The 70,143-nt window shown below is 43.5% G+C and overlaps 2 protein-coding genes across 5 annotated transcripts; both read right to left on the bottom strand.

Annotated features, from left to right (window-relative positions):
* Nucleotides 1-16,687: 16,687 nt before the first annotated feature.
* Nucleotides 16,688-48,985, bottom strand: LOC143279963 (tyrosine-protein kinase yes-like). 4 transcript variants are annotated; one of them, XM_076584345.1, is made up of 11 exons: nt 45,335-48,985; nt 44,378-44,620; nt 41,816-41,912; nt 40,464-40,568; nt 39,213-39,304; nt 38,260-38,418; nt 33,036-33,182; nt 30,668-30,927; nt 30,086-30,242; nt 27,228-27,359; nt 16,688-23,563 (listed from the first exon to the last, which is right to left on the bottom strand). In XM_076584345.1, the coding sequence occupies exons 2-11, from the start codon at nt 44,565-44,567 to the stop codon at nt 23,349-23,351; spliced, it is 1,554 nt and encodes a 517-aa protein (XP_076440460.1). In that variant the 5' UTR covers nt 44,568-44,620; nt 45,335-48,985; the 3' UTR covers nt 16,688-23,348. The 4 variants fall into 4 exon arrangements, with proteins under 4 accessions (XP_076440460.1, XP_076440461.1, XP_076440464.1 ...); XM_076584346.1 differs by having other exon boundaries at nt 48,747-48,985; XM_076584349.1 differs by having other exon boundaries at nt 48,819-48,985.
* A 3,949-nt stretch (nt 48,986-52,934) lies between these two features.
* Nucleotides 52,935-56,935, bottom strand: LOC143280298 (uncharacterized). The gene is made up of 4 exons (XM_076584929.1): nt 56,456-56,935; nt 55,052-56,410; nt 54,073-54,168; nt 52,935-53,015 (listed from the first exon to the last, which is right to left on the bottom strand). Exons 1-4 carry the CDS (start codon nt 56,933-56,935, stop codon nt 52,935-52,937), a joined length of 2,016 nt encoding a protein of 671 aa, XP_076441044.1.
* Nucleotides 56,936-70,143: the final 13,208 nt, after the last annotated feature.

The following is a 70,143-nucleotide window of genomic DNA, read 5'->3' as shown; positions in this document are numbered from 1 at the left end:
TCCCCAACACTCCCCTCTTTCTCCCCTTCTCTTTTTCTCCCTCCCCAACTCTTCCCTGTCCCACCACCTATCTTTCTCTTTCTCTCCACCTCTCTTTAACAACGAACAGAGGACTTGTCGAATATCGAAATTTGATTTTCATGCGATCAAAAGGAGAAACCATCTGTTAGACGTGACTACGTTAAAGAAGGCCAGGTCCACGTACAGTGTGATACTGTGTGATGCTGTACAAGTATTATGATGTCGAATCCCACATTAATTACGCATCAACATTATGGGATTCAGCAAGTGAAAATACTCTAAGACCTCTTTTGAGTCTCCATAGGCGAGCATTGGAATCAATTCTTCTGAAATCCTCATCACTAGACCCTCCTGGTTACAGAGCTATGGATATTTTTCCACTGACAACTTTTTTCCTTCCTTTATATTTTTTTTAATAATTTGCTTTTGTGCATGCATTTTTTTCTCTCCCCTTGTTGTTGTTTGTTTGTTTTGTGTTCGGGTGTTTTGTTGTTGTTGTGTCTCTTTTCAAATGCCCAGAGGGCCGGATGCAAAAAAGCAATTATGTTTATTCCCTTACCCTCTTAAAATAGAATTTCGTTCTCTCTCTCTCTCTCTCTCTCACACACCCTCTTATTCCTGCTGCCCCGCCCACCCAAGCACCAGCCTGGCGCGTCGGACGTACCAACAGAAATGGTCGAAAGACCCCCCTCCTTCCCCCTCCCTTAAACCAGGCAGACTTCCCAGTTTTGCCATCTCATCAGCGGTCACTCCTTCCCCAATCCAAACCCCGTGGTTCTAGCCCGTCCCACCATCCTCCTTCCAAACCACCCCCCACCACCATTCACGTCAGTACTTCAGACCACGGCAAGTCCACTACTTCCTTCACGCGCGCAACGGAGCGCCCTCCCCACTCTTCCCCCTCCACTTGGTCAGCCAGCCAGTCAGCACAGACGCAGCGAAGCGAGACCGTGACCCGACCCCAGCATCACTTCTCCTGCCCGCCGCCGTCCTTCAGTCACGCCAACAGTGCACACAGTGCTGAACGCAGGGCACCGTGGTCATACGGTGCTCTGTACAGACCCATGGCACCACCACACCTTCCTCCCCCTGTGCACCACCCTGCCTTCCCCGTCCACACACCACCACCACATCTGTGGTACAACTGGCCGCCACCTGCTTTCTTCCCCCCATTTGGTTATAACTTTTGAAACTTTTCAACATATATATTCATGTGTGTGTGTGTGTGTGTGTGTGTGTGTGTGTTCTTTCAAGAACTTCGACACAGTGTGAGTGTGTGTGTGTGTGTGTGTGTTGAAACAAGTGAAGTAAAAAAACTGAACCCTGATGTTGGCAGTCGGAACAACCCTGTTAAAGAACAACCTGAACCTTAAAGAATAACCTGAACTCTGGTGAACCTCCTCAGAGTGCTGCTATTGCACAAACTGTGTAAAATATTCTTTGAACTTGACTCATCGTGACCTTTTACCTTTGTGTTATTATTTCCCCCTTATTATTATTATTCTTTTATCATATTCTTATTTTATTGTTTTCTTTTCATGGATTATTTCGTATAGTTACCTCCCTACGGTGCTACTGAACAATAACAAGCTGCAAAGTGTGCGGAACGATTGTGAACTCTTAAATCACAGTGACACTCCTTTCCTACTTTTACATTATTATTGTGGGTGTGGGTTTTCCTGTTTGAGTTGAGTGTGTACATCGTGTTGTATTTTGACATTTTATTTGGTTGTTCCAGTAGCTGTATTGGAGCTGTCAGCTACTTTTTGAGTTAAAAAAAAATCTTGTTTTATTTTATTTTAGTTTTTTATTTTATATTTTTTTTATCTTTTTTTTATAATAATATTGATCATAACTATCCACTGAAAAAGATGTCAGACTTACATGGAAATACCGTGCGGTTTGGCCAAGCCAACGGGACAAAAATTGCTCACTTAAATGTCTACCATTTGTATAACAAAATACCCGATATATGTTTACTTTTGAATGGACCCCCTATCATCCACGTGCTTGGACTCAGTGAAACGCGTCTTGACTCCCGAATAACAAACGAAATGCTGTCGATCCCCAACTATGACATAATCCGTCGGGATGCAGTCAGCCATGGTGAAACTGGACTTGCAATCTATATACACAATAGTATATCCCAATATGTCAAACGGAGAACTGATTTAGAGAACACAATGGTTGAGTGCATCTGGATTGAAATGAAATATTGTATGTCACCCCCCATTCTTCTTGGATACCTATACAGAAACCCTGCATCGCCATATACCTGGCTTGATGACTTTGTGCATATGATGGATCAAGTTAACGCTTGTAACCGCAACACCTTACTGCTTGGTGACTTTAACTATGACCTATTAAAACCCCAACCAGCCTGGCAGTCAACCATCACACTTTTTGGCTTACACCAATTGATAAAAAATCCTACTAGAGTTACGTCCACTTCCTCTACCCTGTTGGATCACATATACACTAATAACGAACACTCGATAACCGATATGAACGTGTTAGACAAGAGCATCAGTGACCATTCTGTTATCGTTTGCACTTTGCTATATAAACCCCCCAAATCACCAAGCAAAGGTCATACAACTATGTACTATAGATCTTTCAAGAACTTCGACAAAATTGTTTTTTTCCACGATCTCAGCTTAGCACCGTTCGATAATGTCTTGAAGTCCTCTGACCCAACCGAAGCTCTAGATACTTTTTATGACATACTGCTCTCTATAATAGATAAGCATGCGCCATTTCGGAGGAAAAGAGTTAAATGTCCCCATCTTCCCGGCTGGCTCACACCCGAAATCTCAGAAGCAATGGATAAACGCGATAGCCTTAAACGCGAAACAAAGATAAAAGAGAAAGAAAATTTAGAACATTTACCAGAGTCTATTAAAAGACAAAAACAACGCGAAAAAGAAAAAAAGAAAGCAGACTACAAAAAACAAAGAAACAAAGTAACAGATCTCATTCGTGCTTCAAAACAAGCACACTTCAACAAATTGTTAACAAACAACAGAGATACCTCCTCCCTGTGGCAAGCAATTAATGAAATTACTAACAAGTCTCGTGTTAAAATTCAAAAACACTACACATGGTCGCCTGATGAATTCAACAATCATTTCCTAAACATAGCTGAGTCAACAAAATCTAACGAAACACTGTCCGCGGAAAATTATAATGTGCCATCCTCTCTTTTAATGTTCTGTAACAGCAGAATAGAACGAGAAGATTCCTTCAAGATACCTCCTCTTGCAGTCCATGAAGTTGGTGCTCTCATTTCCAGTCTAAGAAACAAAAAATCAATAGGACCTGATGGTATTAATGCTTCTCTATTAAAACTCGCTCTCCCTTACATCGTTGTCCCCCTTACATTCATATACAACTTGTGCATCGAACAGGGTATGATTCCCCCTGCTCTTAAGTCAGCGAAAGTTATTCCATTACCGAAGTCAAAAGACACGTCTGATCTGAACAACTTTAGACCTATTTCGCTTCTGTCAGTATTGTCGAAACCACTCGAAAGACATGTTCATAAACATCTTATGCAATATCTGGAAAAACATAAACTTTTCCATCCTTTGCAGTCAGGTTTCCGACATCGTCACTCATGTCAAACAGCGTTAGTCCATCTGTGTGATTCATGGTTGTCTGGCATCAACCGCAGTGAAATCATAGGCGCTGTTGACCACGAAATATTACTCACAAAACTGTCATTGTATCTCAGAGACCCCACTACGCTGTCCTTTTTCGAATCATTCCTTACCGACAGAACACAACATGTGTTCATCAATGGTAGATTCTCTTCTACGGGAGCAATAAAAAGTGGAGTTCCTCAAGGATCAGTTTTAGGGCCACTTCTATTCTGTATATTTATCAATGATCTTCCTTTGTCTTTATCAGACTCCAGAATCTCGTGTGCCCTTTTTGCAGATGACACTTCCCTTCATTCCAGTGCTGCCAACGTTGCCTCAGTTCAGAATTCTCTTCAAACGGGCTTAAATGATGTTTCTAAATGGTGCAAATCCAACTGTATGACACTTCATCCCCAAAAAACAAAGAGTATGATTATCACGTCAAGACAAAAGCACCAAGAAAATCCCCTTGTTCTCACCCTGAATGTCGATGATACCTCCATAGATCAAGTTCGCGAGCACCGCGTCTTGGGAGTCATAATTGATGAAGAACTGAAATGGCAAGCTCACATTGATTCTGTCTGTAAAAGGTTGGCACGCAGTCTGTTCTTACTCAATCAGCTCAGACCTTACATAAACAGTGAAGCTCGCAAAATGTTCTTCCACGCTCACTGTCTTTCTCACGTCAACTATGCATCTGTTGTCTGGAGCTGTGCTGCAGACGTTCATCTTAAGAAACTAAATTCTCTCCACAAGAGAGCAGCCAGATTAATTCTACCAGATCACTCACTGTCAACGTTAGAAAAGCAAGCCAGATTAAATATCCTTCCACTTCAAAACCAGCTGGAATTCAACAAAGCATTACTCATGTACAAAACACACAATAACTTAGCACCGCAATATCTCCAACACCTGCTCACACGAGCCTCATGCCGATACGGCTCTAACAAATACATTTTGCCACGTACCCGAATTGATTTGTTCAAAACTAGTTTTGCATTTTCGGGTGCATCACTGTGGAACTCCCTTCCTTTGCACATACAAACGGGCAGTTCTCTTCCTATGTTCAAATCAAGTCTGCATAAACATCTTCACCCCTTCCAACAGTAAATAACTCTGATCTTTGAATTACTGTAGGCAGTAATAAAGGGGCCAGTTATGTCTTATTTATTGTATCAGTCATTGTTGCTATTGTTGTTGTTCTTTCCTTGCTTTCTCATTTCATCATGTTTTGTTTTGCTCTTTTTTTTTTCTTCTTTTTTTTTCTCTCGTTCTATTTCTTATGCATGCATAATCTATTCATTTCGTTCTATCATAATCGTGACAAGTGTTCAAGTAATATTGGTGATGGTGGTAGTCACTGTAGTATGCTGCACTTGCCAACATAGATTTCAGAGACAGTAACAATACTGTACCTTTTAAACACCAGGATGTTTCTGGAACTTCTGTATTGATGACATCTCTCTCTCTCTCTCTCTCTCTCTCTCTCTCTCTCTCTCTCTCTCTCTCTCTGTGTGTGAATCACTGTCCTATCCATCTGTCAATCTTAGTGTGTGTGTGGGGGGGGGGGGGAGTGAGGGGGTGCTGTCAGTGTGTGTGTGTGCGTGTATGTGTATGTATGTGTGTGCGCTCGCACGCGAGCGTCAGTGTGTGTATGCATGTGTGTGCACGGATGTGGGTGTGTGTGGGGGGGCAGGGGTGGGGGTGGGGTTCTTCATTATGTATACAATTCTGCATGAAAACCTTTTCCTTTCATTTATGTGTGTGCTATTTGTACTAGATGTAGATTAGCGAGGACAGATTGGAAGAATAGGCAATGCCTAAAATCTTAATCCTTGAATAAAAACGTTTTGAGTTCTGAGTTCTGAGTTCTCTTTCTCTCTCTCTCTCTCTCTCTCTCTCTCTCTCTCTCTCTCTCTCATTCTTTGCGCAAAGTAAAACATGTCTCGTTCTGTTGCGGTGATTTTTGTTGTAGTTTTGTATACTCTTTCTTTTCCTTCTAATTCTTCCTTCTTGTGGGGTATTGGATAAGAAGACAAGAAAACAACACGATGAATAATGTATGATGTTCTCAAGCGTGTTCAGTATAACGTTAGTGTAGGCTCTCAGCGCTTTGAGTTTATGCGAAGGTTATACACTCTCTTTTTTTCCACAAAGCAGATGTGTTTTTTGGGGAGGTTTTGTTGTTGTTTTTTGTTTGTTTGTTTGTTTTTTTTGTCAGTGCTACACGAACGCCGACTCAAGTTCCCACTCACTTTACAAAAAACGTACTTGTATGTCTGAATGTGTGCCTTTCTGTTGATGCTTTTTTGTTTTGTTTTGTCTTTTTTGTTTGTTTGTTTGTTTTGTTTTGTTTGTTGGGGGGGGGGGGTTGTGTTGTTGTTGTTGTTGTTGTTTGTTGTTGTTGTTGTTGTTGTTTTTTTGGGGGGGGCACCCGCTTTTTTTCTTTTCTTTTTTTTCTTGCTTTTTTTTCTGTTTTTCCCCTTTTTTGGTGTGCTTCACATGTCTTCTTCATTGGCTAAAAACAAATTTTCTCCTACTGTCTTTCTATCCCTCTTTTTTCTCCACCTCAGTTGCATGCAGGTCCCCCCAATTTTACAGTTTACATGTCTGTGTGACATGTGTGGACATTTGATCATTCGTGTTTAGTGTATAATATTTGTGATGTAGTGTGTGGGGGTTTTAATGATCTGGTGTATTAGTCAGTGTGTGACCTTCCTGTTCACATACGTACAACTGCATTCATTACACGTTATGTATAGCATGGATGTAGTGCAAGACATAAGTTAATGAACGAAAGGGGAAATAATTTAAAGCATATCGGTTTCTTTTCTCGTGGATCATCTTAAAGTATTGATATTCAAGGTTTTTGATACATCATATTATTATGTTGCTCAAATATTAGATATATTGGTCATGTGGATTTAGTCTTTTTTGCAATACTGATACTCATTCTTCCAATTAAGATTGTTACATTGACTGTTTTCATAGTGTCATTGTCTAACGGTTGATTCTGTAAACCAAAAAGTGCCTCTCTTAATGAGAGTTTTATCTTAACTCCGATACGTCCATGTACGTAGATTTCAATATTTTGCCATAGCACTTTAGCATTCATAAAAGAGGTGTTCAATAAAGTCTGTTTTCTTCCTGCAGGTGGAGTATTCATTGTCGTCTACCACTTTCATTTTGTGCAGTAGAATATTTGTGGGATAAATATTATGCATTATCTTCCACCGCAGGTCTTTCAGTCTGAATTCCTTCGTGACTATGTGAGGAATAGACCATAATATGTTCGTTTATTTCAACTCCAAGTTTGTTTGTTTGTTTGTTTTTTGCAGAAGCTAATGGCACATCATATTTATTTGCTTTATCGGGTAAGAATTATTGAATAGTCTTGGGTGTTCTGCAGTACCTGTGCGCTTCGCATTGTTGTATAGGGTTAACTTTTGAATGGTTGATTTGTATAGTAATGCATTCCAGTCATCGTTTAGGAATTACATTAATTATACCGTATTATTCAGAGTGCTGGCAGGGTTTGACTTATTCTGTTTTGAAGTTCTTATACAGTGAGAAGTCAAGATTCACGAAGTTTTATCAGGTCTTTGACACTTTCGATTCCATTAGTTTTCCTTACTGGGAAAAAATATGTTCGTTTTTATATTGTATCAACCTGTTGTTCCATAGGATTTGATTGCAGAAGTTATTACTATTTATATTGTCCATTGTGTCTAGCGTTTTATTTTCCAAGTATGTGCAGAGAACTTTTCTCAAAAAAATCATTTTTAACAACTGTCATCGTTTGCAGTTCAACTGGTTTACAGTTTAGCTCATAGATACTGCTACCGTTTGCTATTTTGTGAAAGTACCATTTGGAATAAGACTCCAGTTTTCTTCAACGGACTTGTAAGTTCGACCAATCCACTGTATATGAAAACATGTGTGTAATCCAATAGCATTTACTGTTTTCGGTCCACCATTTTCAAAATTGCTTTCCATGATTTTTCTCTTTACTTTTTCAAATGCCTTTGTGTTATAAATTTTTATCTGCCAAATGAATCTATAGAAATGTTCTACTGATAGCTTCGAGTACTTATATAATTGTTCTGGAAGTCCAACTGATTGCATTACGAAGCAGATGTGTTGCATATAATTATAGATGATTACTTTCTTATATGTATTTTCACGTGTTGTATTGTGTTGCACTGCATTATGCTGTATTGTGTTGCAATGCATTGTGTTTTATTTCATTGTATGACATTGTGTTGTTTTGCATTGTATGACGTGTCTTGGGCAAGTCAGATCTGGCGGAGACCATCTTTCTCCAGATCGGAATTTTCTTGTTGGGTTTACTCCACACAAGTGCAAGGCAGTGCTGGGTTACATGGTTGTCAGTAGCAGAGGAAATCTCACCTGATTCTTCTGACAACATTCTGACATCATTGTAGAGTCGACAGGAAAAAACATTTGCAGAGACCCAGACACACAACCGACAGACCTGGAGGAATCGGTGAACAGTTCTGTACGGCGCCATGATGACTTTTCATCGAGTTGAAGGAGAAGAAGAAGGAGAACAAGAAGAAGAAGGAGAACAAGAAAAAGAACAACAACACGAACAAGAACAAAAAGAACAAGAAGATTGTATTGCATCGTGTTGCATTGTGTTGTGTTGTATCATAAGGACACTGGCGCGTCAGGCATCTACTTTTCTTTACGTATATGTTGTGTATGTCTATATTGCGCTGAATCTTGTGCAGAGACAAACCAAAGCGCTTTCACGCCAGTAATTCACACACATGCATAACTCTAAACTTGAGAAACTGAAGACAAAGAAGAGGCAGGGGAGGGAGGCAATCACAGAAAGAGGTGGGTTTTAAGGCCAGACCTTAAAGAGCTGAGTGCGGAGTCCTGACGAAGCGAAAGAGGAAGTTAATTCCAATTGCAAGGTCCAGAGACAGAGAAAGAACGGCGGCCGACAGTGGAGTGTTTGAATCTGGGTATGCGTAAACAGAGTGGATCCGAAGCCGATCATAGAGAGCGAGACGGTGTGTAGAGGTGAAGGCAACCACAGAGACAGGAAGGGCCAGATTTGTGAATGAATTTATAACACAGTGCGCTGATCTTGTACTCTATTCTATGTGAGACAGAAAGCCAATGTAGATGTTGCAAAAGAGGAGTGATGTGCTCAGATCTTTTCTCTCTGAGGACAAGTCATGCAGCAGAGTTTTGTATGCGCTGAAGGGACTGAATGGATGAAGTAGGCAAACCAGACAGTAGAGAGTTACAGTAGTCAAGGCGAGAGAGAATGACAGAAACGGCAAGTCTAGATGTTGCGTCGGTACGCGGTGGATAGATATTTCCGAATGGAACTGATGCGCCGCAATTGACAATAGCAGGATTGACAGGTCTGACTGATAAATTCTTGCATGGACAGTGCGTTGTCAAGGACAACGCCGATGTTCCTGACTGAGCTGGAAAGAGGGATGGATGTGCTGCCAAGTTTGATTGTGTCAGTTGTGATGTAAGAGAGTTTTTGTTTAGTTCCTATGATGATTGCTTCAGTTTTGTCTGCGTTCAATTGTAACTTGTTAAGAGTCATCCAGTTTTGAATGTCCAGGAAGCAATCGGATGTTTCTTGCAAAGCGGGGGCAAATTTTCAGGGGTATCACTTTTCTGAAGTTGAGTGTCAGCAGCATAGGAATGATGACTAACATTGTGGTGGTTGATGATTTCAGCGAGAGGAGCAGTGTACAGTATGAAGAGAACTGGGCCTAAAACAGATCCCTGTGGGACTCCGTGTTTGATTTTAACAGGTTCAGACTGGAAATTATCGACAATGACAGACTGGAATTGATCAGTGAGATCAGATTTGAACCAGTTGAGAACAGTGCCGTTCTGTAAAATGCCAAATGTAAAATGAAGACGGGAAAGAAGGATTGAATGGTTTATCGTATCAAAGGCGGGTGGCAAGTCGAGAGGAGTTAGAAGGGATTTTTTTTCCTGAGTCGGACGCTAGCACTAGATTATTTATGATGTGGAAGAGAGTGGTTTCGGTGCTGTGGTCAGCACGGTAGGCAGACTGAAAAGGGCGGAGGAGATTGTTGAAACAAAGGTGGTTGTTGAGCTGCTTCAGAACGGCTTTTTCAAGACGTTTGAACAGGAAAGGAAGGTTAGAAACTGGTCGACAGTTTTTCAAAATGTTTGAGTCAAGGTTGGGTTTCTTCAGAAGAGACCGGACAGTTGCAGTTTTGAAAGTGGATGGAAAAGTTCCAGAGAGAAGGGATGAGTTTACAATATTGATGATTGTGGGGAGAAGCTGTGAGACACACTAGGAAAAGGCAGAGGCCTTGACACCTTGAAAGTGAAAGTGAAACTGTGCTGTACTGTCTGTCCTTTCCCACTCGGGTTCTCTGGGCCGGGTTGCACGAGGCGATCTTTGCAGCACTAAGTTTGCTTACAATTAAGAACGTTCCAAAGTATACGGAATTTACCGTGGAGCTGGGAACATTCTTTACGATAAGCAAAGTTCGCTCATGTAACCCACCCCTGTATCCCTGCGGTCTGTGGTCACTGTATTGTATTGTGTCGTATTGTGTATTGTATTGTGCCATGTTGTATCGTATTGTATTGTATTGTATCGTATTGTGTCGTGTCGTGTGTTGTATTGCATTGTGTCGTGTTGTATCGTATTGTATTGCATCATATCGCTTCGTATTGTGTCGTATTATATTTTATTGTGTCGTATTGTATTGTTGTACTGTATCGCGTTGTATTGTATTGTACTGTATTGTGTAGCATTGTATCGTATTGTATTGTTGTATCGTGCTGTATCGTATCGCATCGTATCGTATTGTATTGTGTTGTACTGTATTGTATTGTAGTGTAGTGTATTGTCTTTACCCACACAGGTGATGTTCTCCTGCCTGCCCTACGTGCAGTCCGTGGTGAACCCCGTCATCTACATCCTCATGTCCAAGAACCTCCGGCGCTCCCTCTCCTCCTCCCCCATCCTCCGCTGCCTCTCTCTCTGCCTCCGTCGCTGCTGCTGCTCCTGTGCTGCCTCCGTCGCCACAGTCCGGCGCCACGTCGCCACGCACGAGCTCCTTAGAGCCGCCCACCAAGGTGCGGGTGGTGGTGGGGGTGAGGAGGGGGCGGGGAGCGGGGAGAAAGGGAGTGGGAGTGGGAGTGGTGGACGGGTGGGGGAGGCGGAGCTGAAGACTGCCTCAGAGACCATGCCCAGCTGTGGGGCCAGCGAGTTCACTGAGGTGTGAGGGGAGGGGGGTGACTGTTGATGTGTTGAAATGATGATGATGATGTTTGATGGTGATAAGAAGGAGAATATTGAAGATGATGATGATGATGATGAATTATGACAAACACCACACAAACTCACTCACTTTTTTGTTTCCTGCATTGATAGATAATCTGTGGTAGAAAAGAATTTGTACATATGCCTGTTTCCCACTTAGTTGTATTGCATTACATTCTGTTACGTTGCTCGTCACTTATCTTCTTCACCTCCCCTCCACCCACCTGCCCCTTCTGTCTGTCTGTCTCCCTCTCTCTCTGTGTCTCGAGTTCGCTCGCCCCCTCTCTCTCGAAGATTCAAAATCTCTATTCATACAATTTTCTCTCCCTGTCTCTTTGTCTACCACCACCTGTCTCTGTCTCTGTCTCTGTCTCTCTGTCTCTCTCTTTCCCTCCCTCTCTCTCTCCTCCCTGTGTGTGTATGTATACGTGTGTGTATGTGTTTTGTGCTTGAATCTGTACGTGAGTGCATGAACGTGTTTGTGGGCGTGGGCATGTGTGTATGCGTTTGAGTGTCTGTGTGTGGTCGAATGTTTGCGCGCGAGTGTGAACTGAATGTGTGTGCATTCGCAAGCGCCCGCCGGATGCATGTTTATGTGTCTGCCTGTGAGAGCCACAGTGACAGCAGTACTGATGACGATGTACTGAATTAAACAGCTGGAATGACTTCTGTCCCCTGTGACAAATAAAACATTGATGTCATTGTCGCGTGTGTGGCCTTTGGACTGGGGAGTGCGTCTGTTGAGGTTGGCAGCCATGGTAGGTATACTGAAGGATGATCACAAGATACTACACATCAGATACACTGACCACATCGTCACCAATTGGACCCTAATTATAAAGATCTGCTGATATCGGTTATGAAAAGAAAACAACGCTGGTATGGCGACGTACCAATGGCCTTGCAGAAACAACGATCCGGAGAACTGATGTGGAAGGGAGACGGAGGGGCAGAAAAACGGCTATGGGCTGACAACATTACAAAATGGACAGGTGAACTATTTTCAGAGATCCAGGCTTTGACACACAATCAACAGACCCGGAGAATCAGTTCTTCTGCGTCATGCCCCATTGATTCTTCATAGAGGAGAAGAGGAGAGTGTGTCTCTCTCTTGCCTCTTTCTGTCAAATGGCAGATGTTTTCTTTGAGATTGTAGAGTCAATTCTTTAGCTTGAATATTCCACAATCAGTCACTCAGACATAATATCACAGCCCTTGTTTGTTGTTGTTCTTGTTGTTTTCCTTCGATCATGAGGCATCATCCAATCATTACTCATGCAAACGCCTCGACACCCGTGGCAAAGAATTCACCAGAAAAGGTAGCAGTGCCCACTCTCATGAGATGTTCGCGTCACCTTTCTTAGAACAGCACAAGCGATGGGACAGTTCAGGGCAGAGGTGTTCCCATAAAGCGAGACCGGCAATGATCATCACTCGTTCGAGGACATTTCGAATGATACGCTACTCATCATTTTTTTTCTGCCAGCAAGTTTATTTCATTTTTGATTGGAATTTCGTACAGAATTTAGCCAGATCACTCTTTTGTTGCCGTGGGTTCTTCTATATGCGTTAAGTACATGCAGCAGACAGGATCTCGGTTTATCTTCTCGTCCGACTGACTGACGTGCAGACCACGACTCAAGGTCTTGTGCAGGAGAAAATACTGGCGAGTGTAGGATTCGAACCAGTTTCATATTTTCATTTATATTTTTCTCTTCTTTTTTTTTCTCCGTACTAACTCAAGCCTCACTGTCTGTTTAGCTGTACATTACGGAAAGATTTTTGTTCCATTTCTAATTCCAGTTTATGAAAAGGAGGCGTCAAATCGTGCGTCCGGGTTCATCAATATACGCTATACTGATTCTGCTTCAGAAAAAAAAAAACACAAATAAAAAACATGAATGAGGAGCAGATGCCTGGCCTAGTGCTGGCCAGGCCTAGAGAGCCAACCACATGCTGAAAAAGTAAAATATAACATAAACAAAAGAGTAAGTATATCATAGTATCCCAGTCCTTCCTCTTAGTTAATTGAATCTCTTATTGATTTCCTGGTCAATATATTCAATCACTGAGAGTGTCTCATGAGGCAGGGGAACGCTATTTCACAAAAAGAGCTTTCATGTATATGTCATACTTTGTCTCGGACTCAGTGATCTTTCTGTCGCTCCCTTTCTCAATCACTTGTCTCGTTTTCGGTCGCCTTTCTTCAGCCTCCTTCACTCAAACGCACACACGTATACATACACGCACAAACCAAGAACGCGCGTGCGCACCACACACACACACACACACACACATTCTTGAATTTGAAAGCACTCTTGTCTGATCTTTCCCAGAGTGTTCTTGATCACATGGATAGTAGTATACTGTTTGAAACTCTCAAGATGTTACTAGGATTTGCTGAACATGCAGTCTTCTGTTCTGGCTATGGTTTGAATGCTTGCTATTTTTTCGTCATTTGGTTCAGTTTCCATGTTTGTTTGCTTTTTTCTGTAAACGTTTTATTGGATCCACATGCACAAACTCACACGCACACGCATGTACGCTCCCCACCCCCAACCACAGACGCTCACACACATACATACACACACGCGCGCGCGCGCGCGCAGAAAGATATACAACTGAACACAGAGACAAACAAACAGACACAGACATATAGACTGTGTAACCGGCAAACACACAGTACACACACAGAAGCGCGCGCGCGCGCACACACACACACACACACACACACGCACGCACACACACACAGAGATCCCAATGCTTTCATCGATCTCAAAGGGGAATCTTTTTTTCCCTGCAAGAGTACATGAATCTCCATTTGAAAATTAAAAAGTGTAACCCCTTAAAAAATTCTAATCAACTGTGTCTAGCACTCGGCATAGGAAGACGAGGCCCAGTCCTCTCTCTCCGCCATTTAACCCCTCTCAGCTGAAGTCAGGTACCCATTCACACCTGGGTGAAATGAGGAAACGTCTTTCCCAAGGACACAAGACCATGCCGACACGGGGACTCGAACCCTAATCCTGGAACAGAAGTCCAAAGCCTGACCAGTTCTGTCGCAGTGCCTCGTGTCTTCGACCTGGACACCAGAAAATCCGCAACACTCCCGTACAACATGCTTTCAGATCTTCTCACCATACTCATATGACCCATCTCTCCATCACTCCCTCCACTGGCTCCCAAGGGCGGTCGCTTAACCGCAAAGCGCCCAACTATGAAGCGAGTGTTCACGTGTTTGAGTCCCATATATGGAGCGGGAGTTTTGACCACCCCCTCCACAAAAACTGAGTGGTGTCTGCGTGCAAGTCTTTTAGATGATACGATAAAACGAGGTCCTGTGTGCATCATGCATTCAGCTCATGTACAGTAAATCACCACAGCAAAACGGGTTGCCCCTGGCATAATTCAACAGAAAAATCCACTTTGTTACCGAAACAAATTATACACTTGCAGACAGAAGACAACAAAGAAATGGGTGGCACTGCCCTCTGGCGACACGCTCTCCCCGGTGACAGCAGCACGAATTTCACACAGAGAAATCTGTTGTGACAAAAAGTAATAAAAACAATGCAATACGATACAACGTAATCCAACACAAAGAATAAACTGTGCGCTCTTTCTTCTTTATTTTAAATCACTGTGTGTGAGGATAACATTCGGATCAGCCAATAAGAGGGAGGTTGTCACTGCTTACGAATGTACTGGAACGTTTCATTGATGGAACAGTAGAGCATGCGTCTCTCTCTCACCTCCCAAACACACCAAGGAACAAAATAAAACTCTCAATTTAGGCCACGGTATCATCATTACGTTTATTATCTTTTTGATTCCCGACAAAAAGCACTTATCTAAATAATATCAGTAAAAATCATTCAGTTTTTCAACAGAATTAATACCGCAGCAGTATTCACATGCAAAAGAATATGCAAAGAAATACCCGAGTCAGTATGAAATGATGTCTTGTCACAGGTTCAGATTAGCAACATTGATGGCGCCCACAAATGACTGTCACCAAAATGTTTGAGACATGTTCATATTAACACCAACTTGAGTTATCTGGACAGATGGTGATGACAGTAAAGGAAACAAGAAGCCCTTCACGAAAAATAAAAGAACATAGTACTGTATGTATTCCACAGGAGAGTCCTCAAATCAAGGTTTAAGGTTAAAGATCCCAAAGCCTTTCTGTTTGGGAAGTGATATCAGACCCACGGTGTCTAGTACTCAGTTTAAGAACGCTGGGCCTAATCCTCTGCTACTTCCGATTTAACCTTCCCCAACCTGAGTCAGGTGCCCATTCACACCAAGGTGGATTGAGGAAAAGTGGAGTACTTTCCCGAGGACACAACACCATGCCAAAATGCAGGTCTTCAAAGTCTGATCACTGGTGAACACTGGATCAGAAGGCAAACATCTCTGTAATTCAAGTTTAGATGAAATATTAGCAATATGATTTTACTTCATCTTTCAAATATTTCCTCAATGCAGCAGCAGCCAGTCACACTGTCCCTGTAGAGAACTGAGGTGGCCCAGCGGTAACGCATTCACCTGGGAAGTGAGAGAAGCTGGGCACACAGGTTTGAATCTGACGCCATATTTTCTCCTCTTCCACTAGATCTTGAGTGGTGGTCTGGACACTAGTCATTTGGATGTGACAAAAAAACTGAGGTCCTGGGTGCAGCATGCACTCAACGCATGTACAAGAACCCATGGCAGCAAGAGGGTTGCCCCTGAAAAAAAAATTGAGTGAAAAAATCCACTTTGACAGTAAACAAAAACACTTGCAGGCAGAAAAAAAAAGAAAGTAAAAATGGGTGGCACGACACTGATGAGACATGTTCTCCCTCGGGACAGCACCCCGAATTTCACAGAGAGAAATCTGTTGTGACAAAAACTAGTAGAAGGAAACTGAAGAGATTCACGTCCTCAAACTTAACAAAGCTGAACTACCCAGTGTCTGTCTGCCAGTTGTGATGAAAGGTTGTCTTCCTCACCCAAACAACTATATACAGGAATAAAGTCTGAGTGTCAATGCATGTGCACAGACTGATATCCACATCACCACATCTGCTGTATACAGGAATAAAGTCTGAGTGTCAATGCATGTGCACAGACTGATATCCACATCACAACATCTGCTGTATACAGGAATAAAGACTGACCTTCACACAAACCCACTGACCAGGCCTTAGATCAAGAGAAAAACAACTCTCCTTAACCTTTTACATAATCATCACTGAGTGGCAAGCACCTGGTTGATAATGGGTTTTTGTTTCGTTTTTCTTCAAACTCAGTATCTCTATTCATATAATATTTCCTTCTCACTTACACATCTGTGAGTAAAATATCTGGATTTTGTTTTAAAAACAAGAATAATACCCCATAAAACTTTTATCTCCACCAACTGACCAACTTTCAAGTTAATATCCATGTGGATTAATAAAGTGTTTTTAATTGATTGATTGATTGATTGAAGTAAATGAAGTGGTTGACAGAGAAAACAATATCTATTTTCACCACAGATTCTCCTTTTAAACTTAGCCCTAAAGGCATGATCAGCATGTTGGGTCTATGTTAAGGTCAGGCATCAGCTCTTTTTTCTTTCTTTTTTTCTTTCTTTTTTTATACAGCAGATGTGGTGTAGCTTGAATGAATCTGCACACTCCAACAGAAACCGTTTGAACCTTCCTTCCACAATCAAAATCCTTTTCCTCCATAATGACCTAACTTCCAAAAATCATCAAACTAAAAAACTTTTTTTATTACTAAAACAAGATATAAAAAAACTGTCAAAAACCACTTCCCTGGCATACATTTTCTAGATATAAAACTGCTACTGCTGTACCACTCCTTGATGTAACAATGAACCAGAGATGGTGTCAATACTGACTGCAGCAGAAAAATAAAACACATACAGCTGTGTTCATTGCTGCAAACATTTGACAACAATGTTGGCTATTGTCCAGCCTACTGCACTAGACTATTTCAGGGAGACCTGATTAGATGGGAAAAAAACAATGATAATAATTCACCCACATTAAACACAAGACTGTCACATCTGAAAAAAAATCTGGAAAAAAACACAGTTCATGACATATCAGCTTAATTGTCTAGTTCTCTTGTGCACATAAGACAAGGTTTTGCTGAGGACATCGGCCCTTCAGATTAATTCATGATCCCCTATTACAAAGCAACTGTAAAAAAAAAAAAGGATAAAGGATAATAAAAAAAAAACTTCAAAGCTACACAAATAATACATAAAAAAGACCATACAGGCAACTAACACTGAATGGACAGCCAGTGCCCATCTCAGTGTTTACAATACTAAATCACCACAGCAAAACAGCACAAATGGTACATCAGTGGAAAAGAGACAAAACAAGTGTAGCTAAAGCTTGTTGGAAAACCAGAAAATGACATGAACTGGGGAAGCAGAAAACAGCAAAGGAGGGGAAAAGGCAATAACAAAGTGAACAATAGAAAAGAGGAAATATCTAGCACAGAATTTCTAGAAGGCTGGGATGCAGTTTTATAAGGGAAGATCCCCAGTTTCCCACAAAGGGCTGCTGCACTCCAGGAACACGGCACAATGCAGTGGGACCATGAGAAAAATATAATCCTTACCTTACTTTCGTGACAGAAATTAAAAACTTTCCTCCCGACATGGAATGTGCCTGCTGCACTGCACTGACATTCAACACATGGCCACATGCAACATCACATCATCCTAAGATGCAGTTACATCTCTGGTTCACTTGTGAAGGATGCATAAACCAAGCCACTGCCAGATGATAATATTCAGCCAAGAACACAAGGAACACTAACAAGAAGAAAAGAAAATGTATTTACATTATGTTTTCATAATGGGAAAATGGCCGGCAGTTTTGAATGTGTGTGTGTGTGTGTGTGTGTGTGTGTGTGTGTGTGTGTGTGTGAGTGAGTGAGTGAGTGAGTGAGTGAGTGAGTGAGTGAGTGTGAGTGTGTGTGTGTACTATGTATTTTCCCCCTTCAATCATGGAAACAAGCAAGGGATTAAAACAGGAATACAAAATTTCCAACAACAAAATGTGGTGCAACAAATGTTAGGGAATGTCAACACAGCATAAACACAATATACAATACATAATGCATTTGAAAGGCATTAAGAAGCACCATAAATGAAGTGATCATTTTCCTGGTCTCATGTGTACAATGTAAAGACCAATAAAAAAAAATTTAAAAGTCTGATGTAAAGCTTTTTAAAATAAAAAACATACAGGAATATATAATACATGTTTCATTACAATATAATGCAATACAACATTATTATATCATTCTTCCAGAGAAGAAACAATGTCATTTTATCAATCAGTCATTTGTAAAGTATATGTCTTACATATACAATCTATGTTTATCGGTCAATTATTTTCATGGTTAGTTAATCAGATTGTGTTACTTTGTTTATTTCCCAGAAATTTCCTTGCCATTATGATTTTATTTTTCCTGCCACAAATATAAATACATCAATTAACCCTTTCACCGCCAAGCTCGCATTTATGCACAGGCTTAGTAGAGGACCCATGTCACTGAAAGTTGACCATTCATTGGTCTGTTATCCATAAACCTACTGCTCTTAATGTTCGGTGGTAGGATAGGCCATATTTTCTATATATCGCAGGGGGAATCCCCAGTTATTCTTAGCCACTGTCTTTTCTGTGTTTATACCACAAGGGAATTTTGTACTCTAAATTGACTGGCAGTGAAAGGGTTAATCAATCAATCAAATCAGTTTAATATCCTCATTAAAATAATTCAAGCAAAGCTGGCTTGTGGGCAACAAGATAGTAAGAGACAATACACATTTGAGTAATGTTTTACATTCATAAAACTGTAAAAGTATAGCACACTAAAAACAAAAGAAATATAATACCAATGAACCACAGATCACGTCTTTCTCTCTTACAAACTCTAATACTTCTCCTCCCCAACAACTGATGACTCTCTGCCCTGCCCTGCCCCCCACCACCCTCCTCTTTTAACCACCCCTGACATCAGCCCCATTCCTCATCATCTCTTGCAACTCCCACACGTACACCACACAGCATTTAAAAGTCCAAATACATCAATAATACCACCTTGACTCCTTAGAAATAATGAACATATATTCCTCGTCATGACAGAAATTTCAACGAAATGAGCAAAACCATTTAACACAAATATACATATTCAAAAATGATTAACCATAATTGTAACACATGCATGCACACCCACACACTCACACACATACACACACACACTCACACACACACACTGATGTCTTAATTCTGCCTGTTGTTCCCTCTCCCCCCTCTACTCCTCACAACCCCATTTTCCGGTCATTTGTTCTGTCTGCTGTCCCTTCTTTCTCATTCCATCTTGGTTTGATGAAGGTAGCCAACATGCCAGCCGAAAGCTAGGCTGAATGGTAGTATTTATTTCCTGAGTGTATACATGTATTTCGAAATTCTTCGACAAGGATCATTTATTTCACCAAAGAACCATTTTGTACTGTTGCAGTCTTCGTCTATTTCAGTCTCAGCTCTTCAGATGCTGACTATTCTCAAGCCAAGCTGTTCCAAACACATGTCAAATACATTAGAAGTAAATTTAATTGTTTGATGTCCTAAATACAAACAGAAAGCAGACATTTTGAACAATGTTTTTGATGTAGTTGGTGATGAACTCCTCTCTCCCTTTACTTCATTCACAGCCTGGCCAGCACGTTGGGTTTAAGCCATGTTCAGGCATCTGCTCCTTTTCTGTTTCTTCTACAGCAGATATGGTGTAGTGTATATTTATGGACCAGTCCCCATGCTTTAACGCTTCCTTGAAACTGAAACTTAGAAGTAAATCAATTGTTCAAAGCAGGCAAACAGTGTCTTTGGGTCAAAGACATGAATTTCTAAAACAGATATTTGTGTGTTTTGAAAAAAGCCAACTGATTTAGTCTCATTGCCAAACAAGATATGTATGTGGAGAAATAGATGAAAATCAGTGAAAAAGAAAATACTGATATATAAACTGGGCTTTTTTTTTCATTTCTAAAAGCAGTGTTTAAAACATGTTTAAATTGCTGCCCAAAATAGATCTGCTGTACTAACAAATTCTGTTTGACTGACAATGAAATGGATATATACATGAATATGTTCCCCAAAATATAGAAATGAATAAATCAATAAATAACAACTTATGTACATATGTGCTTTACTACCTTTGCAGCAAAATGCCTGATCTCTTTCACTGCCATAGGTGACTTGTCGACATCAACAGGTCATGTTAAACACTGTTTTTCACATTGTAACAAAGCCTGACAGCTGCAGCAACAGGAAATTGACAAACATCCCACCCTTGACCAAGTTTGAAGTGAACCAGTTGGTCCACTGTGTTGTTTTGACAAGAACTGAATAATGTGACTGTGAGCAGTGGGTCTAAAACGTTTGGCACTGGCGACAGCTTTTCACACAGAAACCTGGCAGCATAAGAGATGTTCACAATGTATGAGCATTGTTCTCATGCTCGTGCTTTCAAAGTTTGTTCATTGTGACAACTCTGTTAGATTTTTTTCCCATGCCGTCAAAATTTGTTTGAATGTTATCCACGCTTGTGTATTTCTCTCATACTTTCAAAAGTGTTTTCACAGAATTTTGACCATGTCTATTTTTTCATGGTTTTATAGTTTGTTCTGAGCATTACTTGTGACATTTGGCATTGTTACTAACATATATAAATACACACACACACACACACACACACACACAATATTTATATATATACATTTTTTTTTATCAGTTGAGCTGTCCTGATTTGGCTCTGTGCAGTTGGCTGGCAATACATACATATATATAGAGAGAAAGAGAGACACAGAGAGAGAGAGAGACAGAGACACAGAGAGACAGAGACACAGAGAGAGACAAAGAGACTCACACGCACACACACACACAGATAGGTAGATACATAGATGTATATAGATAGATAAATAGATAGATGTATGTACGTATTGTCCAGTCAACTGCACAGAACCAAATCAGGACAGCTCAAGTGATAAAAAAAAAATCAACCAAGTCAAGCACAAGTTTGTCTCATACCCCCCTCCCCTCCCCTCCCCCCATCATCCCCAGATTAAAATTATCATTAAAAAAAGATTTTAAAAAATTACTTCATATCCAAAAAAACATTAAAATAGGCCATATATGTAAATGATACTGCAGAATGGACAGCTAGTGCCCATTGTGTCTGATTAATTTTCTCATGTTTTCACATCTGAAGTGAAAACCAAGAGACAAGGACTGGAGAAAAAAAATGTCAAACACAGAAGAGAAAGTGAAAAAATTAATAACAGCACACTGTACTGGTCAATTTCTTATAAGACAAGGAGTGATCATTCAACCTCTTTGCCATTCCATGTCTTGTATTCTTTGAATCTATATCAACTTCTTCACTTTGTGTGTGTGTGTGTGTGTGTGTGTGTGTGTGTGTGTGTGTGTTATCTACATGGGTGGCCATGACTCATTTTTCAAATACTGAAAAGTTTGCAGCCAGGGTACATAGTCCACATAACCAAAGTGCGTGTCTTACTGCTGAAACAAAGGAAAAACAAAAGAAAAAATTTGCACAAACTGCTCACACAAAAATCAGAAATGCTCCCATGACTTTGTATGAATTGACTCATCCTGCGCACTCAGTGTATTCACACACACTATGACTCAAGGAATGTACTTTATCTCCTGAACACATGATTCACAGGATGACAGATTCTTTTGCATTCCCCAGTTCAGAACAGAGAATCACAGCAGGAGAGCTTCCAAATTTTTCAGCTGTACAAACCTGGAATTCATTGCCTCTTTCAGTCATTCAGTCACCCACATTCTTTAAAACAATCCTTTTAAAATTCTTCTACAAGCAGTCTCTGCAAAATCAAAGCAGTCTATTCCTTATCTGTACTCTGTGGATCCACACCTATTTCTTCCACATGTTTGTGTGTGTGCCCATGTGTGTGTGTGTGTGTGTGTGTGTGTGTGTGTGTGTGTGTTCTTGTGTGGCTTGTGTTTCAATGTTCTTGTGCAGTTTGTCTCATTGAAAAGCACTTTGAAAGTTTTGAAAGCCATAAATATATATGTACTACATGTGCATGTCTTCTTGTGTGCTTTGTGTCTGACTGAGATGCTGCTCTGACAAAGAAAGCATTGAACAACAGCAAGCTGATTGAGCACACAAAGATCAAGATCTACAGAGCCTGCATCGTGAGCAGCCTCCTTTATGGCAGTGAGTCCTGGACTTTGCGTGCCTGACAAGAACGAAAGCTCAGTGCTTTTCACATGCGTAGCCTCCGACACATTCTGAACATCACCTGGCAGGACAAGGTCCCAAACAACACTGTCCTGGAAAGAGCTGGATGCACCAGAATGTACACGCTGCTGAAACAGAGACATATGCGCTGGCTCGGCCATGTCGTGCACATGGACGACAGACGGATCCCTAAAGACCTCCTCTACAGAGAACTTGTGCAGGGAAAACGTCCCACAGGCAGACCACAGCTGCAATTCAAAGACGTGTGCAAGAGGGACCTAAAAGCCTTGAACATCGACCAGAACAACTGGGAAGCAACAGGCCTCGAACGGTCAGCCTGGAGACAGACTGTGCAGAAAGGTCTTTCCAAGTTCGAAGAGACACTCGCTCAGCAGCACGAGGAAAAGAGAATGAGAAGAAAGACTGCAGCCCAGGCAGACAGACCAGCGTCAGACTTCATCTGTGCCCTCTGCCACAGGGACTGTCATTCCCGCGTCGGACTGACCAGCCATACCCAACGCTGTACCAGAATAAACACCCAGAGCACAACTCCATAGTCTTCCGAGACTGAAGGATGCCTATACCTACGAGATGCTGCTGTAAAGCTTTTTAATAGGTATGAAAGCTTTACATAATGTAAAGCGCTTAGAGAGGTTTAAAAAGCATTATGTAAATGCATTATATCATTAACATCATTATTATTCAGAGCTTTATCACTCTTATTCAGAGCAACGGCATTTTTGTTCAGAGCTTTACCCTCATCCGTCAGTGCATTATCATTATCATTCAGAGCACTGTCATTAATATTCAGACACACAGTCACTGTTATTCAGAGCATCATCATTAACATTCAGAACACATTATCATTATCATTCAGAACATTGTCAATAATATTCAGACCTATTATCATCATTATTCAGAGCAATGTCATCAATATTCAGACACATTGTTGTTATTCAAAGCATTATCATTGTTATTCAGAGCACTGTCAACGTTCAGACGCATTGTCATTATTATTCAGAGGACTGTCATCAATGTCCACAGCACTGCCATCAACATTCAGAGCACACCCGTCAGTCCTCAGGCCCCCGGTAGCATGGCTCGGTGCTGACAAAGTAGTCATCAAAGAAGCTGTGCAGGAAGGCAAAGGTGGGTCTCCGCTCGGCCCGACAGTTCCAGCACTGCGTCATGATGTCGTAGAAAGAGTCAGAGCACCCCACTCCACCTACTGGCTTCGGCATGCGGTATCCCTCCTGTACCCGAGCCAACACCTCCGAGCCACTCATCCCTGCCACAAAAATGGTACTGGGATGTATAGTACTTACAGTATTATGCCTTTTGTAGTTTGTGCACGATGGCAAGCACCTATGACACATTCATTCCTGCCACACAAAAGGTACTGGAATTTATAGTACTTTTAGTATTTTGCCTTTTGTAGTTATGCACTACAGCCAGCATCTATAAGACACTCATTCCTGCCACACAAAAGGTACTGGGATATACTGTAGTTTCAGTACTATGCCTTTTGTAGTTCATCCACTATGGCTAGCACCTATGACACACTCCTGCCAAACAAAAGGTACTGGGATATATTGTACTTACAGTATTATGCTTTTCATAGTTAATGCACTATTTATAGCATTTTGCCTTTTGTAGTTTATGTGCTATGACTAACACCTATGTCACACCCACTCCTGCCAAACAAAAGGTACTGTGGTGTATAGTATTATAGTACAATAGGTACTGTGGTGTATAGTATTATAGTACAAAAGGTATTGTGGTGTACAGTATTACAGTACAATAGGTACTGTGATGTATAGTATAATAGTACAATAGGTACTGTGATGCATAGTATTATAGTACAATAGGTACTGTGATGTATAGTATTATAGTACAATAGGTACTGTGATGCACAGTATTATAGTACAATAGGTACTGTGATGCATAGTATCATTGTACAATAGGTACTGTGGTGTACAGTATTACAGTACAAAAGGTATTGTGATGTATAGCACTTATAGTACAATAGGTACTGTGATGTATAGCACTTATAGTACTATAGGTACTGTGATATATAGCACTTATAATACAGTAGGTACTGTGATATATATAGCACATATAGTACTAAGTGTTTTGTAGTTGCTGTACTATGGCCAGCACTTCGAATCCACTCTGAGAAAGAAGAGAGAGAGAGAGAAAGGTATGGGAGAAACAGGAGAGAAAAAGACCATGAGAGACAGACACACAGAAAGGAAGAGATACACACACACACACACACACACAAACACACACACACACATACAACACATACCAAAACACAGATATTAACTGAAAAACATACACAAAAAGGTCAAAGGTCCCATAGCCTTTTACAGTCATCAGGGTAATGAATTCACATCTGCTGTGTCTAGGGCTCACAATAAGATGCACTGTGTCTAGGGCTCACAACAAGATGCACTGTGTCTAGGGCTCACAACAAGATGCACTGTGTCTATGACTCACAAGAAGATCCACTGTGTTTAGGGCTCACAAGAAGATCCAGTGTCTACAGCTCACAAGATCCACTGTGTCTATGGCTCACAAGAAGATCTATTGTGTCTATGGCTCACAAGATCCACTGTGTCTACAGCTCACAAGAAGATCCACTGTGTCTGGGGCTCAAAAGATCCATTGTGTCTAGGGCTCACAAGAAGATCCACTGTGTCTAGGGCTCACAAGAAGATCCACTGTCTAAGGCTCACAAGAAGATCCATTGTGTCTAGGGCTCACAAGATCCATTGTCTATGGCTCACAAGAAGATCCATTGTGTCTAGGGCTCACAAGAAGATCCATTGTGTCTAGGGCTCACAAGAAGATCCATTGTGTCTAGGGCTCACAAGAAGATCCATTGTGTCTAGGGCTCACAAGAAGAACACAGGGCTCAATCCTCTCCTCCCATATTTTAACCTTCCCCAACTGAAAGACAGCTTCCCATTCACACGTGAGTGGAGTGAGGAAAATTGGTGCAAAGAACCTTTCCCAAGGACACTATATCATGGCCAAAGAAACCTTCATGGTTCAACGGAGAGGAAGGCGGTTGCAGCAGAGCACTGTGGAGTGCTGAGGGCAGGATGAGGCACATAGGACATCCTGGTCATCCACTGCATCCGTTTCCAACTCCAGTCGTCTTGACCTCGTCTTGCCACTGGATACAGACGGTCTCGGACAAGAGAGTGAGGTCAACGGTGCGCAACTCCTCCTCACTATAAACAAAGTCATCACGCAAGTCATCAGTCATCCTTCATCCCATACCATCATTTTCCCCAAGCCCTGTGGCGACAGGTGAGCGACGAAGCGACAGGTGTGGGTACACTGGCAGTCGTAGCCGCGGACCTGCACATAGGCGGCTCAGGCCATAGGGTCGTTTTTCACCGACTGGAGCAGCGGTGGAGATCGGCAGCCCCCTGAGCGACTGAGCAGTCCTCTTCAGGACAGCACTGCTCACCTCCATGGCATGAGGAAGGGGCTAGAAAAGGTGCCCTAAACATTGCCTGCTCCACACCACCCTAGTCAGCATACCGCTTGCCTTCACCCTATTCAGTCTCATGTTTTCAGCCATGCTGACAGATGCCTTCAGAGACGCTGATGTAGGCATTGGCATCAGGTACCGCACAGATGGCTCACTCTTCAACCTCAGGAGGCTTCAAGCAAAAACCAAGGTGAGGACAGACACCGTCAACGACTTCCTGTTTGCTGATGACTGCGCTCTCAATGCTGCCTCCGAAGATGACATGCAACACAGCGTCGACAAGTTCTCTGCTGCCTGTGATAACTTTGGCCTCACAATCAAAGAAGACTGAGGTGATGCACCAGCCAGCTCCAGGAAAGCCTTACATTGAACCAAACATCTTCATCAATGGGCAACAACTGAACGCGGTAGACAAGTTCACATACCTGGGCAGTACAGTTGTCATCAACGACGAGATGAATGCCAGACTCGCCAAAGCCAGCGCTGCCTTCGGCAGACTCCATAAGAACGTTTGGAACAGAAGAGGCATCACCCTGGAGACGAAGCTCAAAGTATACAAGGCCATAGTTCTTACCACACTGCTCTATGGATGTGAATCATGGACGGTCTACAAACACCACGCCAAAAAGCTGAACCACTTCCACACCACCAGCCTCAGAAAACTTCTCGGCATAAAGTGGCAAGAGAAGATCCCTGACACAGAGGTGCTCACTCGTGCAAACTTGCCCAGCATCTTCACCATCTTGATGCAGGCCATGTAGTTCACATGCCAGACCACCGGCTCCCCAAGAAACTGCTGTACGGCAAACTCCAACATGGCAGTGCTCCCATGGAGGCCAAAAGAAGCGCTTCAAAAACACTCTGAAAGCTTCTCTGAAGGCCTTAACATCAGCCACGACACATGGGAGCTGAATGCAATGGACAGACCAAAGTGGCGTTCAGCTGTCCACAATGGCGCCAAATCCTGTGAGGCCAACAGAATTGCTGCAGCAGAGCAATGCAGGCAGGCCAGCAAAAGCAGTGCCAGCAAGTCCCCAACAGCCGCCACCATCCCCTGTCCACACTGTGTCAGAACCATCAGGCGCAGATTGGCCTGACCAGTCATCTGCACACCCACAGAACCCAAACCACCCACCACCAGGATGACCAGATGGTCCTCGTCGATCCTGACGGACGAACCACATATCATGGCCAAAATGCAACTTCAAACCCTCATCACTGGTGAACACTGGATCGTAAGTCCAATGCCTAACCGACTCTGCCATGCATGGTGCTTATGGCAGACAAAAGGAACTCATAATACTATGCTTCTGTTGTTATTTTTAGGTGTGTGTGTGTGTGTGTGTGTGTGTGTGTGTGTGTGTGTGTATGTGTGTGTGTGTGTGTGTGTTCTGTTGTGTAAATTGAAAAGCATAAGTTTTCTGTTAAAATATTATGAACTCACCAGGGTAGGGCACACGACCTAAAGTGATCAACTCATACAGGAGAATGCCAAATGACCATACATCAGACTTGATGCTGAACCGGCGCTCCAAAGCCGCTTCTGGTGCAGTCCACTTTATTGGGAACTTGGTGTCTGCAACAGTATCATTTTCTTGAGGATGCATCACTTTGTTCTGACAAACCAATACATGCTTCACTGCATGTGTTACGCAGATGCCTAATCAGCTGTACAACCCAATGCACAAGTCAGGCCACTATTATACATATATTTGTACAATGCCTACCACAGTGGATTTCTTTTACAGAATTTTGCCAGAAGATAACACTTTTTTTGCCATGGGTTTTCAGTGTGCCAAGTATGTGCTGCACTTGGGACCTCAGTTTATCATCTCACCTGAATGACCAGATGCTGAGTTTGATATTTTCCAGTAAAGCGTGGGAGAAAGGGCGAGTTAGACTCAGACCCTCGTGGACACTGTATGGCATATAAGCATCTTAACCCCTAGGCTACCTATATGACCAGATAACTTGTCAGCGCAAGCATGTACGCTTCGCTGCCACAGTGACGAGACAGACTTTTCTCTGGTTTGCATTCAGTTCATTGACAAAAATACTGGTAGCTTTAGAATGGGGAGTCTTTCTAAATTCTATTCATAGCTAGAAACAACATCTACATCATGAGGCAGTCCTTTATTTGAATGTTTTGGTTGGGTTACTGGCCACAGTGTTTGCCTGACTGCTCTCTTCGCTCGCTCAACAAAATGTCGGACTGGCGCTGTGCTCAAGACATGCAATCATGGCGAACAAAATCAACCAAGACAGCTTTCTTTAGATATGATCAGAAAGAATTGAAGCCAAAATTCAAAGGAATAGACAATGATGAACATTTATAGGACGATTTGATAGAAAATAAAGGAAGCAATCAAGAGAGTGGCCAATATATGACTATCAGTAAGTGATGCCAGCTGTACAGCTGTAGCAGTTGACAGAAAGTGACTGAATTATTAGCAGGACACAGTGTGAGCAATTTTCTTGGCACTCAGCCAACGCAGCCTGATGAGAACTGGATCAAGTGACCGTGTGAGAGGGGTGAAGAGGAGGGGGGGTGGAGACTGAGGGGGCGTGGCCTCACATCCATATTATCACTTGAAGAGGTCACAATGCATTGTGTATCTGTCTCTTTTTTTTTTTCTTTTTTTTGTGTGGTTGTTCTAGTATGATTTTATGCGTGCATATATCCATTTGTCCAGAAAATATATTTTAGAGCAAATTACCTGACTAATGTTTGTAATGAACAAGCTGAAAATGTGACAAAAAAACAAAACACTGATTTCAAAACAACAGCATGTCACTGAAAATATATAAAATGGGAAAACATCACATGTTTTGTATTCTTTATTCATTTACCTTTCAGAAAATATATATATTTTTATGGGTTTTCTCCAATAAAAAAGAGTACAGAATTTTTTGAAAATTTATGAAAACAAAACCGTGGCAAATAGATTTCACTTAAATCTTATTTTCCTGGCAGCGAAAGGGTTAAACCATTCTACCACCTAGCATGTCTGTAACATCTATACAACACTATTTTGTCATAGATTATAACAGCTTTAGTTTCAAGGGGTGTCAAAGTGTGTGTATGTGTGTGTGTGTGTGTGTGTGTGTGTGTATAACAAACGGGAGCAGATAGCCTGCCCTGCACATAAAGCCAACATACTGGCCAGGCCTTGAGAGCCTTCCCTAGTTGTGTACAAAACACTGATATAAAATTAAACTAAAATAAATTAACAAAATAAATGAGTAAATGCATCAAAATCTAATGAAAATGAAAAATACATACAAGGAAAATGACTGAAATAAGGGATTATGCCAACATAACTTTGCAACATCTCTTCATGTAGTCCTGGCAATCGAATCAGATTCTTCTTCTCTACCTGTATGGTGTGATGTTTTGTATGTGTGCAAGATTGTGTGAGTGTATGTGTGTGCTCATCTACCTGTATGTATGTGTATGCACTATTAAAGAGTTTCTCTCTCTCTCTCTCTCTCTCTCTCTCTCTCTGTAAGCTTAAAAATTGGGGGTGTTAGTTCACCACGTATATCTGAAGCAGCAACAAGAATAAAACTGCTGAACTCAGTACCCTACCTGCCCTCTGCTAAAGCATAGGTGCATGCAAGCATGCTATCAGTATCAGTATCAGCAGCTCAAGGAGGCGTCACTGCATTCCGACAAATCCATATACGCTACACCACATCTGCCAAGCAGATGCCTAACCAGCAGCATAACCCAACGTGCTCAGTCAGGCCTTGAGAAAATAAAATAAAAATAAAAAAGACAATTAAACAAATAAAGGAGTGAATAAATATTTAAATAAGAAAATATATATATACTATTAGTAGTAGACTGATAATAATAATAATAATAATAATAATAATACCAATACCAATAATAATGAATAAATGAAAATAAAATAAAAAGACAATGATTATAAATAAACAAATAAGCAAATAAATGTAAAACACACACACACACACACACACACACACACACAACAGATATGCAACAAACATGCAGTTTCACAGATATGAAAGCACAAACACACATAAACGTACGTACACGAGCCCCTACACACACACACACACACACACACACACATTTATACAAGCACATACACATATGCCCATACCCCCCCCACCCCCACAGCACCCCCCTCCCCACCCCTCCCCCCTCGGCTCCCCCACACACACACACACATATATACAAATATATATGCTAACAAGTAACAACAACAACGCCATAAACAGTACAAAGGGTGTAAAGGAAACACATCAGTGGCGAGGCAGTGAGTGGGGACTCACTCGCTGTGGCCTCATAGATGTCCTCGTCCTGCAGGATCCTGGCCAGACCAAAGTCTGCCACCTTGACGTCCAGGTGTTGCCCCACCAGGATGTTGGCCGCTCGCAGGTCACGGTGCACAAAGTTCTGAATTTCCAGGTACTCCATGGCATCAGCAATCTGTGAAACACCCGTTAACAGGTCACATAGATACCCAGCAGATATTCCCCACACAAGCTGACAGTCTCTGGTCTGGACATGTTTATGACTATGTGAACACGTCAAATAAACGACTTCCATTTTACAAAGTCTGTTAAGTAATTTTCTTCATCTGTACTTCTATTTATTTCAGATATTCACTTTTTATTCCACCCTCCATTTATCCCGTTTCCCTCAACTCACCATTCAACCCCTCCTCCCCCTCTCTCCTCCCTGTTGTGTATAAATTAATACTTTTACAAAATGTCTACAATCACCAGTATGTTTGACATGACATTAAACAAAATTCCTTCTTCTTCATTCTCTTCAGAATACACGAGGTGACTGCCTCCTCTCACACACACACACACACATGCATGCACACACGCATACACACACAGCCTCACCTGCGACCCCATTTCCACAACAACAGGAAACTTGACCACCCGTCCATTATCATTCCGCAGGTAGTCCAGCAAGGCGCCGTTGACCATGAGTTCGGTGACAATCCACATGGGCTCAGTGGCCGAGCAGACGGCCAGCAGCTGCACCAGTTTGGTGTGACGCAGTTCATGCATGATGCGGGCCTCTTCCAGAAAGGCCTCCGGGGTCATGGTGCCAGGCTTCAGGGTCTTCACCGCCACGTCCACCATGTTCCGCAGCTTGCCTGCTCACCACACCACATGGCAAAATACATGTCTTTACAACAACAACAACAATGAACAACAACTTCAGAATTTACAAAAAAGTTCTCTTCGGCCTGGCATCCCTGACAATCTCCTTCAGAAAATGCAGAAAATCTAGAACTGTTTTTAAACTAATACCCAGAACATCCAGACATACCAAAAATTATTTTCCTTCTTCTTGAGAAACATATATGGCTACCCGTCTCTCACAGGACAAATAACAAACTAGCAACCATGTGCTGCAACTCACCACCACAGGTGACTTTAGTCAACTGGACATTTCACTGCTATAGACAACTTTAGTTGACATTGTGGGGTAATGTTAAACAGACCATTTTTCAGACTGAAACAAAGCTTGACAGCTGCAGCCAACTAACCGGCACAATTAAAAATTGGTTAATCTCACCTTGACAAAGTTTCAAGTGGACAAGTCCACTGTATTGTTTTGACATGAACCAAATCCTGTGACTCAGAGTAACAAGTCTAAAATATTTGGCAGTGGGAAGTGTTTTTCACACAGAAACCAGGTGGCAAAAGAGTTCTTGTCATAAACTACTCTACATCTTCATAAGTTTGTGACTCATTTTCAATGTGTACCCCTTCTAGATCTTTATGCTTGGCTGCTGATTCTAGAGTGCTGACAATTCCTCTGACACAAAAAATCCCAAGGTCTGTGCTCTTTCTCAGTAGAATGGAACAAACCACCCTTCTCAGTTTCTTATGTGGATTCCCTTTGCTAGCCATGTGTGTGTGCATGGGCAGATTTGTTTGCTTGTTCATGTATGGCGTACTTGATACAAGTGTATTTTTGCACATGCACAAAGTACACCATAAACAAACAAGCATATTATGTGCACAAATGCTTGTTCATGAAACTACACTGGCTGCCCATCTATTTGATTTGAATCAACACCCCAACCCCCATCCTCCTCACAACTCCCACTGCTTATGTGAAACATGAATAAACACAAATTGGGTCAGCTGCTTTGTATCCTACATATTTTACCTTCTGAAATACGCATTTTGGTACTGATGCTTAAGTCAGCATCTCAAGAAACAGCAACAATTGAAGAATCTACATGACCGTTTTTGTTTTTGTTTTTTATACAACATCAGCAACACTTCATTGTTTCCTGACTTTTACAGAAATGGCAACATGTGGTGTGTGATTTCACATGCGTTTTGTGAAAGACAATCAGGGACATTAAATTGTTTTCTCAAATTTCCTGCAACAATGACAAGTTGATAAATCTAGAAACAGCAACAAGGCATGTGATCCACATATGTTTTGTGAAACACCATCAGCGACAGTCTCCCCTGTGTCATGAGTATATACCTGTACATATCAATTGGTTACGTGCATATCATATTTTGTATTTTATCATTTCTGTATACTCCTCTTTAACTGAGTGTATATGAATGCACATCTTAGTTATGTGTGATTATCAGATCAAATATCTTATTGGTATTGTGTGCATTGTATTTTACATTTTATTTTATACAGAATCTGCTTACTTCCTTCTATTTTCTGCTGAATGTTGTCTAGATCTCTGGGCATAGTAAAACATGGTCCATAAGACCTTTTCTGTGTTGGGCATATGTTAACTGTGCATGGGTGTTCTTGCTGGAATGTTGGACAATCTTCTGTGGAGGTAATGCACATGTCATTTTTATGTCAGCAAACATATAAGTTATAACACTGTCTCTTTCAAAGATAATCAACTATTCTAATGGTATCTTGCATATAAATATAGTTTTCTATGAATATTGTACCTAGTGTGCTTTTAGTGCATTGTCTTGTCACAGTTGGCAATGCTTCTCAATCATTTAGACAAGCATGGCTTGGTTGATAGTGTAACATATTGTAATGTACTTTGCTTTAATTGGAATTACTGTAAAGTGCTCCGAATAAAACTCAAGACCCTGAAGTACACCTATGATACCATCCAGAGACTGGCCCAAAACAGACAAGAGTGGAGGTTCTTTGTTGTTGCCCTGCATGCCAGAGGGCAGAATGGGCAGTAGGTAAGTAGGTAAAACACTAAGAGCAAAACTTATTGATTGTGCGCAACATAAGTAAAGTTGTTACCTTTCCAGACCTCCCCAAAGCATCCGGCGCCCAGCTTGGTGGTCAGCTTGATGGTTTCTCGCTTCACTTCCAGGTCCCTGAACTGCACCACAGGGCGTATCCTTGGGCACGGCATCGTCAGGAGCCCGCACAGACCATCCACATGCACTGTGTCCACACAATACACAGTCACCATTCCACACAATACACAATCACCAATGAACACGTTCACTGTTTCCACACAATACAGTCACCAATGAACACGTTCACTGTTTCCACATAATACACAGTCATCAATGAACACGTTCACTGTTTCCACACAATACACAATCACCAGTGAACATGTTCACTGTTTCCACACAAAGCATGACCACCAACGAACATGTTCACTGTTTCCACAAATCACCAATGAACACGTTCAGTTTCCACACAATCACCAATGAACACGTTCACTGTTTCCACACAATCACCAATGAACACGTTCACTGTTTCCACACAAAGCATGACCACCGATGGACAAGTGTGCCAAACCATCAAGCAGCACCTTGGACTTTATGAAGATCCACTAACATCAGTAGAGAAATGAAAGCTACGCTGGTAAGGTCACGTACAGCTGCCTACATGGCAGCATAAAAAAAATTCATGTAAAAGCTCACTCTTTTGTATGAGTGAATGAGAGACTTGCAGCCAAGGAATGAAGCAGATGATGATGAAAAAGAAGCATAAGACTACAAGGTGACTGAAAGAAAACTAGTGTGTGTGTGTGTTACTACGTAATAAGATCCAAAGGCCTTGCTGAAACAATCCTCAAAGGAACTGTTGAGGGAAGGAGACAGAGGGGAAGACAGAAAAATGATCGAGAGACAAAATTCCAGAAAGGACAGGGAAACCATTTGCAGAGACCTAGGCTTTGTCTTGCAGCTGACAGACCTGGAGGATTCTGGTGAACAGTTCTGTGTGGCACCCCTATGACTCTTAACAGAGTTCAGGGAGAAGAAGAAGAAGACACAATACACACATTGGTAAACATGCAACACACTGGCTGTTTCCACACAACCCAACACATACTGGTCAATACACAAAACTTTGGCTGTCTCCTCACAACATACTACTGGTGAACACACAACACATTGGTTGGTCCCACACAACACACACTGGTCAACACACTGGCTGTTTCATCACAACAAACATGCTGGTCTACATACAACACTTACAGTCAAAGTATAGCATTTTGTCACGGATCAAATCTTTACATGTGAATGATGACTACCGGTTAAGGTGTGGGAGGTGTTTTGACATTTCACACATGTTGAACTTGTGCAGTAAAAACCCAGCTGATCACTTGATAATCCAACACATGGTTTCTAGCGCAAAGTCATGTGGTGAGTGGCTTACTGAACTGACATTAGAGAGAGGACATGACATTACTGACATGTGTCATACGGCCGTCAAACAGATCCACATACAGCACAACTATCAGGAAGGGACGTCAGAAATTCTGGTGCCACCAACAACAGACTAACTATCCTGACAGGCTGAATATATCAGACTAAAACAAGGGATGGTGCCTTGACGTCTCATCATCATTCTGCATTTACCTGAGTGTGCTGTGGGTGTGCAACAGATATACATACAAAGATATGGTCAAAAGCACTGAGAGTGAGAGACAGAGTTGTATATGTCACATAAAAAAAACTTATCATACTCAATTTTTCGCTTTAAATCATTCATCCTTAACACATTTCTGCCTGCGGACGTCAAACCTACACCCGTGCAGATCTGGGTTTGTCGCCCACAGATGTAGTTTTTTCGTCCATCTGGTGTACTTTCAATTTAGGTAGTGATTAAAGGGAAGAAACTCTTATTCAAACCAAACCGGAAGAATACAAACGAAAGGAAATTCAAGTTTCGCATGGGTGATTTTGCAGCCAAAAAAGATGAGTTTTCAACAAAAATTGACTTTGGATGAGGCTGTCAACGAAATTATGAAGGACTCTGACAGTGAGGAGGAGAATGATGAATCTGAAAACAAAGTCCAGGAGGAAAACAGCAATAATTTCATCAAACTGGGTGCAGAGAAAGGTAAAGGAGAGGCGAATGATTCAGACAGCGCATGTTTTCTTCAGATCTGTTGTGATGTATTGTACAAAAAAGCATGTTCTATATGTGGGGTTTTTTTCTGTTTTCTTTTATTTTAGCAATAATTTGTAATGACTTATCATAAATTCCCTGCCTTTAATTTTTAAAGGCTTCAATACTAACTACAGGTATTTTTGAATAACAATGCCAAATTTGATCAAACCCAAACCATATTTCAAGATTTCATGAGCATTTTTCTGACCATACCCTCTCGCGTCAGCACATGGGTAAAAATTACATGGGCGGGGCACACAACTCAATGAAAATGGACTGGGCAGAATAGTGTTAAAAAAAAGTCTATACTGACCAAAAACTTTTTTTTTTTCTATTTTTCATTTTCATTATCGCTGTTTCTTTTCAGGTTTTTTTAAGTTTCTTGTTCAAACACAGTAACATTTTGGACAAAGTGTAAGCAGTAAATGCTATTTGCATTTGCCAGTAGCACACCAACATTTTTTCTGCAAAAGACATAAGCATGTGGGCATAAAGAACATGTCTGCAGGTGATCCAACAAAATCTTACACAAACATTTTGCTGTCGTTGTCTCCATTCTCAACAACTGTATTATGTTGCTTGATGGAAACCATTTGCTGAAACAACTTTTGTGGCATACTGTTCTCCACCAGGAACAAAGCGGACCAAGTTTCAGCATGAATTATATCTAGTTTTTGTGGTGACATATTTGAGCAATAAAAATAAATAACGCTTGGTGTTGCAGCACTGTCAATTCCACAATGGCAATTTGCCTTCCATTCAACATCTGCTCAATGAGAAGTTAGTTACTAATGGCTGAAATTTTAAAACATAAATGTCCAGTGTCCAAAGCAATACTAGGTCAACCCCACTTTGTTCGTCTGCAAGTGTCCATCTTTGAACCAATCAAGGGGATGGGGGAAAAAAAGTTTCATCTGACCATAACATATGCAATATGAGCTTAACAGCATAGCAAATTGCTCTTGACCAAAACAAGTTCCACTCAAATCATAGCAACTGGCAGGTCCAGGGAGGTAACGAGAATGGAATGACACAGGCAAGATCCTGCAATCCCCTGTGCTGACAGACTGACCCACTGTGTTTTCACATTTAAAACCACCCTCCCAAAACTTCTGTCTCTGTCCACTTAAAAATGGCCATTGACCCCTTGATTGCTGCTGATGATGCATGTCTCCATTCTTTTTTGGGATTCTTTCCTCTGGGGACTATATTTCTTTTGTTCAGTACTATCAATTCGTCATCATCATCATGTCAATTACAACACTCAAAAGTACATAGGAAACGCACGAGGAAAACTGAAGTTCTCCATCAGCCAGCCCCAGGGAAACCCTACGTTGAGCCCAACATCACAGTCAACGGTCAGAGACTCAGTGCGGTGGAGCGGTTCACATACCTTGGCAGCACACTGTCACGAAATGCGACCATCGACGATGAAGTGAACGTCAGGATTGCAAGAGCAAGCGCAACTTTTGGTAGACTCAATGCAAATGTCTGGAACAGAAGAGGCATTAGTCTTGAGACCAAGCTAAAGGTCTACAGAGCAGTAGTTCTCCCCACACTACTGTACGCCTGCGAAACTTGGACAGTGTACCAACGACATGCCAAGAAGCTGAACCACTTCCACACAACATGCCTCAGGAAGCTACTGAACATCAAGTGGCAAGACAAGACCCCAGACACAGAGGTGCTCGCAAAAGCCACCCTTCCCAGCATCTTCACCATCCTGATGCAATCCCAGCTTCGCTGGGCTGGACACATGGCGCGCATGCCAGACCATCGGCTGCCCAAAAGGCTCTTCTATGGCGAGCTGCAACAAGGGAAGAGATCACACGGAGGTCAGAAGAAGCGGTTCAGAGATACTCAAGTCTCTCTGAAAGCGTTTGATATCAACCCTGACTCCTGGGAGGAATCTGCAGTGGACCGTGACAAATGGCGCGCTGCTGTGCACAAAGGCGCCAGGTTGTGCGAGGCCAACAGGACTGCTGCAGCTGTTGAGAAGAGGCAGGCCAGAAAGTCACGGGCAAACAAGCTCCCTGACAATGATATGCCTGTCTTTGTCTGCCCCGTCAGCGAACATTTCGTGCGCAGATTGGACTATTCAGCCATCTGCGCACTCACAGATAGATTCATGAGCATCCTTCCCCCCACCCCACCACCACCCTCCCCCCATCCCCCATCCCCCATCTGGATGACAACGATGGTCATCATCGATCTCAATGGACACACCACCACCACTATCAATTCGCCATCATCATCATGTCAATTACAACACTCAAAAGTACATAGGAAACAGTTCTTGCACTCTAATTCAAGCCACACGGATCTCATTTCAACAAGGTCCAGCAGTCAAGGGTTTAAGCCAAAACAGCAACTGTTGAAGACAAAAACCAGCAGTTCTTACAATAAGAAAAAAAAGAAAGAAAGAAAAAGAACTGTCCGCTGTTACTGCACTAATGATAATACAATACACTCAATGACAATTACAGTCAGCCTGGAATTACACCAGTTACAACTCATCAACCATGCTAAAGAGATACAGACACAAAGCGTGGGCTTTTTTTTTGTTTTTTTTGTTTGTTTTTTTTAGTTACCAAAATTCTTACCGCTGGAAAATGTGTGGGCATTTTTGTTGAGTAACCAAAATTCTTACCACTGGAAAATGTGAGGGCATTTCTTATTGAGTAACCCATCTTCTTACCACTGGAAAATGTCACTGAACTGGTCAGCTGAGTACTTAGTTCATAATGAACTGTCTGGTCGAAGCTGGTTAGAAAGTTCTTTTGCTGTCGTTGACTTTCATACAAACTGGCTTCACAAGTCTAACAAGTGATGGATGAGACACTAAATTCAACTGGGTCAGTTAGGTTGGACTGAAATTTTCAGTAAAAAATCTGTAAAAACAACAGTGTCTAGGCAGAAAAATCAGCATCCTCAAAAGAATGTTCCTGTCTAAAGTCCTTTCCTGAATAATAGTTCATAACTTAAAAAATAGTGTGGAATGTTTTGCAAGATGTCAAACAAATACATAGAACACAAAGACCGAAGTCCTTGACCTTAACGAATTCAGCCAATAGCTTGTTAGACTCCACCAGCTCCAGTCTGAAGTCCTTACCTGAATAATAGTCAATGACATCAAAAATAGTGTTGAATATTCGCTTGGAACTGATGTAAAAGCCACCACTATCCATGCTTCTCACGCGGTAGTGCTTGACTGATGGATCGCCAGTTAATCTGTCGCAGTCTCGGACAGACAGTACAAAGGAAGTCTTATCTGTAAGAAAACATGATATCAATAACAGGTAATGTTATACAAAAACGCTGTGTCTGTAACAGGTAATGTCACATTGAAAACACTGTGTTATTAATATGTAATGTATTTGAGAAAAAACAGCATCATTTACAGGTAATGTTATATAAAAACATTTTATCATTAACAGATAATGTTACAGAGAAAACATTGGATTATTAACAGGTGATGTCATAGATAAAACAGTGTATCATTAACAGGTGATGTCATAGATAAAACATGAAATCTTTATCAGGTAACGTGATAGAGAAAACATTGCACCATTAGCAGGTAATGTCATCAAGAAGACATTGTATCTTTAACAGGTAATGTCATCGAGAAAACATTTTTTCATTTACAGGTAATGTCATAGAGAAAATACAGTACTATTAACAGGTTATGTCACAGAGAAACATTGATTATTGACAAAATAACAGGTAATGCCATAAAGAAAACATTCTATTATCAACACGTAATGTCATAGAGAAAACAACGTATTATCAACAGACAGTACAATGGAAGCTTTTCTCTGTAAAACACCCTATCATTTACAGGTAATATATAGTGAGATATAGAAATACTAAAATTATTTCAATGATCGTGTTACATAAGTGACAGGCTTCCTTCTCACAAATGGAAGGTAAACTTTTCATAAAGGGGTGAGGGTGTTAACATCTTTGCATAAAGGGGAGGGAGGTGTTAACATTTTTGCATAAAGGGGTGGGGGGTGTTTACAAAAAACACTGAGAGGCACTTCTTTCTCACACTTGGTTATGTACCTTGTGCTTTTCGAACCAGGAAAGTTCCAGGTGTGTTGCCAGGTAGCAACAACATTTTGTCTGCTTCTTTCCGATCAACGTCAAACCACCAGCTGTAGAAAAATCAATCAATCAATTCAGTAAACAAATAAAAGTAAAAAACATGGTGAAGATTATATCTACAGACACCAACAGTTGTATAAACATATAATAATAAAATAATTTTAAAATAACTGTTTCAACGGTTTGAAAATACCATTTTCTATGTTTCTCAGATCCTGCAATAGAATTGATACCTGTGCAGAAAGGATTCAGCAAATATCAATCCTACACTCTCCTTTCAATAATACCACATATTCCTGTCAAAGTATTAATTCAATCCACAGCCTTATTCCCTGTCCAAGAAGTTGCACTGCCCCAGTGTCGATTCAGACATTGGTGTCTACTGGCTGGTGTCATGACAACATATTATATAGATCTGCATTTTTAGTTGTTCTTAGCATATAAAGATGAATAAGCTAAATGTTTGTGTTCTGTTGCATCATCAAAGTGGATTTTTCTCCAGAATTTTGCAGTGTCAACTGACATGAAGCATGCATTCCATTAGAAATACAGAGCTGATCACCCATGGTGATTGTTAAAGGATCGCAGTTCAGCTTGCCTCATTTGCAAGTCTGGTTCAAAGACAAAGGCAAGCATATCAAAGCTTAAGGTGAAGGACTGATCTTTCACCTTATGTAAATGTTGTGACTTTCGTGTGATTCAGGGCAGAGAAGAACATGATGGAAAGATGTCCAGCAGTTTGGTCAAATAGCGTCACCCACAGTGGTACATGTGTACTGTCAGTAACGTCATTTGCTGTGGTAAACTGGTGCTGCTGTCATTTGTCACCTGAAGCGGTGAAAGGGATCAGGCAAATTTGGTGTTGACAGACAAGCATTTCTAGAGAAAATGATTTGAATAAAGTTTACCATGGAGACACAGACACAGACACACACAGACACAGACACACATACACACACACACACACAGAAACACACATACACACAGACACATACACACGCACACACACGCGCGCACACACACACGCACACACACACACACAAACATGGACAATCCAAAGAGGGTTGTTACACTTTGTTTACACACATGACAGAAATCAATCAATGGCTAAGGTGGCTCAAGACATAGCCAAAATGAAACAAACAAAATAAGAATTGAAGGAACAATGAAAGACACAACAGAGACAAAACCAGGACCACAGTCACTCACTCTTGGGCTTGTGGAGTGCCATCATCTGTGCAAACATAGTTGCAGGGAACATAACCTCGCTGGCCATTCTTCAGGTGCAGGGCCAACCACCAGTCACCATTTTGTCTGGTATCAGAGGATCTGAATCAGCAATGCCTTGAACACACTAATCTTAATTCAAACATGGATTTTTTTCAACAGATGGTAAACAAAAAAAACAAAACAAAACCAGTAATGAACCCAAATATACACACAGATTCAAAATTCATGTTTGTTTACCGTAAAGTTCGGTCTATTGAGCGCACTGGTATATAAGCTGCACCCATTAAATTTTGGAAAAAATTGAACTTTATACATACATAAGCCGCACCGGTTTATAAGCCGCTTTTATTTCCAGTACCGGAACACATACTGATACTACAGAAAAGCTGTCGATACTGTCGGTTATGAAATAAACACAAGCGGGAACAACACAAAGAAAAGCAAGCGAAAATAATGCTAGTGCCACAAAAAAATAATAAATAAACACAACGAAAATAAGATCCATAATTTAGGATAGTCACATTTATTCAACGTCATCCTGCTCACTGAATCCACTAAAATCTTCGTCTTCAGTGTCCGAGTTGAAGAGAACCAGCACAGCTTCCTCTGCCATCTTGTCACTGACTTCAGCCTCGCTTTCACTTCATGAACATGAAGGTGGAGGTCGCTGCTGGTTTGTTGCTTGTACTGTCGTCTGCTAGGTCGATCTCCTTCAATTTGAAGGCTGCATCATAGGCATAACGTCACGTTTTCAGCATGATGAGGGTGTATGCTTGAGCAGAGTAGAACTGAATGCTGATCTGAAGGCTTTAATGTGTGCGGATTTGATTTATAAAACGTGAACAGTTAGCACACTATCCTGAAGCTCATCCAAAAATTCATGGACAGAAATCATGATTTTGGTGAGTTGAAGGGCAGCTAAGAATAGACGAGAACGTGACACTCCTGGGATCGTTAAAATCTGCAAATAAGCCGCATCATTGTATAAGCCGCAGAGGTTGAAGCTAGGGTAAAAAGTCACGGCTTATAGACCAAACTTTACGGTATATGCAGATGTAAATCTAACTGATCTGAAACCATATTTATTGGTCAATTCTTTTTCTTTGCTTTGTGATATGGTGATGAGAGGCCTTGGGAAGACCACACATAGACACACTATACTTATACACAAACTATACATATATATACACAATACATGCACACTATATACACATATTACATACACACAGGGACAGTCACATACAACAACACACTCACTATGTGATTCACTAATTCAACAAGACACGCACTGAAGAAGTTATTTCAAAACAGACCAGATAATAATATCTTACGAATTGTCATCAACTTGGAGACGATCCCCCTTCCTGAACGACAAATCATCTTCATTGATGCCATCAAAGTCGTATATTGCTCGCACAATCAACACATCTGAAAGAACAAAAGAAAATGATTACAACAACTATAGTATATAAACAACATGCTATCAAAATAACCATATCTGAAATAAAAATGTTTAAAAATGCAAAGACGGCTTTGGTAGCCAAGTGTATATATGTTTTACTTTACAGTATTCAATGTACTTACTTATTTCTGAATTTCGTGTTAACTATTTTACTTCAATTTTTATGTTAATGTTTTACACTACCTAAGGTAGGCTCAGCTGTCTCTGCTCTTTAAAAAAGAAAACAAGAGAGGCAAGGCCTTCAAGACTCACTTGTGATACACTTTTAAAAAAAAATCCAAGCTTTTTATGTATTGAGTGTAATTTCAAAATGTAATGTTTAAGATGAGAAAGATCAGTTTAAAGCAAATTAACTCCCCTAGCATTACAGAGTAATTTCCCTTTTTTACTATCAGCACCAAAACGTTTGCAAAATAAATAAAACTTCCATGCTTAGCAAAAGAAGTTCCTGTTTGAACAAAAAATGATAATAATGACTGCTCTAGCTGTTGGGTCAGAATATCAGATCAAAGTGCCAAGTTTAGAGAATACAAAAAATATAAATATAACAGTAAATGCAGTTTGCTTATAATTAGGCTTCATTCTTTTTTTTTTGTGCCCATCCCAGAGGCGCAATATTGTTTAAAGCAAGATGACTGGAAAGAACTGAATTTTTCCTATTTTTATGCCAAATTTGGTGTCAACTGACAAAGTAGTTGCAGAGAAAATGTCAATGTTAAAGTTTACCACGGACACACAGACACACACACACACACACAGACAACCGAACACCAGGTTAAAACATAGACTTACTTTGTTTACACAAGTGAGTCAAAAAGGCAGAAGTGGTGTCATGTGCATAGATCCATCTGCATACTTTGACACCTACTTGAAACTGAAAGAATGCAAAATTAACTAGTCATCGTGGTGAAATGGTTAGCATCATGGACTGACAGCTGGAAGATGTGTATATCAGTGTACATGAGAGTCACAGCCCATGAAGAAGAAGAAGAAATCAGTCTATCTTGTGTCATCTTTTCATTTAATTTTCAGAAATGGCTAAGTCCCAGAACAACAGAGTTACTCAATAATCATGCTCATTTCAAGGAAAGATAATTCAGAATTACCTGATAATCATACAGGAATTTCCTTTTTACATGTGGCCACCAAACTCTTAACAAGAATACATAGCAAAAACTTACTAAATAGATGGATGACAATGGAAAAGTTGTTGAAGAGCAGGCTTCATAAAATCGTATTTAATGATTAATCAGAACTACACCTTATCATCTTTTGTTGAGAAATGTTTGAGTCGAAAAAGCAGATAATTGTATGCAGCTTTCAAAGATCTGAGAAAGGCTTTTGATTCAGCCAAACATGCTTCCTTGTTTCCAACTTTATATTCCTTTATGTCCTTCACAGATTCTTATAACATATACAATTAGAAAAGTGTCAATTGTATTTGTTGCATTTCTCCCGGAAGACTGCAATGTGTCTTTTTTTTTTTTTTTTTTTAAGGGAAATCTTTTTTCTAAAATCATGTGTAATCTAAAATACTTACCATGACACACTTTAACCATCAGACCTCTGCCAGAGTCTGCACCAATGGGTCAAGCTATTATATGTGGAGTAGTGGCCTAGGGGTAACGCGTCCACCTAGCAAGCAAGAGAATCTGCGCATATGGGATCAAATCCCACACTCCCAAGTAATTTCTCCCCCTCACCTTGAGTGGTGGTCTGAATGCTAGTCATTCAGATGAGATGGTAAGCTGTGGTCCAGTGTGTAGCATGCACTGTACATAAAAGAACACATGGCAACAAATTCAGTCGAAATATCAATACTGATAGCAAAACAAATACACATGCAGGCAGAAAACACACACACACGCACGCACGCACACATATATACATATATGGAGAGAGAGAGAGAGAGAGTGATGGCCTAGAGGTAACATGTCCGCCTAGGAAGTGAGAGAATCTGAGCACTCTGGTTCGAATCACAGCTCAGCCACCGATATTTTCTCCCCCTCCACTAGACCTTGAGTGGTGGTCTGGATGCTAGTCAATCAGATGAGACGATAAACCGAGGTCCCGTGTGCAGCATTCACTTCACACACATAAAAGAACCCACGGCAACAAAAGGATTGTTCCTGGCAAAATTTGGTAGAAAAATCCACTTCGATAGGAAAAACAAATAAAAACTGCATGCAGGAAAAAATGCACAAAAAAAGGGTGGCACTGTAGCGTAGCAACGCACTCACCCTGGGGAGAGCAGCCCAAATTTCACACAGAGAAATCTGTTGTGATAAAAAAAAGAAATACAAATACAATATATGTATGGGTTGTACTGTACTGTAACAACACACTCTCCCTGGGGAGCAGCCAGAGTTTCATGCAGAGAAATCCACTGAAAATGGTGAAGAGACCAACAATACAACAGGTGTAAATAAACCTTTTTGGGCCGGCACCGTGGGCAGTGGTCTGATGATGGGAGGGCTCGCTGTGGGCTGAGGGGACTGACTGGTGGGTGAAGGAAGGCTGAAGCTGGCTCCATTGAACTGAGAGGCAGATGGAAGCTGCAGCAAGTCTCTGTCTGGTGTCTTGGTGGTGGTCTTGTCCTTCTTCTTGCAGCAGTTCCCCATCTTGCTTCATGGTTTACACGGGAGTTATTGCATCACTGGTGAATTTTGGTTCTCTGTCATCACAACCAAAAGAAAATGATAGCGTCAGTTGTACTGATTTGTCATGGTCAATTTCTTCCACTCTTCTATCTTGTCATTCCACAGTAATTGTTCCTCACTGTGTGTTCTGCACTTTAATAATTACATGATTTAAGACAGCGACAAATCAAACTTATGATGCTATCAAATGTGATGTTTTAAAATGAACAAGTAACATGTACCTGCATGATTTTTTTTTCCAGCTGGCATTTAAGGCATCTTACAAAAAAATAATCCATTCAATATTTATCAGTGTAATATGTAATATGAGCATGGATACACACACACACACACACACACACACACACAAACCACCAGTACCACAAACAAGAACAACGAATATGCAGGTAATGAAGTCAAAAAATAGGTGTAAATCACACACAGAGAGACACAGAAACACAGACACACACACACACAAACATCTGTACACAAATCTGGTGCTTACTAATTAAGCAGATACAAAGACATGCACGGCTAAAACACTTATAAAGCACAATCTCAGACACACATCAGCAGCACCGCCCACATTCTCTCTCTCCCCTCTCTCTCTCTCTCTCACACACACACACACAAACACACACACACACTTGTACATAAATTTGATGCATACAAATGATGCACATACAAAGGCATGCACCGCTGAAAAAATAACAAATACTATTTCTCACACACACACATCACCAACACACAATGGCAAGCACAGCGGAAGAGGGAACGGAAAAGGTGAGGGATGGGGAGGGGGGCCACAGCTATCCTCAGGCCAGCACAGGGTTGGTAACCATGTCAACTTCGTCCACTTATCAGCTGGCTCCACCATACTGCTGCTGCTGCTGTTGCAGCACGGAAACGGTCGTCCTTGACAACCTTAAACATTGTGTTTCCCGTCAGTCAGTCACCTGACACTGCTTCCTCCCACCGTCTGTAATGAGCAACTCACCCTCTTCAAGAGAAGTGCGCCATCTGTGCTCAACAGATAATAATTAACAATTAACACAGTCCCAGATTCATGAAGGCCTTGTTTTCTGATGATGATAATGTACAAGTTCTACAACTCAGTTATTCTGGTGCACTGACACTGTGAAGATAAAAAAATAAATTAATTGATTTTGTTGTTGTTGTTTGTTAACAGTCTCACTTTCAAGGTCATGTTCTGATGATGATAATGTATACTATAAGTGGTTTTTTGTTTTGTTTTTTTTGTATTTGTTTGTTTGTTTTTTAAAAACAAATTAAACGTCATTAAATTTTTGTCTGTTGAACAGTCTCAGTTTCACAAAGGCCCTGTTCATATGATGATGATGTATAAATGTCTTATTTTTTTGTTGTTGTTTTCCATGACAATGATTCTGATTTGTTAACACTGTAACAATAGGACAATACATAGATTTTGTGTGTGCATGTGTGTGTGTGTCTGTGTCTGTGTTTCTGACCTATTCACCACTGAAGAATGTGTGTACCAGGGCAGCACTGTCAAGACACAATGGGGGGAGCAGGCAGTGCCATCAAGAGCCATCTCAGCAAGGCCAGAATCACCTTCAGAATGCTGAACATCTGGAGATCCCCCAGTACAGCACCAACACCAAGCTGAGATTGTACCCGACCTGGGTACTTCCTCCACTGCTCTATGGCAAAGAATACTGGAAGATGACAGAGTGACCAAACTAAGTTGTCAACTTTCCACATGAAACGCCTCCAAAGAACCCTGTGAATCTTCTGTCCCAATACCATGTCCACTTGACAGCAACTCGCCCAGTACAATCAAGAGCTCATGAAGACCATCATTGTGAGAAGGTAGTGGAAATGAACAGGACATGCCATGTGAAGACAGCAAGGTCACCAGGACAGTCCTTCAGTGGACACAAGAAGGTAGACGCAAGTGAGGAAGGCCAAAGAACACCTGACACAGAAGAGCTAAAGGAGAACTCAGAACCCTTGAGGACACCTCGGGTACCATTCAGAGACTGGCCCAAAATAGACATGAGTGGTGGATCTTCGTTGCTGCTATGCATACATGCCAGAGGGCATAATGGGCACTTTGTGTGTTTTTCTGTTGTGGCAACTGCTTTTCGTTAAGGCTGTACAATGTTTTGGTAGGTCTCTGAGAGTGTATTCAATTTCCAGTTTCACTATCAAATGTCTATTCATAAACTCTGAAACTGTCACATAACACACACACACACACACACACATACTCATGCACGCACACACGCGTCCAACAACAAAAACCAGCAACAACAAAAAATTAACTAACTGGCAGTAGAACTGATGGTCTAAATGTGAAATGCAGATAATAATTAACAATCCTTGGAATTTTAAACTTATATGGCATTCCTGTAAAATGTGAGAAGAAAATAATTTGATTTAAACAACACATAAAAATTTCATAGTTTCATATTTTCTGAGCTATGAGATGGACCAGGAAAACTGGGGGGACATCACCCATGGAAGGTAGAGGTCAGAAAGCAATGGTCATCAACTGATCAAAGTGCATACTTTGAGCCAAGCATGAGATTAATGCACATGCCCAGTGACCCCATGAAAAATAGGCACGTGACAAATGATGAAAAGTATGTGGCAATGGCTTGGGCATGCCAAGCGTCTGAGGCCCTATGTTTTAATGACTATAACCACATACCTCCTGGTCTATTTGATTGGCTTCTGGTGAAAATGTTTGTTTTTCTACATAAAACAATACCTTTTGTGTGTGTATTGTTTGCAAACATACATACATATAAGGTAAACTTCTAACCTGCAGTCTGCATATTTTTTTATTAAGAATTTTTCTTTAACCCAAAAAGCAAAAAAAAAAAACATGCAGAAACAAACGATTTTATTTTCTTAAAATGAATTTTCACTTTATTCTAGTTTACTGAGACTGGTGGTGTTTATGTGTATTTGTATTTGTATTACTCATTTTGTCACAACAGATTTCTCAGTGTGAAATTCAGGCTGCTTTCCCCAGGGAGAGTGCGTCACTACACTGACAGCACCACCCCATTTTTTCTGACAGCACCACCCCATTTTTTCTGCCTGCAGTTTTATTTGTTTTTCTATCAAAGTGAATTTTTCTAAAGAATTTTGCCGGGGACAACCCTTTTGTTGCCATGGGTTCTTTTACATGCACTAAATGCATGCTGCACACATTACCTCTGTTTATCGTCTCATCCAGATGACTTATTTGTTTTTTGGGTTTTTTTCCAACAACTGATGTGTGTGTGTGTGTGTGTGTGTGTGTGTGTGTTCTCTGTTAAAATGCACAACTTATATAACTTTTTCATACTGTATTTGTAATAGATATAAGATACTATGTTTGCATAAAATATTTCCCTTTTTTGTGTGTGTGTGTTGTTGTTGTTGTTGCTGTTGTTGTTGTTGCTTGTTTGCTATCAAGACCTATATTATACAGGATAATCTGTCTGCTCCACTTGTCACAATTTTACCCCAAAAATGGACTTTTTTGTGTGTGTGTCTTTTTTTCCTTTTTTTTTTTTTTCTTCTTCTTTTTTGTGGGGGGTTGATCTTTTTTTCACCCTTGAAAAGAACGTTCTTTTCTTTCCATAACTTGTTTTCTTTTATGAAACTTTATTGTACAATCAATGACGCACAACAACAATTTGAACAAATCAAATTACTGACACTTCGTTGTAAGGGCTTGTTTTGTTTCTTTCAGCAAAAAAAATCAAACAAACAAAATGTGTTTTTGGTATAAAATTTGTTGCAGTATGTAGTAAACCTGTCGTTCCACTTCCAAAATGGAACAATGTATTCTTTAAAATAATTATTTGGAAAAAAAAACCGTTCTCCTCTAATCAAATCCTTTTTCGTTCTCTTTGCTTCTTTAGTTTGTTTATCTGCATATGTTCTCAAGTGCACATTTGAAATTGGATTTCCAACTCTTTTCCATGGTACGTATTCCTTCGATAACGTTTTGTCAAAAACGTACGTTGTCACTGTATAAGCCATCTTTTGCGGTGACACCAATTCTCAGAATGACAATGCGCACGTTGTTAATTATTCCCACAATTAATGAAGCCATTATCCATTCCAACAGAATATGATATTGATGACTGAACCAACAGTCAGAAATGACCAAACACTCACCTGCAGTCCACACTTTCAAATAATGCACTGCCATCAAGAACTTAATCAAAACAATAAATATAAAACACTTACAAACTTGCAGTACTAACCAGGAAGTTCACTCAGCGCGGAAACGATACCGATTTTGTCGTCTGCGCTTGCCGCGCCTCTGACGTTCGTCAAGTGATGGGGTGTTCGCTTGTGCACTTTCCGGTGCACGGACACGGGCAAAGCCTTCCCGAGACGGGCCATAGCCATAGCCATATACATACATACATACATATATATATATTTGGTCTATGGCTACTGAGATATATATATATATATATATATATATATCAGTAGCCATAGACCATAATAGTAGACGGCTCGAGGCTCGGAATCAAGACGCCATTTTGAGCTGCTCTCTCCCAAGGCAAGTAAGCGCCCTGCTTTGCCTGTTGTGTGTATGGACTCTACAAGGCAGGAGTTAAGAGTCGAATGAGTTAAGAGTTAAAGAAATACTATTTTTGCATTCATGCGCAGTTGACTTAAAGAGATAGACTAGAGTGAAGATATTTTAATATATTAAATGAACAACTATCTCAGTCTTTATGTACATCTGTCAGTCCATATTGTTTTTAATTAGTACCGTGGCTAGCTGACCATGCACTGTAGCCATTTCAATCAGTGTTTTGACAGGGCAGAAATACACACACACACACACACACACACACACACACACACACAGAGTGGCGCCGCGGGCGAAATGAACAATCACAAACAAAAAATAACTAATATTTTCTTAAAATTTTGTTTGTTGTTGCATGGTGGTTTGTTTGTTCGTTCTTGTTTTTGTTGTTGTTTTGCTTTTCTGTTTTGTTTTGTTTGTCAGTTTGTTCTGGTTTTGTGTGTGTGTGTTTCCCAAGTCAGTATCTGAGACTATACATGAACAGAATTTTCACAATTGAAAGCTGAAAACGAAAGGACCTTGCTCACTGGTGCCCGTTGAAGCTTAGTTATCACTAATACCACCATTTCGAACATAACTAACTGTATACGTGCAACCGAAAACAAATCCTCGCACTCAGGTGACAGACCGATGCAAGCAGGTAAACACTCGACCGGGTTAGTATTTTCTGGTAAGTATAGGCTACTCTCAATTTAAATAGCAATGTATACAGTTCTAATGGAAGTATAACCAGATGTTACAATAGTAATATCACTGTGTCTATCTGTCTGTTTGTCTGTGAAAAGTTACTCCATTCGTCAATCGCAATTTAGGAGAACTCTTGTTTGTACAGCTGAATGCATAAGAGAACACCATGTTGATATGTATATAGAACACATGTTTATTCTATGCCATGGAAGCAGTCCAATATGGCCGAATGTCATCTTCCCTTTCCAACACGCTCCCTTCTCAACAGCTAGTGCTTCCGGGCGTACTCCACGAGCCGCTCGCGCGCTGTTCGAGTGACGGTCCTTAACCAGTATTGTCGTCAGTCGTAATGTGGGTGTGATCAGTCTGGACAGTCTGATTGTTCACTCCACGGGTTGTTGATTGAATAAAATAGATTGTGCTTTCGATATTTGTAAATGAATTTCGACTCTCTTCGTCAGTTGGGTCCAACGCGCCGACCGGTTCATCGTCAAAAACGACGCGGGTACCCAGGCTTTGTGACTCAAATGCTATGTAGCCTACAAGAGCAGAGACCATCACCCCGGCCTCGACGAGCGACACAAATTTATCCGGAAGCTCACCACCCTATATAGGACTGTAAATAAAGTCCAGCAGAAAAGTTCCGAACTCCTGCCAAGTAAGACAACTGAACAGAAGATCCGGCAGACCAACAATGTGCAAGGATTATGTTTCAGCGGCAACTGAACACGCGGTGGAAAGAAGAACAGTTAAGAACAACAAAGGTTTTGCAATACCAGTTTGATAACTTTTTTTTTTCTTTTTTCAACAACCGTGAGTAGAATGGAACCACTGAACTGGACTATGAAGTTGTAAGTGCACTGAGGGGCCACTAACTGCAGCACTTGAGTAGCCGCATCGGAACTTCCCTGCCAGCTGCTGATTTCCATCACTAGCAAATAAAAAATGACAGAAAAAAAGCGCTGTCCAAAGTCCGTTGCGACAATGGTAAAATTTAATAGGCGTCTGAAACGTACTGATCCTGATCCTAAACTTGTGCTCACGGCTGATTGCTAGAAGTATGACAGAACTCAATATTCACTTAGATTTGTGTTGCATTTATCTTTATTTTACTGAATTAGGCGTGTATCTTCTTCCGAAATTAAAATGTCACTGATAAACGTGTATTCAATAAGTATCCAAAAGTTTTTGCACTGGGAATGTGTTCAGTTCACACCCACATCAAGTTAAGGACAACACGCAGTTAGGATCATATCACTCTCCTCTTGATCAGTGCGATTGTCAAAAATGACCAGCCGAAGCATTTCATACACCCACACGCACACACACACCACAGGGCATTAACACATGTGATATGACTGTTGATGTTCGTCAGTCCATTGAACAGAATGCTCTCTCTCTCTCTCTCTCTCTCTCTCGTAACTTCATGTGTGTTTGTTTTCAGTGCACGATAATTATTCTGTCAGGCATGAGAAGGTCACGGAACACAGGCACACGATATTCAGAAGATGTCAGTCTCACCAGGATGCGGTGTCGTCCCCAGGAAGTATCATGCAAATCACTGACTGGCGTTTTAATCAGATTCAACAGATCGAGGCTCTTTCAGATTTCAATCGGTTAAAAAAGATAAATGATAAATATAATGGTAATATGATGATAATAAAGCGTTGATGAAAAATTCAGAATATTTGACAATGAATTGGTAACTTCATTGAAGAGACACATATTCTAAAAGACGTGTTACAAAATAATCTGAATATCTTCAAGATGATAGACATGATTCTTTCGAGGGTTAACAAAGGGGAGAGAAAACTGGAATCAAGTAAACTTCGTAAAACGAATACCAAGTCTGGTGTTGCCCCAGACACCAAAAAATAGGGACTGGACCAGGCCACCGTGACATGATCTGTTTGTCTACCATCCACAAAGACTGGTACAGTGGTTATTATATGTACTAGAAACTCGACAGACGACGTTTCATGTGCACAATGTTGAGGGATTTATTGGCCACAAAGATACTATGTTAGTTTGTACATAATTTATTACTCCTGCATTTTGGAAAACAAAGCAAGGGGTGTATGGCATGGAAATATTGGAACAATTCATATTATACTGGATCGACAAAGTTCACATGATGATTTTGACGCACTAACAGCATGTGCGTGTGACAATCGCAATGTAAACGACGACGATGATGGCTTTGAAAATTTTGCATCTTTTTCGTGACTCATCAACATCTAGAAAATCACAAGATATACATATAAGACATGCATGTGTTTGGTAACCAATTGATTGAATTGTGCAGTATGTTTGACTGCATAATGTTAAATGGTTTCTGCAAAACAGACTTCGATTACTGTTATACATTTATAGTACTCTATGGATCAAGTACGGTCGATTATTTCATTGCATTGTTTGATTTATTCACATCTTATGATGGATATGCTTTCTTTGGCTGTGTCACACACTCCAGAAATCTGGGCAAGCCCAAAAGTCAGGAGACGTGGACTTTTAGGGTCGACACCGCGCAACACACACTCCCAAGAAGGACGCAGAAATCCGTGTACGATTTTACAACTTTTATTCACACAATCACACACATATGGGTACAGGACCTACTTCCTAAGCTATCCCCAAACCCAAACCCTCGCCCCCACCTAACTCTAAACCACCCCTCCTTAACCCACCTTTAACCCCCATGGGACAAAATCAAGAAACGAAAGAAAAACGAACCAAACACATACACACTCGCACATTCACTACACAACCGGCAACGTTCATTTAAACTCATCTGTCACTCGTTGACGGACTGAAAAATCCCTGCTCCAGGCTGGGAGTCGAACGCTAACTACAATCTCTCCCTCGACGTCCAGCTCACCCACAGAGCACCCCACCAGATGAGTCCGGGAGGTCGCGGCAAGCAGGGCAGGCTGCGGTCGAAGGTCGACGCCGAGGGACGATCTGGATCCCCAGGGTGCGACCCCAGGGTTTCGTGTCAGCGCTCGGCTCTTCAGGTGGAAGACCCCGAGGGGCGACCTCAGAGCTGGGACAGCAGAGCAGTCGGTTTGCCGCTACTTGCGTCGGGGAACGCAGAACAACGCCCTGGAACTACCAGTCAACCTTGGGACAGCAGGGCCGTCGGACGTCGTCGCCTGAGTCGAGGAACGCGGAACCACATTGCCATGAGACCTCAATAAACAAACAAGCAAGCTGGGGACGGGGATAACCCCCTGTCAGTACCAGTCCATAACCGCATAACCCTATGCGCGTTGGGCGACCTAAGAAGCCACAGGTTGTGCTCTCATTCATCCAACAAGCACTCTAAGGCAAAATAATGAACAACCCCTGTCATACACCAATCACACGACAACATGCATGCCTGGAAGTGAGGGGTCCGGAACCTGCCAGGGTACCGGCCGTCGCCCTACTTATACGGTGGCACAGGTCAACCCAAGACTCGAACCCCAAACCTTGTGCCGCGCATCCTGAAGCACGCTCCCACAGCGCTACGCTGCCAGAATCGAAGGCCCAATCAAGGTAACCTCCCTTGCACAAGCAGACATGTTGGAACAGAACATTCAAAAAGGAAAAATTATGATAGCGCCAGCACATGGCTGCCAAAGCCATTCGGATCACAAGCAGAGCGATTAAAGTGAACAAATCAATACACAAACTCTTCCAGTGCTCGGTCCATACAGGGAGAGAACTCAGTAACCTACTATTGCCACAATAGCTTACACGGAAAACACTATCTTCTGACACGCTGCTACCAGCGGCCACTTACGCAGGTTTAAGAACCTATCGAAACACAGTATTTCCCCCAACGTCTCCCTCACATTCCCGATACTAACATCAGCTTGTAAGCTTTACATATCCAACGTACACTCTGTCGAACAAATTACGGAGATTATACTATTCCCTCACACTTCCTCACAAGTGTATTAATATAAACTCAAACCCGTAACTCACGGAATGATAATTATAACACTGGACCGTTACACGACAGTCTGTAACATCAGGTAATCGTAACAGTTTCATAAAGTGACCCCAGCCACTGTCCAACCCACAGACCTTCCAAAAGTGGAAAAGACAACTAAAGACACTCGAAATAGTTACCGCCTGATACAAGGTTACCTCACGACAGCTTGTGATGGGCGAAGGTGGTGACTTGGGTGGGACCTTCAGCCGGGCACTGCAATCTCTGCTCACCGGCTTGCTAAAGATCAGGCAGAAGTTCTGGCTGGCCAAGAACTCCTCTCCATCAGCCTTCCGGACCTCTGCCACAAGGCCCGCCCTCTCTGACGTCTCAGAGTCAAGTCACACCTAATCACAGTCAGCTGCAGCCAGGTAAACGGCAGGTGAGTGTAAGTTCTGCACTTGGCACGCTAACCGGCCAAAACACACATTGCACGCACTGCACTGCAGTTGCAGTCATGCCAATGTGACAAGAGCCCTCTCGCTCCTACAGAGCGGTGTGTGCACGTGCTGCACAACTCTTACACAGGTAAAACGAGTGTGCAGACACACGCTTTTACCAAACCAAGAACATGTCAGAAAACATGATCTTGAGAAACTGGGATTCGAACTCCCAACCATCGGAACTAACACCACTTTCACCGGCCACTGAGCCATACTAAATCGCTCGCACTTCCGCCTATACTTCCGCAGCAACGAAAGGTTGGGCTGATCCGTGACACTACCCCCTTTCAAAGCCCTTAAGCTATGAGCTCAAGAGGGAAGCACAACCGCCACGTAAGCTGCACGGATATAGGCAAGTGCTCTATGACTGCTGGCTCAAATAGTCGGCTCCATGGTTGTCTACACCCTTCACTGACTGAAAGACATATGAGTGTGACTGCAGCTCCATTGCCCAGCCCATCAGTCTCCTGCTAACTGGACGGATCCGATGCAAATACTGCAATGGATTGTGGTCACACTGGAGCTGAAAAGTACGTCCATACAAGTATGGATAGAACTTCCTCACTGACCACACCACCGCAAAGCACTCTAGCTCTATGGCATGGTACCGGAATTCTGCACCCACCAGTTTCTTGCTGACATAAGCCACTGGTCAGAGCATCCCTTCATGCTCCTGCAGAAGCATAGCTTCTAAACCAGTGCCGGACGCATCCGTCCTCAGAACGAAAGGCTTAGACTGGTCAGGAAGTTGCAGAATGGGTGCGCTGACCAACGCATCCTTCAAAGAGTCAAACGCCTTTTGACACTCTGGGGACCATGAGACTTTGGTTGGCTCTTTCCCGCGAGTTTTTTCCGTCAAGGGCAAGGCCACCTCCGCATATCTGGGAACGAACTTCCGGTAATAACCGGCAAGACCCAAAAAACTACGGAGTTCCTTCTTGGTAGTTGGAACTGGGGCATTCCGAATCCTGTCTACCTTCTCCTGCTGCAACCCTAGATGACCTTCTGAGACAGTGTGCCCCAGAAACTGGATCTCTGAGAATCCCAGTTCACACTTGGAGGGCTTAGCAGCAAGGTGGACCTCCCTGAGACGACGGAACAACGCCCGCAGCACCTTGATATGGCCTCGCCAACATTCAGACGCGATGAGAAGGTCGTCCATGAAATTTTGAATTTCTGGCAGTTTCAACGGAGCCAGAACCTCCCTCATCGTACGGGAAAAGATCGCCCCCGCAGTCTTCAGACCGAAGGGCATGGTCACCCACTGAAACTGTCCATCCGGGGTGGTGAAGGCTGTCTTAGGGCGATCAGACGTCTTCACGGGGATCTGCCAGTATCCCTTTGTGAGATCGAGCTTAGAGAAAACTTTTGCTTTCCCAAGCCTGGCAAAAATCTCATCAATGTTGGGCAAGGGCTCAGCATCAAACCTGAGATGCTTATTGAGCTGGTGGTAGTCCACACAAAACCGCACCTTGCCGTCCTTCTTCCTTACGAGGACAATTGGAGCAGAATAGGGAGAGCTCGCCTTCTCTATAACCCCCATACTCAGCATCGCCTCGACCTCCTTGGCGATGACCTGTGTCTGAGAGTGAGGTAACGGGTACTGCCGAACCCGAACGGGTTCATCCGTATCCAGAATGAGTTCACACTCACCCACCCTAGACCGGAGAGGTAAGTCCGTAAGGACATAGGATGCCTCAGCAGTCAGCTCCTGCAGCTGAGCACGCCGAACAGCCGACAAGTCTGGCCCCAACACGACATCTTTGAACGACTCCTCGGCAGTCAGAGGGACACAGGGGATCGCAGAAGAACCACCCCCCGATCCCGTAGCCTCCGACTCATCATCCTCGATGACAGTAGGGCAGTAGGCGGCCGCAGCCCGCTCCCGCCAAAGGAACTTCTTCAACAGGTTGGCGTGGTATAGCTTTGACTTCCCACGCACTGAAATCCTGTAGTCCCAGTCTCCCACTCTTTCGAGGACTTTAAAGGGTCCTTGCCACGACACCTGAAGTTTGTTGTGTCGGACGGGAAGAAGGAGCAAGACCTCATCTCCCTGGTCGAACCAACGTTCCTTGGAACGACGATTGAAACATCGGGCGTACCGACGCGAGGCCTGCCTGAGATTTTCCTGGGCGATCTCACAAACCTCTTTGACTCAATTCCGAAGATCTACCACGTACTCGGATTCAGTACGGGTCGGGTCGTCACCTTGAGAGTCTTCCTGAGTCCATACCCGTCTGAGAATGGACATGGGCCCTTTTACCGTCCGTCCATAGAGAAGCTCAAAGGGAGAGAACTTCATAGACTCCTGTGGAACCTCACAATAAGCGAAGAGCACAGCTGGGACAAGCCTGTCCCAGTCCCTTGGCCGTTTGACGCAGAGCCGTTGGAGCATCTTTTTCAACGTGGCAATGAAACGCTCTACAAGGCCATTAGCTTGTGCATGATAGGGGCTGGTAAACAGACCCTTGATGCCCAAGAGCTGGTGAACTTCTCTCATGACGTTCCCCATGAACTGCGTTCCCTGGTCACTAAGGACCTGATCAGGAACCCCCACACGAGTCCACATCTGCCACAATGCTTCCGCAACAGTAGGAGCATCTATGCTCCTGAGCGGAACTGCCTCGGGATATCGAGTCGCATAGTCAACCATTACCAAAATGTAATGGTGACCGCGGGTAGACGAGGGGTGTATGGGACCGACAAGGTCCACGGCCACTTTGGAGAACGGTTCCGCCACAATGGGAACCGTCCCCAAAGGAACCCTAACGTTCTGGTCTTTCGGCGTGGTACGTTGACATACCTCGCAGGAGCGACAGTACTGACGGATATCTGAAGAACAGCCCGGCCAGCAGAAATCCTGCCAGATACGCTCCTGCGTCCGCCTGACCCCTAGATGACCTGCCATTGAGGTCTTGCCCTAAGGCAAGGACAGTGGGACGGAGTTCAGAGGGAACCACCAGCTGTTTGAAGCTGCGTCCTTGCTTGGCGAAGACTCGGAAGAGAGTACCTTGCTTGAAGACGTACTGGGTTCCAACCCGTGGGGACTCAAAGCCAGTATGAGCAAGTTCCCGTACCTTCGCCAGGGACGGATCTTTGCGCTGAAGGCTCTGAACAGTTTGACGATCTACCTTCAGCGCGGAATCAGATGGACTGACAGGAGTCCGCACTGGTTCCAGGGCCCTCCGAGGCTGCGAGGCTGAGCGGGTCACCACGCCAGCAGTCACCCCTGGGGGTAACTGGGTAGACACTCGCTCCTTATGTCCATCAACAAAGGTGACTGTATTGCCGATGAGGAGTGAGCACGGTGGCCTTTCTAATGCCACAGCCCAAACAACCCCCTCAAAATAGGGAGTATCCACACAGATCTGGACACAGGGTCTCTCGGCCTGAAAACAGCCCTGGACCCCCGTCACCCAACAAGACTTCCCTCTCTTGGCGGAAGGAGAAACGAGTGCTTCATCTACAAAGACACAAGTAGCCCCAGTGTCCCGGATGGTATCTCTGACCTTACCCTCGACGATGCTGAGGAATGTGGCCAGGGAGTCCTCCCGTTCGCCTGTCACACTCTGAAAGCAATCAGCATGGTCCATGACCTGGACTAAATTACCTTTCTGACTTGTGCAGACCGACACTCGCAACCCTGGCTGTGCAGAGGACAAGGCCGGGCAATCACGTCGGAGGTGTCCTCGCTTCCCACAGTTCCAGCAGCTAACTGGAGGGTGAGGCTGTGCGCTGGATGGTGACTTCTCGCCAGAACGATGGGGCAGAGTACCCCGATCCGGCATCCGAGGATGTCTACCCTGACCCACGCTCCGCAAGCCAGTACCCCCACTCGCATCTCTCCTAGCTTCCTCATAACCATCAGCTCTACGAGCCGCCGCCATGAGATCATCTGGGTGACTGTCTCGGACTTGCACAGCAATGTCCTGTGGCATAAAAGAGTACACCTGCTCTAGGAGGATCAACTCTTGCAGAGGGATGGAAGACAACTGCTCCCAATTCGTCAGAGCTTTATCAAGCCTGACCGAGCACTGTGCCCAAGTCTCTTCGGGTCGCTTCCTTATATCACGGAACTTGCGGCGGTATGCCTCCGGTGTAAGCCGGTACTGTGCCCGCAATGCTCTACACAAGTCCGCATAAGTACCTTCTGGTGGAAGCATATTATACGCCTCCCTGGCCTTCCCAGACAGAGATGCAGACATGTGCACCTTCTTAGCACTGTCTTCTAAACCATAATCCCGAGCAACTGACTCAAAGTGCTCTATAAAGGCATCCACGTCCTCCCCTTCACGGAAGATAGGCAACTTAGGAGCAGGAGGGAGAACAGCTGCAGGGACTTGTGCAGACCGTGCAGCCTGTGATAACAGAGCCACCCTTGCGATCAAGTCTGCAAACTGTTGGTCCCTTCTGTCTCTATCCTCTTTCTCTGTTCTCTTTCCTCTTGCCTGCACTATTTCTCCTCACGCTCTACTTTTTCTCTCTGTTCTCTCCTCCTTCCGGCTGTTCTCCAGGTACATAATTACCTGGGCAACCTCGGAGCCACCAGAGCCTGAACGAGCTCTTACCGGAGGAGGTTCGATGAATGAAAGATCATCGAGACCTACGCTGGACCAGACAGGGGTAGCCGGCGACCTGAAAGTCGACGCCCGCGTGTGCGGCAGCACGGTTGCCCGCTCAGGAGGCAACCCTGCTACAGGGGATGAGCTTCCCTGCACGGGCGGTATTCCGAAGGTCGGAGCTATCCTTCCTGTCTCAGACCCAAAAGTCACCGGTCCGTGACCTGGGGTATGTCCCAGCCGCGGCAGAGGCGGGTATATGGCCTGCAAGACTGATACTGGGGCCAACCTCAGACTTGACAAAGAGACCCCAGCGGAAATAGCCTGCTGAGTCGGCTGAGTATCCAGTGATATACAAGCTGGTGTCAAAGGAGGAGTAGGTGCGCCAAGGATACCACCTTGTCGCACCGGTGTTACACTACCCACGTCACTGGTGGGGACATGCATGTCTGACCAACAGGTCGAAACATCCATCATGGTTGTCGTGACCACACTAGTTGCCCCAATAGCTACAGCAGCCTGACTTCTAGTCAAAGGTCCACACGTGCGGACTGGTATAACACTTGGCATGGTACTGTGAGTCAGTAGCTCATCCATATCTCAAAACTACTCAGTACCCTCCGACCACCAACTTTAAGGGGAAAAAAAACAACCACAACAACAACAACCAATCTTGATCTTGGCACTGAACTCTCCCTACACAACCCGTGACACAGAAGAACGTTGGAGCGTAAGGATAAGTTGGTATACACACTCCCCTGTCCTGGCAAAAATAAGCGCCAGGGAGTGTCAAACTAAGCAAAATTATGCTGCGAGGAAACACAGCATTCAACGATCTAAAGCCTAGGAGCGGCTAAGGACTGGCTGCTAAGCAGTGAAGAGGTCGCGCCTCGCGCAGCCCTGCCCACCAGAACAGAGCGCCAGGGACTTCGCCCAGTAACCCAGACCTAAACCCCACACTACCAAGCACGCAAGGAGGGGTCCCAACCTCCCTTGCGACTCCTCAATCCCGCCAACCTCCCACGTTAAAGGCAACAAAAAAATTCAAACAGAATAAACTAAAGAAACTGCCAAACGTACACGCCCACGAATTCCGGGGCCCCACCCAAGAGTGTGCGAGTTCGCAGGTGTCAATCCCGGACGAGCCCCCAAACTGTCACACACTCCAGAAATCTGGGCAAGCCCAAAAGTCAGGAGACGTGGACTTTTAGGGTCGACACCGCGCAACACACACTCCCAAGAAGGACGCAGAAATCCGTGTACGATTTTACAACTTTTATTCACACAATCACACACATATGGGTACAGGACCTACTTCCTAAGCTATCCCCAAACCCAAACCCTCGCCCCCACCTAACTCTGAACCACCCCTCCTTAACCCACCTTTAACCCCCATGGGACAAAATCAAGAAACGAAAGAAAAACGAACCAAACACATACACACTCGCACATTCACTACACAACCGGCAACGTTCATTTAAACTCATCTGTCACTCGTTGACGGACTGAAAAATCCCTGCTCCAGGTTGAGAGTCGAACGCTAACTACAATCTCTCCCTCGACGTCCAGCTCACCCACAGAGCACCCCACCAGATGAGTCCGGGAGGTCGCGGCAAGCAGGGCAGGCTGCGGTCGAAGGTCGATGCCGAGGGACGATCTGGATCCCCAGGGTGCGACCCCAGGGTTTCGTGTCAGCGCTCGGCTCCTCAGGTGGAAGACCCCGAGGGGCGACCTCGGAGCTGGGACAGCAGAGCAGTCGGTTTGCCGCTACTTGCGTTCGGGGAACGCAGAACGCCCTGGAACTACCAGTCAACCTTGGGACAGCAGGGCCGTCGGACGTCGTCGCCTGAGTCGAGGAACGGGGAACCACATTGCCATGAGACCTCAATAAACAAACAAGCAAGCTGGGGACGGGGATAACCCCCTGTCAGTACCAGTCCATAACCGCATAACCCTATGCGCGTTGGGCGACCTAAGAAGCCATAGGTTGTGCTCTCATTCATCCAACAAGCACTCTAAGGCAAAATAATGAACAACCCCTGTCATACACCAATCACACGACAACATGCATGCCTGGAAGTGAGGGGTCCGGAACCTGCCAGGGTACCGGCCGTCGCCCTACTTATACGGTGGCACAGGTCAACCCAAGACTCGAACCCCAAACCTTGTGCCGCGCATCCTGAAGCACGCTCCCACAGCGCTACGCTGCCAGAATCGAAGGCCCAATCAAGGTAACCTCCCTTGCACAAGCAGACATGTTGGAACAGAACATTCAAAAAGGAAAAATTATGATAGCGCCAGCACATGGCTGCCAAAGCCATTCGGATCACAAGCAGAGCGATTAAAGTGAACAAATCAATACACAAACTCTTCCAGTGCTCGGTCCATACAGGGAGAGAACTCAGTAACCTACTATTGCCACAATAGCTTACACGGAAAACACTATCTTCTGACACGCTGCTACCAGCGGCCACTTACGCAGGTTTAAGAACCTATCGAAACACAGTATTTCCCCCAACGTCTCCCTCACATTCCCAATACTAACATCAGCTTGTAAGCTTTACATATCCAACGTACACTCTGTCGAACAAATTACGGAGATTTTCTATTCCCTCACACTTCCTCACAAGTGTATTAATATAAACTCAAACCCGTAACTCACGGAATGATAATTATAACACTGGACCGTTACACGACAGTCTGTAACATCAGGTAATCGTAACAGTTTCATAAAGTGACCCCAGCCACTGTCCAACCCACGGACCTCCCAAAAGTGGAAAAGACAACTAAAGACACTCGAAACAGTTACCGCCTGATACAAGGTTACCTCACGACAGCTTGTGATGGGCGAAGGTGGTGACTTGGGTGGGACCTTCAGCCGGGCACTGCAATCTCTGCTCACCGGCTTGCTAAAGATCAGGCAGAAGTTCTGGCTGGCCAAGAACTCCTCTCCATCAGCCTTCCGGGCCTCTGCCACAAGGTCCGCCCTCTCTGACGTCTCAGAGTCAAGTCACACCTAATCACAGCCGTGGCGAAGTGGTTAGCGTCGCGGACTGACGGCTGGGAGGACGCGGGTTCGAATCCCAGCGGAGGTGGGTTTTTCGGCCCGTGGCCGGCTCCTACCCAGAGTTGAGTGTGCTGTGGGCTTAAATGGGGAGACTGGGACCACACAGTCGAGTGTCATCCACTTCAAGGATGCGTCTTTGGGTGTGTTGCTCTAATTACTTGACCAACACTGCAAGTGTCTGTATCTCTCGGGCCTGGTTAACGCCGGGATATCATTATGACAGGAAGCGTAGAGTACAGCCTTGTCACGCAGTCCCAAACCAAAATGGACCTCCATAGCAACATCGTCATCATCATCGTCATCCTCCTCCTCCTTCATCGTCATCAATATAAACAAAAGAGTCTCAAAGTCTGTGGCCTTTCATGCCCTGCTCTCATGGTGACCTCAGTTTCGATACCCCTCCACTTCTGTGCTTGGGGTGAGTCCTGTCAATGTCGTCAGTATCGGCGGATTCGTCGGGGGCTGTTGTTTGAGGGACGTGGTGGCGGTCTCCACTCTGGGAGGGACGCTCACTCAGTCTGGCTCCGCGACTAAGCCATTATTGTCGTTAGTAGGGGGCTTAGTAGGTGGTGTCCTAAGTACGTAAAATCAGAACAGGCACCACTGAACACCACCGAAGTGACTCAGCAGCAGTGCAGGGTCTCCTCTGGTGTGTGGCCTCCAGGCGACCTAACATCAATGGTTCCCTGTGGACTGCCGACGCTGGAACTGCGACGGACGAACCCGGGTGTGGCCGTGTATGGGGGAATCTAAATGAGCGGCGTGGGAGTAATGCCACTGAAACGGTGCAGATGATGGGGCAGCAAAAAAAAAAAAAAAAAAAAAAAGTTCTGCACTTGGCACGCTAACCGGCCAAAACACACATTGCACGCACTGCACTGCAGTTGCAGTCATGCCAATGTGACAAGAGCCCTCTCGCTCCTACAGAGCGGTGTGTGCACGTGCTGCACAACTCTTACACAGGTAAAACGAGTGTGCAGACACACGCTTTTACCAAACCAAGAACATGTCAGAAAACATGATCTAGAGAAACTGGGATTCGAACTCCCAACCATCGGAACTAACACCACTTTCACCGGCCACTGAGCCATACTAAATCGCTCGCACTTCCGCCTATACTTCCGCAGCAACGAAAGGTTGGGCTGATCCGTGACAGGCTGTTGAGAACTTAATAACAGAATCTGACCACTTACTAGTTACCATGGAGATCAAACACTGTAATGAGATAGGTCAGGAGAAACATTAAAAGAAAGGAACCTGTTGACGTAAATTCATTTAAAATGAAGATAAAGAAGATGAATTTCTTAACATGTTGAAAAGAAATGACACGCAGAATAGGCTTAAGATGTCCGTTAATTCATTAGAAGAACACAGACAGTACTCTGGATATGTTTGCAAATAGTTTGATAAAAGACCCAAGTGCTACCATGTTCAGAAGGGTACCCGTCCACACATAAAAAAATTAATTAAAAAAAATCTTAATGGTTTGATGAAGAATGTAAGGCAGCAAAAATAGAAAATAGATTGGCATTAAATCGCTTTATAACAACTGGAGAGGAATAAGACAGATAAGAATAAGCCCATGAGACAAGAATATAGAAAACAGAAAGCAGAATTATTAGCTAACAAAGTCGTTAATTCGTCATAGTTATGGAAAGAATTAAGAACAGTACGCTGTGGAAAGGTTTAAAGTGTACTTACAACAGGTTCTTCATTTATTATTATTATTATCATTATTATTATAACAAATTTACTGTTTGAAATCAATGTACCAGTAATTACTTTCATGTGTGCGTGCAAATTGCTGTTTCGCAAATAATGTTTCAATGTGCTCCCACATAACAGGAATGTACACCGGCACAGTGACTCTGTTCAAGATAGAAAGTGTCCTTTTTTTATGTCAGCAACTGAAAACGAAAGCCATTTTCTTTTCGATTGCCCCATACGAGAGCAAAATTTCTAATGAATGTGTTGCTCCAGGTTGCAAATACCTACCAAATGCACAGTGTATCCAGACTCGATATATTATCGCACTTTGGCATCCTAAATTCAGCTACAGGAATTTAGGATGCTGAAGTGCAACATTACCGTTCATTCCGTCCCACTTTAGAATATGATCCTAAATTCAGCTCCAGGAATTTAGGATGCTGACTCCGTTTTTCATTACAACTGCACAGGAGTGGTATAAATTCCCAGAAAATATTGCTGCAGCGTCGATCGTCGGTTGGCACCTTCACTGACGTCGAGGGTCACAAAAGGAAGCATCTTTCAGGCAATTTGTATTGCTGAAGCAGCCTGTTTGTACCCACTTTGATTTTTACCCCGGGATCAAATCTGGTCAGCCTGGATTTACCCCAGGGGTCTATGTAGACAAGCCTGGAATGACCTCCGGGGGTTAACTTCAATTGGTTATAACTGACGCCCACGCCCGTCGTAATGGACATGAGAGTCATTCCAGTCCAGGTCAGCTGGCCCAGTTCGTGGCCATTTACGGCCATTGTAGCAGTGAATTAATATCCACTGTGTCAAGAGCTCGGCAAAAGGCGGAGCCCAGTCAACTCCTTCCGCTGTTTTTAACATTCCCCGACGAAAGTCGTGTAACAGTTCACACCTGAATGGAGTGAGGAAAACTGGAATAAATGCCATTCCCAATTGCACGCCACGCTTAAACGGAGCTTCGAACTATCACATATGAACACTAGATCAGATGTCCGATGCCTAACCAACTCTGTCACGGAGCCTCCTGTGGTGTTTGCGTCAAAGTTGCTGTTGTTGTAATTGCTGCTTGTCTTATTTGCTTGCATGAGCCATGCTCGCTTATGATAACGCATGAATTCGAATGAATTTGCAGATACTTTTAATCTGCACCTTGCTCTTTCCGGCATTACAAGACAAGTGTCTTTTAAGGTCAAAATTCCCAAAGAAAGAAAGATTTCACAACACTATATCACCCTTTCCCTCGGATGGAAAATTAACTCCCCAAAATAACATAAGGTAACGAAACTGACATGAACAGTCAACAACCGTTGAAAATTTGGAACCTCACAATGCAAATAAAAGAACTGTAACTAATAGTCACTGAAACGTTGTGGAATCTCACAACAGCAAACAAAAAAACCCCAACAAAACTGCAACTGTCACTGTCTTTTTTTCTCTCTCCCCCTAAAAAAAAAGAGAAAATAAAAGTTCAAACACAATGGGGATCTTTACAACGTTTATGGTGTTGACTGACGGGTATCCATATCTCAGTGGACAAAGTCAAGGACAAAATCCTCCTGATGTCTTGGTCTGCGCATCTCACGTCCAGAGCGGCGAAGTGTCAGAGGTTCAGCAGACTGAGAGTGATTACTCGGAGCAGTGTGCGCCCGAGTGTCTGACTGTGCGTGTCCACTGTCTATGGGATCAGCCTTGTCTTCCTCACTCTCAGCTGGCGTGGCCGGGTGCCTGGGGGAAGGTTTGAAGAAGCTGCTGTTCCTGGTCACGCGCTGGGCACCTCGCTGAGCAGTCAGCATGCTTCCCTTCTTGCTGATGACAACAAGGGGGGTGGGATGGTACGGGGTGTCAGCCTTGGTTGGGTGTGAGTTCTTCAGGAGTACGGGATCGCCGACTGCGATGGGAGAGGGTTTGGTATATACCTTGTCCGCATACAGCTTCATGCGCGGTTTTTGCTGTGCGTCCCTGTTGCAAATGGCACTGTCATCCTGGTGTTCAGCTGGCAGTTCCGGCAGCCTTGTCCTGATGGGGCGATGGAACAAGGCCGTGGCTGGGGCCACTCCTGTTGTGCAGTGCGGCGTCGTGCGGTAGTCTAGCAGGAAGCGGTGCAGATCCTGATGGAAGTTTGGCAGCACAGAGCTTTTGACCACTTTCTTCACAGTTCGCATGAAGCATTCAGTCTCTCCATTGGCACACGTCCACTCAGGTGTGATCTTGCGGTGGTGGATGCCTTGGTGATTGCAGTAAGCTGCGAAGTCATGGGAGTTTAATGGCAGGCCATTGTCTGTTTTCAGCATGTGCAGCATCCCAAATTCAGCAAAAATCTTGTCCAGTCTGGGGATGACTGTGCTGGCCGACGTGAAGCCTATGATGTCAATGACTGGGTAGCGGGAGTATACGTCCGTGACCACAAGCAAGTACTGGCCGTTGGGTAGGTGTCCAAAGTCGCAGGACAGCTCCGTCCATGGTGCTTCAGGCAGTTCGGACATCTGTAGTGGTTCCCGTGCAGTGGTTGGCGTGGCGATCTGACATGTCATGCAGTTCTTGACAGTGGCCTCCACAGTGGCTTGCATACAGTGAAACCAAACTTTCTCTCGCAGCATGGCGACTGTTTTGACTGTCCCTTGAAGGCTGCTGTGTGCAATGTTGACAGCTTTCTGCTGCAGTGACATAGGAAGGACGATCTGCCGGCCCTTTAGAATGATGCTGGCGTTGTAGGCGAGTGACAGTTCAGAACGGCACGAGAACAGCGTGTGAAATGTTTTTTCATCAATGTCCACACTGCACACATGCCACTGGTTAGTGGTGACGGCATTGATGACTGCAGTCAGTGTTGGGTCAATTACTGTGGCTATTGTGACTTCATCACAGGTCATTGCTTTTGGAATTGATGTGTTGACGATGTAGTTCACATACTCTTCTGTGATCAGCACAGATCAGCTGCTGGGGTCTTGGGTGACAGGGTGGCGGCTGAGGTAGTCAGCAGGGTTGTCAGCGCCTGGGCGGTAGCGTACAGTCAGTTCGTAGGGCTGCAGTCTCAGGACCCAATGCTCAACACAAGTAGACAGCTGTGCTCGAGGGTTGTTGAACATCGTGATGAGTGGCTTGTGGTCAGTGTACACTACGAATGGGGCTCCGAAGATGCAGATGTGGAAGTCTTCACATGACCAGGTGACAGCCAGTGCTTCTCGTTCAGTCTGCAAGTACCGCTGTTCTGTGGCGGTGAGTGCTCGGCTGGCAAACTCAATGACACGACCCTCTTGTGTCAGGACAGCAGAGACACCAACAGGGCTGCCGTCAGTGTAGATCTCCGTCAGTTTCTTGGGGTCAAAGTAGGCGAGCGTTGTAGCCTTGCTGAGCTCGCACTTGAGTGTGGACAGGGCTTCATCATGTTGTGATGTCCAGGGCCATGGATTTGTCTTCTTTGTCAGCTGGCGCAACTCATGTCTCATGGGTCAGCGTTGCGTAGTTGGGGATGTGGTGTGCTCCGCAAAAGTTCATCATCCCCAGCAGGCTGTAGACTTCTGGTGCACTGGTGGGTGTAGGCAGGTCGATGGTGGCTTTCAGTTTGTCCTGACTGGGTGTGATGCCTTCCTCGCCAAACACGTGGCCAAGGAACTCCAGCGACCGCTTGTTGCATACACACTTGTCAGCATGCAGTGTCAGACCCTTCTCATGGAGGCGTTGGAACAGTGCACAAAGGTTGGCGTCATGGTCTTGTGTGAAGACCCATAGCACAGAATGTCGTCACTGATGTTCACAATGCCGCTGAGGCCAGTCAGGACTTGGCGTATGGTCTCCTGGAAGACTTCACTGGCAGAGTTCACCCCGAAGAACAGGCGACGGTAGCGGAAGAGCCCAACATGCGTGGCGAATGTACCTCCAGCTGGTTGTAGCCTTGGTTCAGATCTAATTTGGAGAAGACCTTTGCACTAGACAGCATAGTTTTCAGCTCCTCGAGTGTGGGTGTAGCATGTGTTTCGCGTCGTATCGCCTTGTTTGCCGCACGCATGTCAACACAGACGCGCACCTTCCCGGGCTGCTTGGGCTTCATTACAACCACGACTGGTGAAACCCAAGGAGTGGGCCCTGCTGCTCGTTCGATGACGCCCAACTCTTCATCATGCTTGAGCTGCTCCTCAATGTCTTGCCGGACATGAAAAGGAACACGTCTGTACTGCTGTACGACTGGCTGGACCTCACGGTCAATGTGCAGTTCAATTTTCCTGTCATTGAGTCGCCCAAGGCCGTGGAATAATTCTGGCAATTCCTCCATGTATTTATTTGCTTGTGACTTGATATGACTCACTGTAGTCAGTAGCTTTAACGCTTTGCTCGTCTCCCAGCCCAAAATGGGCCTATTCCTGTCTTCAACAACGCATATGGTTGCGCTGATGCTGATGTGTTCATGTGAGAGGACAGTGTCAAATGTTCCGAGCACAGGGATTGGGGACTGACTGCCATAGGCTGTGATCTGTTTGGATGAGTGCTGAAGGAGGGGCGATGGAACAAGTGTGTTGTAGTCAGCTTGTGACAGAAGATTCACCGATGCACCAGAGTCTGCTTGGAAGGGGAAAGCTTTCCCGTTGACAGTGACTGGGAATGTGGGGAGGTTGGCAATGAATGCAGCAAAAACATATGCAGTGTCAGCGGCTGCGCTGGGCTTGGTTTCTTTACTTGTGTTCCCATGGACTGTGTTGATGTGTGAGGCAGGTTGTGACTGACCAGCAGACTGTTGGTGAGGCGCTTGATTCAGCAGTCGCTGACTGGAGCGACATACTGAGGCAAAATGGTTCATCTTGCCGCATGATCGGCACTGCTTGTTGAGCGCTGGACAGGCGTTTCTTCCTCCCTCATGCGGCCAGTTCCCTCCACAGAAGTAGCAGGACTGCCGTAAGGGTTGCTGCTGTTTTACAGATGAGCCGTTTTGACCACGTCGTACCCGGGGTCCGTTGCTGTGTTGAAAACGATGTACCTCGGACTGTGGGCTTTCTGCTGTCATCAGCTGTGCCTGTGTTGTGGTTAGCTGCAGAGTGCGTGCATACGTCAGTAGGTCTGCCAGGCTAAGCTTTGGGTTGGCAAGTCCTTTCTCACACACCTTCTGTGATTTGCAGCCGGCTATCTGCTGTGATTTGACTTCTGTCATGAAACCCACAAGTTGCAGCCAAATGTTTGAGCTCAGAATAGAAATTGTCAACGATGTTGTCAGTTTTCTGCTCAGTGTGACGAAACACATATTTCTAGAACTCCATATTTGTCTCTGGGTTGAAATGGTTGGAAATCGCTGTGCACAGCTTGGCGAAATGTGTCTCATCGTCACCTGGTTTGACGTCATCTTCTGAAAACGTATCAACGGTGTCGTTTAGATCTGCGCCACCAAAAGTTAGAATCATTGCCTTCTGCTGCATGTCGTCTGTGATCTTGTAAGCAGTGAAGTAAGTTTGCAGTTGTGCAACCCACTTGCGCCAGCGAACAGCACGACCCTCTGGGACACAGTCAAAAGAAGGGTAAGGTGGGGGTGCGGCCGCCATTTTTTCAAAAGACCGGTAGGTTTATTCAAGTGGAACACAAAAAGTCACTCTTACTTTGTAATCCTCGTCGTTAATGTGGTGTTTGCGTCGCAGTTGCTGTTGTTGTAATTGCTGCTTGTCTTATTTGCTTGCATGAGCCACGCTCGCTTATGATAACGCATGAATTCGAATGAATTTGCAGATACTTTCATTCTGCACCTTGCTCTTTCCGGCATTACAAGACAAGTGTCTTTTAAGTTCAAAATTCCCAAACAAAGGAAGATTTCACAACACTACACCTCCTAACTGACTCAGTCAGAAAAGTTACTAAAAGTATACCCCCAGACCCCCAGGTTTATTGGATAAAAGGGGCTGTTCTGTAAAGGCAACCCCAGCACGATCTACTTTCATCTTTTCAAGAGCTTGATTGATCCTCTAGAAAGGGGATCTTTTTCACTGGCCACAAATTACTGTTGGGAGTCATTCGAGGCCGTGTGCATGACATACAGTCCACTTAACCCCACCTTGTCGAGGGGAACGCATGTCGTATGCGTGTGTGTGTGTGTGTGTGTGGAAGACCTGACTGACTGATACAGGAAAAGAATGATATGCACCTCCAGGCAACCCAGCTGTCCAACAAATGACTCGCTGTTTGTAAAGCGCTTGGAGCTTGGTCTGACCGGGAGCGTGTCGATACTCCCCCGTGTCGATACTCCCCCGCGTCAATACTCCTCCGTGTCGATACTCCCCCGCGTCAATACTCCCCCATGTCGATACTCCCCCGCGTCAGTACTCCCCCGTGTCGATACTCCCCCGTGTGTGTGTGTGTGTGTGTGTGTGTGGTCGTTGTTGCTGCTGCAGTTGTATTTTTCTTCTTCTTCAGTTTTGCGTCTTTTAACCATTAGTGTTACTTGACAAACATAGAGGAAAAAGACAGCTACTGGTGAGGGAAAAGTAACTGTTCACGCAGTGTGTGTGTGTGTGTGTGTGTGTGTGTGTGTGTGTGTGAGTG

Source organism: Babylonia areolata, chromosome 3, assembly GCF_041734735.1.
Source record: "Babylonia areolata isolate BAREFJ2019XMU chromosome 3, ASM4173473v1, whole genome shotgun sequence".
Classification (NCBI taxonomy): Eukaryota; Metazoa; Mollusca; class Gastropoda; order Neogastropoda; family Buccinidae; genus Babylonia; species Babylonia areolata.
The sequence above is the reverse complement of the archived record's forward strand: the minus strand, read 5'-3'. Positions and strand labels throughout refer to the sequence as shown.

Bases quoted from the DNA above. Each gene is read 5' to 3' on its own strand.
- LOC143279963 (XM_076584345.1), bottom strand. From the start codon at position 44,567: ATGGGGAACTGCTGCAAGAAGAAGGACAAGACCACCACCAAGACACCA. The intron at 41,913-44,377 runs GTTTATTTACAC...TTGTTCTTTCAG, and splicing joins CACGGTGCCGGCCCAAAAAG to ATGTGTTGATTGTGCGAGCA. The intron at 30,928-33,035 runs GTAACAACTTTA...TGTGGTGAGCAG, and splicing joins CTTTGGGGAGGTCTGGAAAG to GCAAGCTGCGGAACATGGTG.
- LOC143280298 (XM_076584929.1), bottom strand. From the start codon at position 56,935: ATGGTTGACTATGCGACTCGATATCCCGAGGCAGTTCCGCTCAGGAGC. The intron at 56,411-56,455 runs GTAGATCTTCGG...GAGATCGCCCAG, and splicing joins GTACTGAATCCGAGTACGTG to GAAAATCTCAGGCAGGCCTC. The intron at 53,016-54,072 runs GTGAGCAGAGAT...TCCTCGACTCAG, and splicing joins GCCTGATCTTTAGCAAGCCG to GCGACGACGTCCGACGGCCC.